Consider the following 72,089-nt stretch of genomic DNA (forward strand, 5'->3'; position numbering starts at 1 on the left):
ATGTATGTACTAGTGCCTAGCCAGCAGTAGACTAATGAGTCATTTTAAAATGTATGTTTAGTTACATATCGTGTGCTGTGCCAGATTCTCAGCTGATGTAAATTGGTATGGTTCATTGACTTCAGTAGTATAGATAAGTGGTTCCCAAACTTGTTCCGCCGTTTGTGCAGGGAAAGCCCCTGGTGGGCCAAGCCAGTTTGTTTACCTGCCACGTCCGCAGGTTCGGCCGGTCGCAGCTCCCAGTGGTCGTGCTTCGCTGCTCCAGGCCAATGGGAGCTGCTGGAAGTGGCAGCCAGTACATCCCTCAGCCCACGCCACTTGCAGAAGTTCCCATTGGCCTGGAGCAGTGAACCGCGGATCGGCCAAACCTGCGGACGCGGTAGATAAACAAACCAGGCTAGCCCACCAGGGACTTTCCCTGCACAAGCAGTGGAACAAGTTTGGGAACCACTGGTATAGGTAATGGCCTATTAAATATTTTAGCTTTATTATCAGTTTGTTCCAATTTCAATATGTGATAAATTGTGTATCATAGTCTTAAATATGAATGCACTATTTTATTTTATTTTATTTTATTTTCCTTCCTTCCTTCCTAACTTGAGATTCCCTTTAAAAAACGCTTCTATATACTGCAGGCGTTATTAAAAATGTAGTATTTTCCAACAATTTCCACACAGTGGCATCTGAATTTATTGCGGCTTGAACAGAAGGTGTCTGGGATAATTATTGTAATGGTTGGAAAATACTAGTCCAGATCCTCAAATGGTGTAAAGTGAGATAATTCTGATTTCTATGGAGCTATACCAAGTCACATCAGCTGAAGGTCTGGCTCATTGACTTTTGGCTCCTGTGATAGGTGTTGTAATTCATTTATGATGTATCCTTTAATGTCTCTTCCCTTATTATGATTCTTTAAGAGAGGGTTATGCAGATTCCATCATTCTTACAATATAGTGACAGGACACTGTAGAAAATTTTGCATCATTTTTTGAACCAAATTGTTTCATGTGCTTTTTGAGATGTCAGATCTTACTTTCATGAAATTAGTAGCTATTATTATTACTGTTATTTATTATTATTTTGTGGGTAGACTTATGAAATTATCTTCTAGTTGAAAGCTTCATGATTTTTTAATTTTGCAAATTCAAAATTCAATGTGGTTATACCATCACAGTCCTATTTGGCAATTTTACTCATGGAGAGAACACTGGAGGGATGCAACATACAGTATTTTCACACAACAAACAGAGATATTTAAGCTTTTGTGAGAAATTGCAGGCATGTATTTTTTAAATCAGATCCTGTTCATTTTTCAGTACAGAAAAAGATATTTTAAGTGACCTATCAATGACCAAAATCCAGAATGTAAAACAGATGTGCTAATACTCCTTAGTTATAATCAAGCAAATAGTACAGCTAACTGTTTCACATAAGGAAAAATTAATCAGACTGTGTAATATAACATTGAAAGTATTTTAGGTAAATTTCCTCTATAAAGATGTTTGTATTTATTTGATCAAATATTTTACAATAAGAGTAATTTTTATTTACATTCTTGAAGGGTAACTTCAGGATGTAATATTTAATTTGCTTACCTTTTTATATAGTAAACCACTTAACTGTAACATAAGGGATTCATACCCTACTCTGCAGCCTCGTGGTTAATATATATATATTTAATTAACATTTCCACTGAAAAACAGAATGCATAAATATTTAACATTATGAGAAATTTTTATCAAAAGTGCAAGTTACATAAAATGCATAAATTAAGCAATTAATTTTATTGCAATATAATGCTAAAGCACTTGTTTAGAGATGGCAGTTTTGTAATTGAGAGGTAAATGTAAATACTAATGGAAATTAATATTTGGTATATTTTGCAAGTGTCCTTTAATCAGTACTAATCCTCTAAAAGTAGACTTATGGGCTTCCATTTTGATTGTTACCCAGTTACTTCCATATTAAGTTTGCCCATATTCCAAGTGAAAGAAAGATGCCTTTTTTTCTAGCTTTGTGCACTCCAGCTGGAATTCAGGCTGCTTTCCTCTGGCTCGTGCGTCTTCACCAGTAACAGAGATTTAGCTGTCAGAACTTATTTAACAATTCTGTGGATGATGCATGATCCAGAAATGACTCCATCTCCCTCTTCCATAGCTGCATTGGTTCTGCGATGATAAGAGTAAAAAAGTAGGATTCTTAGAATGTCTGAAGAATAAGAGAGAATGAAAATATTGTGATCCTTTCCTGAGGATATTCTAGCCAATGAATTTACTGGCAGCACATGAAAACAATAAATTTCAAGTGAACATTGTAGCATATTCATGGAAAGTGAAATTGAAATGCTAAAATGAATTTTGATGCTGGAAACCTGATTCCGAGAATTACATCCACCCAGTCAGGGAATAGAAATATACTATGTGACCTGTGTGTCCAATCAAATCTAATCAGCAGAGCTTGAATATCAAATATTCAAACTCTCAAACAATCTACAAACCAAGAAATATTTGCAAACCATTTTCAAAAATATTTCAAATAAGTAATAAATTAAGGAGAAAATTGCAATCTACTCACAAAAATTTGTGAAAATAAAAAGAGGCAAGTAAATTATTCATGAATAGTTTTTTACCTGATCCTGATCCTACAAACTCTTACACAAATGCCTTTAACATCAAGAATATAGGTGGTCCCATTGATTTCAGTGGGACTCATAGGAGACAAGTTATGCATGTGATGAAGTGTTTATAGAACTGGAGTCTTAAATCTGTGCCTCCTGAGTCTCCATATTATAGCCCAACTTTTATTAAAATAAGATTCCACTTGTCTTATTAAAACATTCTTTTTCATCTCCTCAAAGAAAATATGTGTTGTTTTTTTCTTGGAATTGTATTCCTCCTGGCAGAATATCAAATCAGCTTTTTCCTCTTAATTGGGTAGGAATACAAGGCTGCAGGTGTGATATCTTTTCAAGCAGACCTATGGGTCTGTCAATGAGACAAACTTGAACAGGATCTGTTTTCTTCTGTTCTTCAAACTAACTGAAATAGGACAAAATGGGGGCATAAACACAGCCTTTTATGATTTCTGTAAAAATGTACTAAGAAACTTGTTTCCTTAATTTCTTCCCATAAGAAAGAGTATCAAGTTTTAGGAAGATTTCTGTCCCCCAAAATCGTAATTAGCATGTGTGAAAATTCTTGCAGAGCTATTATCTGATGAACTTATCAAAGTTTAAATGTCTTTATCCTACAAATCATCCTTTGTTTCATTTCAAAGGAAATTGAATTACAAAGAACATCCTCAGCCTACCCTAAGGGGCAAGATTTTTATGGCTTTAACACAGAACCTTTTATCATCTGCTAATTTGCCCCCAAGCAGCGGAACCCCAGATTCCATCAGTGCTCGAGTGCAGGACTTCCAGATGTATAGATGCCACATCAATAATGTTATCATTCCATTGATTGTGGATACAAAATTTAGATTCCATTAAATTTGGTTTTATGTTCAGCCTATTCTATAGCCTATGTTTTGTCGTGGCCAAGCTGACAAGTAGTACTGTACCAAGGATAGATACTACCATGTCTTCATTTATTTATTGCTGCAATATAAATCTTTTAAAACTTGGGGTGGGGGAGATGACTTTTCCAATCTTTCATTTACGAATGACTAACTAGATCTGTGAGTGCTGAGCAATTCTGAAAATGAAGCCCAAGATTTTCATTTATAGGACTAGTTTAACTGGGATTATTGGCTGCAGTGTCCTTGGAAAGGCAACATCATTTTTCAGTTATGTCCTATATTACTGATATTTACCAGCAGCAGTGCTTCCGCTAGAAGTAGCAGCATCAGCATTTAAACAAATTTCATCAGACATTAACACTGCCGTTGTTAAGGGTGTTTAAAAGTCTGTTTTGTCATCAGCCTAAAACAGCGCTTTGCATGAAAACTCAATGTGCTTTTTTTACTAGTGGATAAAAATGTCTATGATGAAAGGTCTATAGCTGTCCAGGAAAACCCTTCATTTTGTTGGGAGGTAAGTTGTGACCAACTCTAGCAAAATTTGCTGTTTCCTCTGAGTTTTATATTGTCCAGTAAATATTTAGGTAATATATTTTGTGTTGCCGGTCACACCATAATAGACCAAATAACCCTGTTTAGCGCAGGCTGTGCTAAGTACTTTGCTTTCTTAAAAATGAATTTGAAAAACTTCCCAGCTTGTACATCTGTTAGGCCACTCTGACTTCAAAGAACGAAGCTTCACTCTTTAACAACACCAACTTCTTCTTTGCTCCTCCGCTACTTTAAAAAAAATCAGGCTGCTGCTTCTACTAATAATCAAAACCAAATACTTAAGTGCTAGTAATGCCTATGTGCTTACACTGAATAGCCTATCTAAATGTATAACCAATCCTTTTGTGATAGAACATGACAGTTAAGATATATGCTAATAAAAGAAAAAGAAAGGGAAATCAGAACTAAGGTTACCTTACTCCCTTTTACACCTACTTACACACCTTGCCTGGGTCCTTTTTACTCTTCTTTCCTACCGCCTTCTGTCCCCTTATTTCTAGTCAAACCATCACTGGGCAACTTGCAGGTGAATCATTATTTACTTCACAAATGTAGGCCATCCCGAATGAAGCTATGGAATCTATCTGGTTATCTTTCTACGAGCTTGTGCTGAAGTCAAGTTTCATAGTGCCTGTGCATTCTCCCCTCCTGAGCTTGGTATTAACAATAGGGATGGCGCTGAAGATCCTAGCCCTTTAGTAATTTTATGTAAGTCCCTTTTTCACACAGCCCATCTCAAATTATCAAGCAAAGCAGTATGCGAAGAAAGATTGGCAGGAATGGGATAAAACAAGCTACTGAAAAATAATGTACCATAAACCAAGTCAGAAAACACTAAAATTCTTGATAGATAGAAAAATGCTTTACTTTGATTTACTACAGACGCCAGAACAGATGTGGTAGCCCTAATGGCCTTCTGTGGAGCATAAAAACTAAAATGTCTTTTGGCCTGACAGTTTTTTCTGAGTTGTGATTAGAGATATCCAGAAATAGATGAAAGGAGAACTCTACCCAGAGCCTATTTAGAGAACAGTTCAAAAAAGGCATATGCATAGGCAACATCATTTAAAGGTCTTACAGATTTGGTTCTTTATTCTTATTTGTATTGCAGTAGTGCTTAGATTCTCCAGTCAAGGAATAGGTGATAGGTGCTATACAAATGTGAAGTAAACAGATGGTCCTCATCGGAGGGACCTAGGTCATAGTATGCACAATAAGTGGATAATAGAGACAAACCATGATGTGGTGGAGTTAAGGAAGGGAAAGGACAAGATAATTGGAATCTTAAAACAAATGTGCAGAGGCTCATTGTAATGTGTAAAGTTTGACTGATGTTCTACAAAGCTCTAGTGGGAGGGTTTGGCACGTGATTAAATTGGTGTAGTAGAAAGGCCCAATGAATAGCACTCTAAAGAATATCTGACGACCTCATTAATGCTTAAAGTATAATAGAATGAGACCCTGATCCTGTTTACTGAAGTATTGGGGCCTTTGACACTCCATTACTACTACTACTTTTAAACTAATGCCTTTGAAGAACTACCTTTTTAAACTAGAACAGTCTTAAAAATAGAGCAGGCATCTCTCATCTAACTCCATGAGCTCCTGGTGTTTCTCCTTGTTCCCTAGCCACTAGCATTTGTAAACTTCGACCTGTGTAAATCTAAAAGACTGTTAAAAAAAAACTAGTTGGAGTGCAGCTCACATTCTTTGAGTTGCCTGCTAGCACTGATCTGCCAGAGCCCTAATTCACCAAAGGATTTAGGCATGTGCTTAACTGTAAACTTGTCCTGAAGGCCCATTGATTTTAGTGGGATTTAAGCATGAGCTTAACGTTAAGTATGTTCTGACTCAGGGTTCTATTCTTTTCTTTTTAAATTAAGATTTGAAATTACAAGGTGACTTAGTGTAGAATAGTAAAGAACAGGTGGGCACATAAGCTTCAAGGTGAAACTCTTAAACCTGTAAAAGGTGTAGTGCAGGCAATAAAGTATATCCTGTAATAGAAGGTGCCCTGTCCCTCATAATTGGAGCTGTAGAAGCTACAGTACCAAATGTCAATCATTTCCTAAAACTAGCTGATTGTTATTTTCCTTTTATTAGGGTTAAGTAGTACACTGAATAACTCTGTCCCTATCCTATGCCAAACAACATAAGCAACCAGGTTTTCTCAGAGGATTTTGATAATGTTCTTACTTTACGTTACTTTAAAGGTAGAAATCCTATTTCCTATGTGTCCTGTTTGTAAGTAAGTATAGAACTGAACAAAAATATATGGATGTTTGATTAATCCTGATCTCAGGTTATAATTTTATCTTCAATTAAATCTTGAAAAGAATATTTGAATTTGCCATGCTGGACTTGTACTTCTGTATCTTTCTAGATTTAAGGAAGAATTTTTCATATGAACTGGCCTACATGCATACCCCTGTCAATATAAATAAAAAATATATCAATAAAAAGTGTTTAACAGATGTTCAGATATGTATACTAAATATGATAAAATTTGCTTCAGTCATAATACAAAATAATGGCAATTTTGTGTAAGTGTTCACTGGGATTTGTTAATGGGTAGAGCTGGTCAGAATTTTGTCAACATGTTTTTTAATGGAAAATTTCAATCTTGCTGAAACAGTTTGATTTTCCATGGGGGAAAATTTAAATATTTCATTTCAGGTCAGGTCAATCCAGATTGAAACATTTCAGTTTGTTGAACTGAATTGAAACATTTCTGGGGGGTCAATTTGACATTAATCTAATTAATCTGAGCTGCCATGATGTTTCATGATTCAGGTCCCTGGCTGGACTATGTCTCCCATGATGCCCTATGAACTCCCCTCTGGTTGAACGGATACAGTGACTAATATAAGTTACATGACCACAGTGCAACATGAGAAATGTGGACTGTCCAGGAAGCCAAGCCCATTGATGAGAATGGGAGTATGAGGTACTCAAACTACAATTCCCATGAGGCACTGTGGCAGTTCAGGGTGACACAAATTAATATCAAACCAAACCAAAACAAAATGTTTTGATTCAGTTCAGAAAATCAATTTGTCACATTTCAATTTGAGAATGTTGAAATGTTTTGATTGGAATATGTCAAGATGAAATGTTTTTATTTTTAGCCCCAAATTTTACTTTCCAGTCCACAAAAAAAAAGTCAATATTTTGACATGTCATCCTAATTTGGGATGAAAACAAATGTTGAAATATTGGAATTTCCTGTGGGATAGAAATTCTGATTTTCAATCGGTCTATTAATGACGTTGCTTTTTCAAGTAAACAAAAGCTGTGGAAACGGGCAATACTTCCTTTACTGGGAATTTCTTAGAGCTAGTGTGATACAGCATCTCAAGCAGAACAAGAGGCTGAGTTACCTGCTGTCCTCTGTATTCTAGCTCATAGTTTTGGCATGAATAGCTCATCTCAGAAGCCCAACAGTCAGCCTGTAGAATGTTCCAGTGAGAAAATGACTAATTGTTAAGACATGCATTTTTGCAGGCAGCATTTGTTAACTTTGATTTGGTAGGTAAAGTTCAATGCTGTTTAGCTCAGACAGAAAATAATAAGAGAGAAAAGTCATAGAAAAGAGAGTGTGACAAGAAAGGCATGGCTGGAGTCCTGACATTCACACCGTGACTGAATCTCAGAGCAGCAGTGCCAATGTCACTTCTGGCAGCTGTCGCTTGGTGCTTTGGTGAATAGAGGATATCTTTGCTGTACCACACAAAGAGCTCCGTTAATTTATTTCTTTATCCTCCAAACCAAAAATTTTCTTTACAAATGGTGTCCCAGGAATGTATCTGTTTGTTCATAAAATACACTCCAGACATCTATAGCTAGTTTGCTGAAGGGCTAAAATAGTCCCCACCATAATAAAAATGTAGACAATGCTCTACAGGAAACTTTTATATGAAGCTAAAAGACTTATTGTTAGAAGACTACACAATCCTACAATTGGTATTCTACCTGTTACAGGTTTAATTCACTATGAATTAAGCTAACCACATTAAAACCATTTTGATGCTGAACAAGAAAGTTCACACAAGGTATTAATGTAGTTTAACTAATTCACTTTAAATTCACACTTTTAGTTCATTTGGATTTACTTTCCTGACTGTTCCCATGTAGAAAACCCATCCTGTAACCTCCTATATTGGGAGAGCTAACATATTATTTTCTGATACTGCATATTGCAAACTGTTATTGCACAGTGATTATAATCAATACATTATCTAATGGTATTTTCTGATTTATTTCAATGGTAAATTGGATATTAATACGTCACTTCCATATTACAGTGAAATGGTGATAGTACAGCTGGTGGGTTAATGCAGTAAGATGGGGTAAAGGAAAGACAGCTAATTTGGAGGAGTCAGAGTGGCTTGACATTTCAAACAAAATAGGAGACATTAAGATATTACGTCTAGGAAAAGTAACTTTGTACAGACAGTGTTTTCATACTGTAAACCTTCCATCACAGATCTTTTATTACTTTCAGTGATAGTTCTGTAGGTTGAGGACTCGGAGGATTGGGCCCTGGATCTCAAAACTCTGTTTAAACTAAACTAATTTTAAACATAGTTCAAGTAAAACCTGATATTAATGTGGCTTAGCTGGCCAATGGAGATGGGTCCAGACTATGTTTAAACAGGCTAAAATGGAATTCGGAAACATAGCTCTAATATAGTTTGGCCTGATCCAGAATCACAAGGCAACTGGTGTTATAAAAATGTTTTTCAGGTATTAGGTAGCTTCCAAATGTGGTTACAAGTCCAGTGTGGGTGGCGTGCGTGCGAGAGGGAAAAAAACACTTTTGTGGAGTACAGATTGTTTTCCTCTGCGTGATCAGTAAGCTCTACTGCTTGCTCCATGTGCCTGTGTCTTCCCTTCCCCTTTCAGGAGCCATGTGATCCCCCCAAGGAAAGTAGATATACCTTCTCCATTGTTTACTCTAATAAGGCTAACACAGAATCTGGCCTGTAGTGAAGAAAGCCAGCTTCATTGCATTCTGACTACACAAAACAAGGTAAATATTTAGAGTGGATATGCAAAACTCAATAGGACCCTATTCCCTCTTCCTTTCAATGGGGTTTATTCGTATCTTGCAGAGAGACAACAGAATCCAGAATCTTGAGTTTATAATCATTTATAGAATTGTTCATACCATTTGTGTGTAACTACACAAAGGCAATTTTATAGAAGACAGCTTATATATTTAACAATTTTAATAGGTCCACAATTTATTTTATTACTGGAGTTTATAAATGTTGTTTTTTCTAATTTTGTGGAGTTACACCACAGGAGAATTTGGTCAAGAGCATTTTTTTTGTTTTATCTCCCTCTGAGTTATACATGCATATACAGTATGTATTATTACATGGAAAGTATTTACATATATGTCTTTGTACACATATATACAATTAATAACAATTTATGTGTGTATTCATTCATACAGAGATAAATCCTTCAAAGGATCTGAAATAAGTAGGCCAAATTCTTACTCAGGCAAAATTTCCATTGACCTCAGATTTGACCCGTATATATTCGTATTTTATTGAATTAGTGGAAAAGTAGATACTTTGAAATTCTTACTTTGATAATCTCAAATTCACCAACTATAGTGATAACAGTAACATTTCCTGAATGTCCCTATAAAGTTTTAGTTATGCAAAAATGCATTCCAGATCCATAATTCAGTACCTAATTGCCAGATTTTGCTGTGAATAGAGTTCTGAGGAAGTGGTACTCTTTATTACAGACTCATAGAGCCCTTTTTGATAGTGCGACTATCAGGGTGAGCTCTAGGTTTTTTGCCACCCCAAGCAAAGAAAAACAAAAAAACCTCTGAGAGCACAACTTCCAAAGCAAACCCTTTTCCCCCCGCCCCCCCGGAATGCTGCCCCTGCAATTGTGCCATCACAAGTACGTGCTTGGTTTGCTGGTGCCTAGAGCCGGTCCTGGTGATTATACGGATTTGAGAGATGTGTATCTCTAGAAAGGGATGATACCCTTTGATGTGGGGGACTGCTCCCGTGCTTTAAATAAAGAGTCAATAGAAGATGCTTTTCACTGTGTAACAGGGGTCGGCAACCTATGGCACGCATGCCGAAGGCGGCACGTGAACTGATTTTCAGTGGCACTCACACTGCCTGGGTTCTGGCCACCGGTCTGGGGGGCTCTATTTTTAATTAAAATTTAAATGAATCTTCTTAAACATTTTAAAACCTTATTTACTTTACATAGAACAGTAGTTTAGTTATATATTATAGATGTATCGAAAGAAACGTTCTAAAAACATTAAAATGTATTACCAGCACGCGAAACCTTAAATCAGAGTGAATAAATGAAGACTCGGCACACCACTTCTGAAAGGTTGCTGACCCCTGGTATATTACTACAGCACAGCCATAGCTGCAGTAACTTATGCTTAGTCAAGATAAAATGTTTTCACAAGTATTTTTACTGTTGTTTTTATATTTCCTATGTGCTTTCTATTGCTATATCATATTGTACTGTACTGTGCTTTAGCTATTTCTGTGATACTTTCAAAAACAAAGCATCCAATCTTGCATTCCCTTTTGATGTAAATAGGATTTTGGGGTGTGAAAGGGAATGTAGTGTTGTTCCCAAGAACATAAGACATTTATTTTCACTTAGGACAAGAGGAAGACCTAAGTCTACGGAGGGAACAAGCTGATGCTTTGAAATCAGAGAGAGACTGGTCTGGATGTTTGGGGCAAAATCAGGAAGCTGAACTTGGTGGAACTTTTGATCTAGTGCCAACCATTGTATTTGAACTCATCTCTGATGACCTTATTAGCTTGGGATGAAGGAAGAATGGCACCATATAAACAGCTGTCAAGCATAGTAATGAGAGCGAATTTTCTATGGGTTTGCTGCTGTTTTATGGCATCATAAACCTTTGCTTTGTCAAAATGTCTAAAATTCAAGATGCAGCACTTAAAGGTTAAATAGAGGTACAGCAAAACAACTGTGTTTTACTTCTTTTTACTCTTGAATTTTACTAAACCAAGTAGTTTTTCACATGCCTTCATGCTTCCTCACAGCTCGTTACCAGCTTCAGGGTGAAAATGCAAGGGCCTCTGGCTAATGCTCAAGGAGACTCGCTACTACAGTGCTGAGCAGTAATACAGTTACTCACAATGATACTTTCTCTGTAGTGGGATGTTGGGTTCTTTTGCCTTTGGAAGGTTTGAACAACCCACATTTCAGCACAAGAATCCTTCAGTGCAGTGTAGAGCATATGATGTGACTATCTCTCTAAATTCACTCTTGACCTCAACAAAATATTCATTATATTCAAGACACGTGGCACTAGCCTCCTAGCTGATCATAATATCAAATAGTCTTCTCTGTCATGGTTCCATTTGTTGTCTTCACCTGTTCTCATCTTAATTTTAGACTGTAAGCTCATCAGGTCAGGGAATCCATAGTAATCTGGACCATAAAAAAACAGTGCAAATCTATGACAATATCAGCCTGGTCCAAACTCTGAAGTCAGTGGGAGCCAGGCTTTTATACCAGTAATTACAGATAACTACATAAAAAGAATGTTAAGGATGCAAAGTAAAACACTCAAAATTTAAGTAATTCCAGATTTGTAGTTGCCTGTGCAACCTTAATGAAGCCTCTTAGTGTGAACACATTATCATACAGTCTTTAATTACAGTGATGGCATACTATTGTCTCCATAGAAACCCACTGATCCTGCATTGTGATCTGCTGTACTTGCAGGGGCCCCATCAGCTTCACTGAGTCTCTGTGCACGGCCAGCAGTACGCCCAACCAAATCACAGTGCATGACTGGGGCTTAAGATGATAACACTGATTCTGACCAGCAGAGGGAGGAACAGGGAAGTATATTGACCTATCAGCATTCACAGGGGTTTTAAATATGGGAAGTTGCTGATACAGCCATGGTTATTAGGTTTTTATAACTTGAAAATTTCTATCCTTGGACAATAATACACTCTTTAGATAAATGGGGAGCCCCCAGCTGATAATTAGGCTCACACTTAAATGACAGTGTTTGAGGGGGGACTTACAACAGCTGTGACCTTCTTCTAGTCAGCTCCAAATGGGTCATTGATTTACATTCATTGTTGTTTTATTTGTTTGTGTGTTAAATAATTTATAGGTTATTTATAATGTGGTGCACTATAATGAAGCTGTAGCTTTTTGATCTCTAAGGTGGCGTTGCTGCCTTTTGTGGAAGCAGAAGGCTTTCAGGGTAATAAATCACTATTATTCCCACCAGTTCTTTACTGTGCAGATGTTCTACAACTAACCAAGGAGACAGGGCATTCAGTAAACTAAATGGCATAGCACTTAGAACATAAAATAATTATAAGGTATAAGTTGGAATAAAAATTATACCTTTACAGGTTAGGTAAAGAATCACTAATAAAACTAAAACAGACATACATTATACAGCATGGGGTTCATAATGAATAATCGCTGGGTTATTAGTGCTTAGCAAATTAAGGGCACTTTCATTTATTACTGTGCTCCACTAAGGATGAGCATTAATTTTTTTTTAAAGCAAATTCACTGGAAACAGACAGTTTAAAATTTATGCTTGTAATGATTGCTACATGGTCCATTAAGACCACCTCTAAGTGAGCTTAATTTGTAGCAGATAAATGTACATGTCTACATATTTTTCAACATAGTTTATGGTTCATCCTGCACAGCTGTGCCCAACTGATTAAATTCTCAAAAATTTAAATAGGAAACCCATTACATAGACAGTATTATATCCATTTATCATACCCACATTTTCAGTTTAACTCTCTAAGCTTTGTGTTGGGATATTTTCAGGAATTCATTAAATATGCATAGTGATGCAATTTGGTCTTGTTGTTTTACTTTGCCCTTTGTTTTTTTGATTATTTTGTTTGTACCTTCCTTCTTTTCTGCTCTGTTATCCACTATCTAAGAAGTGCAACAAAAAGAACCTCCTCTGTAACAAGCATTTTGGTAATAGCCTCTGAGATGGAGCTAGCTTGCAAGTCATTTGTGAAGTTCTTGTTCCTAGGTCAGATCATTAAAATATCCTCTGAAATTAGCTTTCCAGGACACTATTGTCAATAAAGATGCAACTAAGGAGTCAAATTAATATTATTTTTATCTTATCTTTTTTTCTCCCTTTATGTGATATTTTAACATACAGCTGGACTAACTTAGTTAGGAAAGTTTAAGCATTTCTTGGAGAAGGAATACTTTGACAGTATTTTACAATTTGCTGCCAATACAATATGTTGAGTCATTCAGACCGACAGGGTGAGGAAGTGCTTACTTCTGAAGTCAAACATTGTCTCTCCCTCGAGAATAATCTTGTCCAAAAAGTGTTTGATTTAATTTGTTCAATTTAATGTCTTCAGCCCTGTTTTCAGGCCAAAATTATTACTTGTACCGTCATTCTTATGTTTATTATTTAGTGGTAGAAACATGGAAGAAATTTAAATAAGTAGCAGAATCCTCCATTGGGTGGTGGGGAAATTACTTTATGTATATGTCCAGCAAAGACTCAAACCAAGACCCTCATCATCTGTCTATAGGCACTAACTCTACCATAGCCTCCTTGGGTGTGTCTACACTGTAGCTGGGAGTAAGTCTCCCAGTCCAGGAGTGTGCACATTGAAGTTCAGGCAGCAGCTCAGGATCTCAAACCCCCTGGGTCTGAGTTTAGGTGGCTAGCCTGAGCCTCCAGTGCAGCTGCAGCATTCAGCCTGATATTTTTAGCGTGCTACCTTGAGCTCAAATGGCCTGAGTCTGTCTAACTAACTGGGGTGGGAGCCTCACTCCCAGCTGCAGTGTAGACATAGCCCTTTTGGATTAACTACTAGGAACTATGCCAATTATGGGTTAGCATGGACCTCTGCACTGTGCAGAACCTTATAAAACTCAGTGGGGCTCCGGAAAAGCACAGGAGTCTGATTGCAAGATAGAGGCCTGCTCTTGTTTCTGCTAGAGACCACTCTGCACATGTTCGTTTAACAGGGACATAACTTTAAAAGCAAATAATTCAGTAACAATCATGTATACTTATAGTTTCCTACTTTAATGCTGTAGACTGTTCTATGTACTGGTTTACAGGAGGTACAAATTTATACAAAAAATGTGGACCGAAAAATCCTTGAAGTTTGTGCCTCTCACATGGAAAAAGGTGGAGTTTAAACTAATAGTTCTTTGATAGCTGGTTCTGTTTTCTAAATGTGCCAGTATGATTTAATCATATGGGAATTTTTTTAAACCAACATTGGTATTTCATGAAGAAATGAAAGATGCTCAACTTTTCTCATTTGATGTAAATAGTGAGATTCTATTAATGTAAAGTTCCCACTAGTATGCCTTTGGAAGCCAAGGCATTTTACAAACTATCTTTAAGTCAGAGTTTTATTTTTGAAAGTCAGTAATACCACACCATTCTCTGAAGAAACACAGAAGTTGATGGAGGGGCAATTTATTTTTAAAACCCTGCAAATTATTTCTAGAGGCTTGCAAATAGGTATATCTGTAAGCTATGTCTCAGTATATTTAGAACTTTGAGTGGAAATTTATTAACATTAGGGTCTTGTTTAAACAGCACCACTCACATTTTGGCTAATGAATGCTACAGTGTGGCTGTGGCAAAGATATAATTATATTCAATATCAACATTATAATTGCACTATATTCTGACAATTTGAATATGAGCATGTTACATAGATTAGTCTTTCAGTTTTAAATACTGTATATGAGCCATTGAGAAATATTTGGGACCTCGGTACATCGTGTCCGGTGAGATGCCCCTCTCCCATTTAATTTTATTTGCGTATGTTACACTTTAGTTTACAGATTTTTTGGAGGTCCCCTGAGCTCAGAACCCTGGTACAATTGTCTTCCCTTTCCTCCCTGTTATCAGCCCTGACTTTATACAAAAATACTGGATGGGTCACGTAGCAATATTACATACCTAAATTAACCCCAATTATTCCTTATTTTGTATCATTATCTTATTACATAATAGCAACAGGCACTAAATAAAAATACAAAGTCCCTGCTCCACAAGGTCTACAATCTATTACCTTGCAGCTAGTGGTGTGCAACCTTGCAGTCTTCTTATTGATGAATTAGCACAAGCAGGCAGAGTCTCTTGAATGATGACGCTGGCATAAGCTCTGTAAACAACACAACATGTGTTTATTACTGGAAGAGGAGATAGAGGATACTCCCCCATCCCACTGCTGGTGCTGCTAACTCAATACTTTCAGTTTCTTCCCTAGCTAGAAAGCATCCTCCTATCTGGAACTTCCTCTCAGCGTTACTTCCTGAGCCAGGGGTCTGATAGCAGCCACAGGCTTTAGGGCCAGTCTGTAGATGAACCACACATAGAGCCAGCCAGCACAATAACCTAGTGATGCTCTTCCCCATTTTAAAAAAAGACACATCCTTACATCTATACCACAAACAAAATAAGTTCAACAGAACTGACTATGGAAACACAATCTTTGTGCCAAATGAATAGCCCAGTATATTGACTGCTACCCTTGAGAGGAATTGTCACATTTCATCACCGCAGGTGCTCTGGGAATGGGATTATCAACTTCCTGGCAGCATAGTTAGTGCAGGTTGGACTCCATTGCTCCACAGCTGCACTCCATCCTGGCCAATAGAGCCTGGTTGATGCATGGCTGTGAGGTTCTCTATGCTGAGATATCTCCCTTGTGATCATAAGAAGCATTTGCTTTAATACAAGGGCAATGATGGACTTTTCTGTTCTTACCTTGAAATCCTGACTGTTTTACCAGATAGCTAACATTTGCTATGAGACAGGATCTCTGTCTTGCTCAGATTTTTCACCATCTCCTGACACACTAGCCCATCCCTCTTAGGAATCACATTGGTGAAGTGACAGAATGAAGTGGCCTCTACTGCTGCATCTATCTTGATTCTATCTGAAGTTTCCATAAAACTTCATGTCAAAATCTGATATGCAATGTATGGGCACTTGTCTCAGACCCATTTATTAGGTTGGCAATTACTTGGTTTCTCACTGACTATTCCTTCCTCTCCAAAACGAAGGAGAAACTCTCATAATTTAGTGCCATGCTTTAAAATCTGAGGATCTACTGCTAAATTAGCTACACAGACCTGTCTAGCTCCTTTTTTGTGGTTCCAAGAGAGCACACAAGCAGCAGATCATATCTTTTCGATGTCCCACCAGATAGCTCCATAATGATCTCTAGTCATTATTTCCTATATCTGTTAACTGAGTTGGTATTTCCCCTTCCACTCTGGAGGGAATTATTACATCCTCTACCACAGTTACCCAACATACACCAGTGGCATCATTTCAGCAAATTACAGGAATACATTTTCTAGATATAGTGCATGTTTTATCCCCCATATTAACGTTAATTCCATACCTCATGAGCAGAGGTGAAAGTAAGCCGATATGGTCTGCTTTGGTGTTCTGGCAATCACTTCTCCGATGGTGATTTAAAGGTCTCAGGGCTCCAGCTGCTTCGGGGAGCCCCAGGCCCTTTAAATCACTGCTGGAGCTCCAGCAGCCAGGCTTGAGTGGGGATTTAAAGGGTGGAGCTCTGGCCCCTGCAGGGAGTCGTGGTCCCTTTAAAGCGCCGCCCAAGCCCTACTGCTGGAGCTTCAGCAGTGCTTAAAGGCCCTGGGCTCCCCACAGCAGCCGGAGCCCCGGGCCCTTTAAATCGCTGCCAGAGCCTTGCCGCCCCAGGGCTCCCACAGGTATTTAAAGGGCCCAGAGCTCTGTGGTGGCTGGACCCCTGGGCCCTTTCATTCGCCCCTGAGCCCCGGGGCTTCTGCAGCTGGTAGCTCCGGGGTGATTTAAAGTGCCAGGACTCTGGCATACTGGCAAATTCTTTAAGTTACTTTCACCCTTGCTCATGAGAAAATCAGTTCCAACCAATGCCCCTTGATCAGAGTTCCCTGACACAATAAAACTCCATACCAATTTAAGGTTGTCAGTTTCTCAGTTACTGATTACCTTCAGTCATTGGCCATTTGCCACTGTGATCACCTCTGAGCAGGGAGTTAGTTTCTGAGTACTCTCCTAGGAGACCTTCTATCCATAACCTTTTGGGTAACAGAGAAACTTGTGCACCAGAATCCATTAGGCTCTTGGGCACACAGATACCCCTCTCCACAGTTGCACTCAGATACCCCTGTGGCCTAGAATTTGCTGATAGACAGCTTGTGTGCTAGTCCCTGCACTAGTCTGTCCAATATTAGTTTTAGTCAGTGGGAAATCCCCTTTAAAATGTCCAGACTTTCCACATTTTCAGCATGCCCAACCCTCTGCAATATTTGCTAATTAACTCCAGGGCCCCATCGGGCCCAAGCATTACCTTGTTCCTCGGGATCAAAAACCTGCATGTCTCAATCTCAGTACCTTTTGTCACTGTGGAGTTACCAGCTGTCTTTCTGTCTGGAGCTATCTGACTTCCCTACTCAGTGTTTCTATGGCTTCCTGCAAACTTTCAATTGTATTATTGATCCCTTCATCCTCACTACTGTGTCCCTGTGCTCAGTGGCCCCGAATCCTCTGTGCTGTTGCCTCGCACTTTTCCAGCTTGTGGATCAGATTCAGTTCACTAACTAGCATGATGGTTTTATTGAGTGTCTGTAGATTTGCACTCTGGGCTTGTATCTGGACATCCCCTCAACCTGCATTAGCAATGAAATAATCTCACACTAGGCCATCCTGTACTACTGCATCCCATCCCAGTTTGGCTTTTGCTAGTAGTCAGCTGAGCTGATTTCCATAGCCCTGAGTGTTTCTCTAGCCTGGCATTTCCAGTCTGCAAATGCTGCCCGAGCCCTGTCTTTGTATGAGGGAGGCTCTCACTTTGCTCCAGAGCCTCTGTCAGGGCTTTGTAATCCATTCAACACCAAAAAAATCTGCTTGCTTTCCCTCAAACACAGCTAGCACAGTAACTCCATTGAAGACTATGCCAAAACTCTTGTTATGTTCAGTCGTGTGGAATTGGGACCTAAGTAACAGAGGACAAATGTGGCCCTAAGTAGAAAGGTGTACATTTTTAAAGCAATAAAGGAGATTTGGCAACATATCATCCATTAGAACTAAATACCTTCTTACACTGCTTTGAAAATCTCAGCCAAATCCTTCTACTGAAATTGCTTTCTTACATATACCTCACAAAGGTGTGTTGTAAAACACAGGCTCAAGTCCTGCATTGAGCTATCAGTGGCCTATTAATATGAGAGGGAAGCAGAATTTAGCCCTTCAAAGTCCGTAAGGTGTCTCAAGAGCCAGGAATGACAGATAAAGTTAGTGCAAAGTCTTACTAACTATCATTGTTAATTATGTAAGTGAAAGGGACTGTCATGGGACACCATCATAGATGAATTTTTTTGTAAAAGACTCATGAAGAAACAAAATATTTATTATGAAACAAGAAAAATAGATATAGGAGCAAAGCCTTCAAATGCTGCACAGTACATGAGCCAGGTAATGGAACACTTGCAAGTGGTCAAATAGTGTAGAAAGAGCATTCAGAACATTCATTCAAATTTCAAATGCCACAAATAAAAAATAGTTGAACAGAACAGTTCATGAACAACCTAAAAGCTGGGTCAGGATTTAAAGGCCTTTAAAAACTCCGACCCAGTTTATAGGTTGGTCATGAATTTATACTTCAAGTTCTGTGTTCCAGTTCATCTGGAGACATTTGTTTAATTGTTTGTTTTTTCAGTGATTAGTGCCAGTAGGATCAGCTGTGGCTAAATCCTGGCTCCAGTGTTTTGACAGTTAGTAGCTTCTTCAAAGTGTGAAAACAAGTTTCTGGCATCACAAGTATGAAAATAGTACTTGGAGTGCTTTGGATATTATTTTTACAAATTTTGAAAAAATATTTCACTGGTTCGATATGGGCAATGAATTTGTTCCATATAGACATTACTTTATAATAATACACATTGTTTTGCTGAAACAATGGGATAACTGCACAGTTACCTCACTGGGAACAATGACAAATGCATCGTTCCTGATGATATTGTTACTACAGTATCTTGTGTTACTACAGCAAAGGGCCTTAGCTTTCCATCAACAAATCTGTTTCAGTGCAAGTGCTCAAAGACCTGCTTGTGCTATCAGAATGCTGTTGTCCTTACATGAGCCAGCCACTTCATCTGTATTTAAGTAATGCTTGTACTTGTTGTGAAACTGTTTCTTTGTATGTTAAGTGGATAAACATTTTAAAGGAAATGTGTACTTAAAAAGGAAGAACAATATAAATATATGAACATGAAGAGGGATGTGTTAGAATCTGTTATCATTATCAGGTCAAAGTTACTTCAGAGATGTGTTTTATTTTACTATTGGCAGCAAAATTATTAGTTACAGAACAAACTTACAGTGCCATTGATGGACATTTTTAATAAGAAGCCTATTAAAAAATAATGTTGCCGGTATATGTCGTATTTTCAGGAGAGCTTTCATCCCACACATTTATTATTAAGCATGTAATTATATATAAACAAGTTCTATGTTGTTTAGGAATTTGTCAGCTCCTCAGCTTGACATAATTTTTTCACCAAGTGTGAAGAAGAGTTGTTTACCTACCTACCTACTAACACACAGAGGAATGTACAGCGATTTCTGGAACTAGTCCAAACACACTACAGAATTAAGGGGTGTCATAAACAGATAAGTAAGAGTTAATAGAACAGAAGTACTTCATGTCTGTTTTGCCTGTAAAGGGTTAACAAGTTCAGTGAGCCTGGCTGTCACCTGACCAGAGGACCAATCAGGGGACAGGATACTTTGAAATCTTGAGGGAGTGAAGTTTTTGTGTGTGCTATTAGTTTTTGGTTGTGGTTCTCTCTGGGTTCTGAAAGTGACCAGACGTGCAACCAGGTTTCTCTCCAATCTCTCTGATACAGTTTCTTATAGATTCAAAATAGTAAGTACTAGGTGATAAGGTGAGTTAGGCTTATGTTTGTTTTCTTTATTTGCAAATGTGTATTTGGCTGGGAGGAGTTCAAATGTGTATTTGCCTGGAAGGACTGAAATGTGTATTTGGCTGGAAGGAGTTCAAATTTGTATTTTGCTAAAAGGATTTTACTTTGTACTTGTATACTTAGGCTGGGAGGATATTCCCAGTGTCTGTAGCTGAAAGACCCTGTAACATATTCCATCTTAAATTTACAAAGATAATTTTTATTGTTTTTTTCTTTCTTTAATTAAAAGCTTTTCTTGTTTAAGAACCTGATTGTTTTTTTTATTCTGGTGAGACCCCAGGGGACTGGGTCTGGATCCACCAGGGAATTGGTGGGGAGAAAGGAGGGAAGGGGGAGAGAGAGGTTAATTTTCTCTCTGTGTTAGGATTACTTTCTCTCTCAGGGAGAGTCTGGGAGGGGGAGAGAGAAGGAGGGGGAAGGTGAATTTTCCTCTCTGTGTTAAGATTCAAGGAGTTTGAATCACAGTAATCTTCCAGGGTAACCCAGGGAGGGTAAGCCTGGGAGAGGCAACGGTGAGGGTAAGGGTTTACTTTCCTTGTGTTAAGATCCAGAGGGTCTGGGTCTTGGGGTTCCCTGGGCAAGGTTTTGGGGGGACCAGAGTGTACCAGGCACTGGAATTCCTGGTTGGTGGCATCGCTACAAGTACTAAACTGGTAACTGAGCTTAGAGGAATTCATGCTGGTACTCCATCTTTTGGACACTAAGGGTCAGAGTGGGGAATTATACCATGACAAGGGGAAACACTGGAAGGGAACAAGACTCCTAACTTCTCATGGATTTTGGAAGATTAATATATTTGGTCCAAGTCTTGCTTATTTTGGTCCTGATTCAGCAAAGTACTTAAAAACATGCCTAAGTTTAAGCACATGAGTAGGTCAGTGGATTTCCTCATGTACATAAGTACCTTGCGGAATTCTGGCCTTTATTGCTATTGATGTGAGTCTCATTTGCATGAATAAAGTGATCAAGATTTGTCTCAATGTATATACTATCCTTCTAACACCTTAACTCACATTCAACAGCCAACTGCAGGTGAAATCATAGTCCAAGCAGATATTTAGGATTCTTACACACAAAGTAGTAGATATTAATTATTGCTATTATTGCACCATGAGGCCCCAAAAGAGGTTAGGCTCCGGTGTATTAGGTGTTGTACAAATACATAATAGCAGACAAGCTTTCCCTGAAAAGTGTGTTACGAAAAAATGCCACTACAGCGTCCTGCTACTCCACCTCATCTAACAGAAGCTCAGTAAGCCAAACAAACACAGTGAACAAAGCCAAGTATAGAGATAAAGTGAAATAAGTTAATAAAACCACCTTCTCTATGAGAATGAAGATGGGACAGGCACAAAAGCAGAGAACAATAGTTCTAAACAAATTATTTTAAGTGAATTATTTTAATCCAACCTGTTCTTATTTTGTCTTCAAACAATAGAAATGTATAAGTGATCCAGCACCGTATTTCCTTGATACTAACTGCTGAAGGGAGCAGCGTTCTGAATAAGACTCACCAGGATTTTAGTCACCTATCCCACATCTCAGAGCGTTTGAGAATATTTGAGCTTTTATCTTATTGCATTAAGATAGATCGATCAGAGTTATGAACTGGATGTTTTTTCTATGTTACTCCTTCTGTGTTCCAGTTTCTACAGTATTTCCATTCTTTTCTCATAATATTTTGAAATATATGAATTGTAATTATTACTTTACATGCCAAAATATTCTAAGAGCTGTTTGAATATGGAGAAAACCAGAAAATGTGAAATATATGCAAATAGCTCTATGATGACTTATTAAATTGATTTCATGCTAATCCTAAAGAATCATTAAATATTCTACAGTAAAAAGAAGCTCCTCAAAAGTGTAATACTCTCCAGAACACTTATTATTCTCTTTTATACTTGGACAATCACTATTGTTCCAGGCACCAATCACCCGACTTTTGTTTCCTTACAAATTCCTCCTTAAAACCTATGTTTTTCTGATGCTTCTCAGTAGTAATTAACTCTCCATTGACACAGGACACTAGAGCTAGTCAGGAATTTTTCAATTACATGTTTTTTGTCAGAAAATGTTGATTCATTGAAACCAAACTTTTTGCAAGCAAGGGTCAGTTTCAACAACAACAAAACAAAGGAAAGGCTTCTCAGGTACAAGATGATATTTAGAGAGTGAGACCACCCCACTGCTTCCCAATAACACTAGCATAGCAATGTGAGAGACCCAGGTTCAAATCCCTACTCTGCCTGATTTGGAACAGGGACTTGGGGAGGGGACGATGATGGAGTTGTGGCTGCATTCTGTGTTGGCTTCAGAATGATTAGGTCTTCCCTTCTCTCTGACTTTGTCTGAAATGTGTGTTGGAATTCAGGGCCAGCTTTAGGCCAATTCCACCAATTCCCCTTAATCGGGCCCCACGCCTAAGAGGGCCCCTCACCCAGTGAGAATCTCTTCCCTGGCTAGAGGTGCCTTTTTAATTTTTACTCACCTGGCGGCGCTCCGGGTCTTCGGCGGTGGGTCCTTCGCTTGCTCTGGGTCTTCGGCAGCACTTTGGGGGCGGGTCCTTCAATGCCGTCAAAGACCTGGAGTGCCGCCCGGTGAGTACAAGCCCCATGTGGTTTTTTACATTTTTTTTGTATAGTCATCCCTGCAGGGCCCCGTCAAAACTGTTTGAATTGGGCCCCGCACTTTCTAAAGCCGGCCCTGTTGGAATTAGGCTACTGAATGCAAGCAGCCACAAACGGCTGCCAGGCAAATGCCTCTTTGTGTCTGGCAGCTCTGAATAACATGACTGGTCTAATGAGGTAATGCAGACTAGCTGACATGGGCTTCTCCACCTATGCAGACACTTAGTAGTGCACTTTCTGATCCAAAACTTTTTCTCCCTTGATGTCACTTGTGGCCAGTATGCTCCTTTGAAGATTTAATTGCAGGTGCAACATTTTATTGGCCAGATGCTGTATCATGATCTGTGGAACTGGAGTCAGAAGACTCGTGATCCCTGTGGGGGTTGTGACTGAGGGGACACTAGGAAAATAGGGAGCGTGAGGAGCTGGCCTGGAAGCAATGCAGCCACCTGGACAGAGCAGGGTTTAATGAAGTTCCACTGTTCAACTTAACATGCATTCAGCTTCACTCTGTGCTAATGAAACTCACCCTAGCTAAAACATACACATTTTTGCACCTCTATCCCACTAGCTTTCCATTTGCACCATCTTTCATGGGCATAAATACTACTTGCACCATCTTGAAAATCATGTTTTAAATTGAACTTTTATCCATATGATAAATAGTTTAGGAACAACAAAGATTGGCCCCAGAGTGATTAATGTGCCACAATCAACATTTGCAATAGTTAAGCATCTTGCACTTTGTAATAATGCTTTCTTCAAAAATAACAAATGATGTTTATGTTGATCTTGTAAAAACAGAGTTATACAGTCTCTGCAAGGTATCCTTGAAATTTTAAAATTCTTCTAAGGGCACTGCAGAATTCCCTTGACAGACTGACTGGTTTATTATTCTTTCTGAAAATGAAGCCAGACAATCTTCCAATTTTCCCCCAAAATAGTAGTTAACTTAACCCTAGCTATGCCTCAGCTTTAGGTATAATAACATTCAAGTAATAATGTCTAGATGAAGCCTAATTCCAATATTTCTCACTATACAGGGTAAGGCTTTTCAGAAACTTTTGCCTGTAGGTTTGAAAGGAATCTAGACAGACAGATGAAAAATGTCTGCTGAGTTCCCTTCCTATATATAGATTAGATTTCTCAGAATTTCATAGAAGACAATTCTTCCTTGGAATTTTGGCATGGTAGTTCAAATGGGTCAAATGAAATCTACTAGTGTCTTTTAATTCATTTTGCAGTATGAAAAAGGATCATGGCAGGAGGTTGTGCAGGCTGGAGTAATGAGTATGGAGTTAGGTGGTCATATGTTCTAAACCTGGCTTTGCCTCTGGTAAGTCACTTCATGTTTCTCTGTGTTCCCCATCTGTAAAATGTGGATAACTTTACTTACTTATCTAGTGCCCAAACCATTTCCCACTGAAGGAATAGACTACTACTTTACAGGAATGTTGTGAGGAGTAATTGGTTAATATCTGTATATTACTTAGAACATTTAAATTATTATTTATTTGTTAAGTTGTTTTATATGCAGAATACTGAAAAGTAGGAAGATTAATCTAGTAATGGTTTTCAGAATGGTGGATTTGCTTAAGTTAAAATGCTAGAAATATTTCTCTCTTCCAACTAGGCTTTCATTTATTCATCATAGAAATTATTCGGTTTAGACCTGTGCCCTGCTTCTCAATGATAACGAAGTCAATGGCAGAAAATAGACTTTTCCTTCCAAATCAAAGCTGATGTATAATATTTGTGTCTTTGTTGAGAAGTACAGTGTGTGCAAATACAAAAGAGTGCCCTGGTTCTAAAATGAGAGAGAGAGAGGCTGAAACTGAAAGTACTTTGCATCTCCTCCATATTGTGATGTTAATTCCTGATAACAGAGTAGCCTGTTCCAAAACCTCAGATCCAATGGCCATGGGCTCAATTGCCCTTCTGCTGACTGGAAGCATATGTCAGGGCATTGCAGGTCAGCTTCCTATTGGAAGATAAATCAGTAATGCAGAATCTGGGCATATTCTTATTGCAATTTGTTTATTTTACACCCTATATACTAGTTCTCGAAATGGCACTCAGGCAATCCCCTCTCAGAAATCTCAGCCAAACATTCAATGCCCCAAGCTCTCAAACTCAAATTCTGCCTCAAGAATTGGTTCTAGTTAGAGAGATGAAGGCAGAGAGCAAACTGTCCTGTTGTTTACAACAGCTTCCTCGGAAAGAACCTGCATCACAAAACGAACAATACAGTATTTCTTAAAGGACGGAACAGTGCTTGGAAGTTACAAAAAAGAACTAGTAAACTCTATATAATAGTGCTATCTGGTGATTCTTACCATAACAATACTGTCAGTTGCCCTCCCAATACCTTTCCCCACCTCCCTTCCTTTCATTTAGGCTATGTCTACATTACTGCAGTAAGTCAACCTACACTACGCAACTCCAGCTACGTAAATAATGTAGCTGGAGTCGAGGTACCTTAGGTCGAGTTACCGCGGGGTCTATACCATGGGAGGTCGACGGGAGAAACTCTCCCATTGACTTACCTTACTCTTCTCGTTGGGGGTAGAGTACTGGAGTCGACTGGAGAGCAATTTGCAGTCGATTTGGTGGATCTTCACTAGACTCGTTAAATCAACTGCCAGTGGATCAATCTCAGAGCATCGATAGTGGCTGTAGTGTGGACTTGCCCTTAGACTTATGTGTGGGGAAATGACCTATGTGCCCTTAGACTTTTGTGTGGGGAAATGATCAGGAACCTGAACTTCCCCAAACTTCAGACCTTGATACAGTTGTGAGCTTTCTTAAAGGTTGTATTGATGCATGGCTGTAGGAACCCAATGCCAGGACCCCACTAGAGAGTGGGGTTCATCTGGTGCAAGCAAAGTACAAGCTTTTGCAAATAGCATTTTATTTCAGGGGTAAATTCCACAGCTGATTAAATGAGGATGAGCCTAAACCAGAAACACACATTTGACTCCTTGCCACACCCCTGAATTTCAGATTAGAACTGGAACCTAACGTTTTTATTCTGGGTTTGATAGGAAACAAAAGAGGAATTGGAACTGCATCCAGTTCAGGTGAAACCCAAGATGGTAGAAAATGTGTGAGAATAGCTACTGTCATAAGCATGCCACCATTTGTGCCACAGATCTTGTGAATAGTAGTGTGTGCTTCTTTGAAAACTGTTGGCTGGAATTATTGAAGGACATGACCTTGTTCTGAGTATTAGTAAAATTACTGAGCTCTTTCAATGTTGTTTGTTATCTCTGCTCTTGTAAGTCACTCGTTCAAAATGCTGTTGCTTGTTATTAGTTTATATGCCGTAATTATAATTGGTGCAGGAATATTTCCATACCTTTTTAACTTGTCACCATGCATCATTTCAATGTTGCCTATTAGAAGTTATTTAAGATCCTGGCTCATACTGGGTAATCAAACACACTGATGATACACGCTGGCAAGAGCTTGTCTGTGGGATTTGTTGCACTGGTGACAGGGTATGTATTTTTGTTTTGTCATTTTGTTTAGCTAAATATAATAGATATTTGCATAAATGTATAACAGCTGCAGTCCTCTGTTAGAGAGAACCATACTTCCTATTATTTCATGGATGTGCCAGAAAGTATGTACAACCTCTGTGTGATCTGCCTAGACCTCTGTTTGGTGCCACATCCTTTGGGTTTGTGTTTCATAGACTCTAAGGTCAGAAGGGACCATTATGATCATCTAGTCTGACCTCCTGCACACTTCAGGCCACAGAATCTCACCCACCCACTCCTGTAACAAACCCCTAACCTATGTCTGAGTTACTGAAATCCTCAAATTGTGGTTTGAAGACTTCAAGCTGCAGAGAATCCTCCAGCAAGTGACCCGTGCCTCATGCTGCAGAGGAAGGCAAAAAACCTCCAGGGCCTCTGCCAATCTGCCCTGGAGGAAAATTCCTTCCCGACCCCAAATATGGCGATCAGTTAAATCCTGAGCATGTGGGCAAGACTCACCAACCAGCACCCATTGACCCATTTCTTTCCATTGACATAGATCTAGTAGACCATATCACAGCTGTATGTAGATGAATGGCATTAGTTGTTTTAGAAAAACCTATGGATTCTTTAAGAAAGCTGTTGGAAGAAGGAGATAGCTTCCAAGTAAGGTAGAGCAAAATACTTTGTGCGCCTCTGAACCCTGAGCTGAAAGATCATTCTCTGCAGAATATATAAGCTTATAGGAATTGCCATACTAGATTAGAACAATGGTCCACCTAGACCAATATCCCATCAGCACTGACAGTTTCAAGTGTAAATGCATGTGCTTCCATTGTGGGCAGTTCTGGGTCACTTGTCCAGGTGGGAAGCTTCTTCCTAACCTCATTGTCACAGTTCAAGGCAACTGCACCTGTATTCCCTCTTAATGGTCCACTAAGGGCACCCACTCTTACGCTTCTGGTTCCCCAGGCATTGCCTCTTTTGGGCAGAGACGTGTCTCTCTCCCTCCTGAACAAGATATTTCCAGGCTGTACAGTTCCATGCCTATTGTGAACTCCTCAGCAAAGTTAGGCTGCCTCAGCTGGCCTGCTTTAGTTTTCAACTCAGAGACAGTAAACAATGTAATTACTACCAAACAGCTCTTTCTAAGCAAGCACATTTATTCTAAAGGTTAAAGCATTACAGAGAAAACACATTAAAAGAATAAAAAAAAACCCCTACAAGCAGAGTAATAAGCTATCCAGAGATCACTCCCTGACTCCAACAAGATCTCCGGATGGTGAACAATCCTTCAACTCCACTCAAAGATTTTTCTGTGGTTACCAGTTCATCACTCCTTTTGCGCAGAACAAGAGCATTCATGAGAATCTGTGAGTTACTTCTTCATACAGTTTTGAGGTCTTTTGATGTGACTATGAATAGGCAATCAGCCAGACAAAAGGTCCACTCTCCAGGGCAAAGCTTCAAAAAGCAAAATTTTTGCACAACTTGAGGAGTCATATTTGTATATCTCACCTCCTAGAAATTTTCTGGGAAACCCATTTAATTTTAAGTGTTTCATATTGTTTCAAATAGTTCTTTGATGTTCATAACACTTCCCGTGGTTTACATTAGTCATGTCTCCCCCTAGAGCCACTACATACAATTCCTGAATAATACTTAAATATTGTATTAAAAATGAAAATGAACTCCCAAGATCCTTACCTTAATTCAGTAAGGTTTCTCCAGGGTATTGCAGGAAATTGCCATACTTGTCACACTCAGAAAATGGGTGTCTTATGTCCTGCAACATAAGTATTTATTTCCCTTGTATGTTGTGTGTGATCCTTTCCAAAGAACTCATGGATGTCCTCTGTATACAACTCTAATTCTTTTTTGAATCTGGTCTCATTCTTAGCCCCAATAATATCTTGTTGCAATGAGTTACACAGGATAACTGTTTTTAAAAAAAACCTCCTTTTATCAGTTTTAAATGTTTTGCCTTTCAGTTTCATTGATGGTAATTTAGTCTTGTACTATGAGAAAGGATAGATAAAGGTACCTGAATTACCTCTTTTATGCCATTCATTATTTTGTATACATCTGTCCATGGTACTTATATGGCCTCTGTTACCATTGTATCTGACCCCCTCACAATTGTTAGTGTATTTAATTATCCTCACAATGTCCCTTTGCGATAGGGAAGCACTATTAACCCCAAATGTACAGATGAGGAATTGAGGCATAGAGACACTGAGTGACTTGCCTAAGGTCAAACAAAAAGTTTGTAGCACAGTAGGGATTTGAACCCAGGTCTCCTGTGCTATAAAACACACACATATATATACATCTAGCATGTTTGGTTTTTTTCCCTGCTAGGAATATGTAACAGAAAGTGAGAGCTCCGTACTCAGGGCCTCCCCTCTCAAGAGAAAGTTTTCATATCCAGGGCTAACTTATTCCTTTTTTTACACTGGCCACATTCTGGGGATTTTCACTTCTCCTCTCAAGACTAGGATGCTGCCTTCCCTCACTTTTCTGCCCCCCAAGATGGTGCTCATCTCAAGTTCCACCCCTAAAGTGATCTGATAGTTTGAGTGGAAAGTTACCCATCAAATGTCAGCCTCTGGCTGGTCCCAAAGCTTCAAACTTTAAACTCCTGCTGTTGAGACAATAATATCCATTTCAAGGTCCAATAGACAGAATACTATGATTGACACAGAGAGCAGTCTACTTGGAATTGTGTATATGTCAATCCTAAATGACTCCATAACTCCCAAACAGCTCCCCCTTTTATGCCAGAGAACTGTTGCTGATTGGTCTGTAAGGCCCTGAGGGATTAGTATAAAGGCTTTTAGTCCTGTGCTTATCGTGATTAAGATCACAGAGCCTTCATTGTTCCAGTTCTTCCTTTCTTTATCCTTCAGCAAACCTCTGATAAGGATATGGAATGGACTGAATTGTCTGATTGCAGGGACATGACTTATTGTAAAGTGAAAGCCACAGAATGAACTGAGGGTTAGTTCACTGTAAACTCCCAGAGGTGTTATTAAAGAATTGATTAAGTCATTGAGGCTGCACTATGATTTTTGCCTGTGTTGTTGGTAGCTGAGAACCCCAATAGGACAATTAAGATTAATTGAAATAAGCGTGATTGATTAGAGCATATACAAACCTGCTTAGGGGAAGTGCTAATGAGAGAGCTAGTGTACATACAGAGTTCTGTGGCTGCAGAGAGTGAATTATTTCTGTTGCTCTGAGAGAGATGCCTAGGAATTAAAAATGTGTAGCCCACTGTTGAAATATTGAACGTAAAATATGGACCCTCGTGAAACAGTCCTAGAGAACATAATAGAAAATGATGAACTTTATGTAGGTTTTTTTAACTATCCTATCCTATTTAATAAAAAAATTATTTCTATAGCAGAGATATCATTTTCTATTAAATTTCTTAGGACAGGTTAAAAGCACCTAGAAAAGTTATCATGTTCGATTATGTTTTAGGATAATTTCTGTGGAATCCTATAGGTCCCACCACTACTAAATTGTATCTGACTTTCTCATAAATGAGATTCTGGGTCAAATTACACCTTCCCTTTTGCAGTGTCTGTGACGTCAATACAGTAGCTGGATGTAGCTGAGGACAGAATTTTGCCCCTAACTACCCAGACTGTGGTAGTAACAGCCAAGTCCATGAAGAAAGGAGTTCTGATGGTGTGTAGTGGATTTGCCTTTAAACTGGATTTATAGACAGTTGTCATTAGTATTGTATCTTTTTTTTCCACTGGAACTTTGGGAGTGGGTGTTTACAAATGCTCTATTAGTGGTTCCACTCTTGTAATATCTGTTTTGAGTAAAGTAGAACTGCCTGTGCTAATTGCTGTACTGGAGTGTTCTGCGAGATAATATACAGTGGTATTCAAGCCTTGTTCATAAAGATCCAAGTTTTCAAGTATGCAGCACATTACAATGAGTTTTGGTTTGGTCTAAATTGCACTATTGATTTTTTTGTAATTAGGTTTTAATGAATTATATTCACTCAATTGTTGGTTTGTCAAGGGACCTCAAAGATTAGATTGTGATAATTTTTTTTCACTTTCATTTTGTGCATGTGTGTATGTTTTTTAAATTTGCCCAGTTGTAGACACTGAAATCTTCCTGAGATATTTGCCTGAGTGATTCTGGTTTTCATGTTCAGATTGATTGCCTTTTTAAAGGCAAACTCCTGTGGTTTTGTATCACCCTGGCTAATAAAGCAGTTATTAGATACTTAGTTAGAATTATAGGAGGAATTTAACTTGCTTAAGGACTGTTGAAATAATTGAGCTCTTTTATGTTTTTGTTTTGTTGTTGTTGCCTATGTAACCTGCTTGTGTTAAATAGTTTCATTGCAACTGGCTAATAAAGATTTCCATTGAACTAAGGTTGGTTTATGGTTGTTTACCTTCTGTTTTAATCTTTGTCGCTGTGCACAGGCTGCAGGTACTTTGCCTTACTGGTGCTTAAGCAAAGATCATGACAGCACACAATGTCCTGTGCTTAGTTATTAAAAGGCTACTCGTGCTTCTTTCTAGAATCTTTTTCTTAGTGTTTGTCTACATATAAAAGTTGTGCTGATTTAACAATACTGATATAGTTAAAAGGGTACAGAACACAACCCCATCTGGATGCAGTTATACCCATAAAAGGTATTTCCTATAAGGGATGGGGCATAAGCTATACCACTATAGGCACCTTTAAAACAGTGTAACTGTGTCCATACTAGGCGCTGTACCACTTTAAATAGTTTAGTAGAAAAGCACACTGACTTTCCCTTTCTAATCAGCCTTGATAATATACAAGACTTTTCACAGTGCCGGACAGCTGTCATGCATAAGTTTTACTGAGCAGAGCCCTAGGTCAGCATGGCTTTTCCTTTGAGCCATTTTTTGACAATCTGGCTCTTTGTCAGCAATCCCTTCAAGGCATGGCAATAACCAGCCATTTCAAAGAAGCCTTCCTTAGAACCACATATGGTCTCAGGGGTGCTGAAACAATTTTATAGTGGGGCACTGAGAGCCATTGAACCAAACTTGTAGACTTCAAGCCAGTGGTTGCTGCAGCACCTATGCATGGTCTCAGATTTGAAAGGATATGTACTTCCCTGGACATCAGTTGGGCTTTATGTTTTTATATATGATTTACAACCACTTCCAATGGCAAATGTGCCCCAAACAATTTGTTTTTGTGCTATGACAGTCCATCCGATTTCTCGCTCCCCTTTTCCTCAAGTGAGTGCACCTTGCCTGGTTGTAAGCAAATAGTTTGTGTTTGTTTACTTCTGAGAAGCAGCACTGAAGTCCAGCATAGGTGCAGGAAATGGGGGCGGGGGGGGGCGCTGCAGCATCCGCGGGCTCCCGGCTGCCAGCCCGTGCGCCCAGGGTCCCAGTCTTAACTCTGGGGGCATGGGAGGGTGGATGGGGTAACGGGGCTGGCTTTCAGCACCTCGCTATTAAAAATGTTCCAGCGCCACTGGTGGACAGGCCTCTAGACAAGGACTCAGGAGAACTGGGTTCTTTTCCCAGTTCTGCCACTGACCTACTGTATGACTTAAAGCAAATCATTTCAGTGCTCTGTGTCTTTGTTTTCCCTCCGACCTTTTGTCTGTCTTCTCAATTTACATTGTAATAGCTCCAGTTTTCATACTGGAAGGGTGGGTTTTGTACAATGACAATACACAAGTCCAGGATTTGAATTACTGTATATAATAAGGATTCATTTCTTCTTGCTGATCTACCGCTCAGTCACTTTAGATATGAATAAATGAACCATAACTCATGTCTTGTCATGTTTCACTGCTTAATTTTGGTAAACTTGTTCATCCAGTCTATTGGAATTGTGTAAATCTGCCCGTCTCACATGCATACTAAATTTGCCTATAAATCCTTGATGAGTTTAATCAGTATTGTCCTTTAACTATGAATTTATTGGCTTTGCCAGAGTTAGTTGGACATAGATGGCTTATTTCTAAAACCTGAGAACCTTTTTGACCCTGTACAAAAGTGTGCACAGAACTGCATAGTGAATCTGTGTGTAGCATTATTGTGATTGTGCATCCACATTTTATATTTGTGTACACAAATGGCCAGTCATTTTCAAGCACAAATACCCAACCTACAATTACTGTAACTGCTGTCACAAATTAGGTTCACAATTATGTACACATCTTTGCATATGGCCAAAAACTTTTCTGGAGTTAAAAATCCATCCTGTAGGACCAAATTTTCAGTTAGCCTCATTTCTTTTTATTTGCACAAAGTCAGCCCATGCACACATTTGCATACTTTAGACTTGTCCTTGTGCATGCAAATCAGGTCAATGCAAACCTAACTTCCACAGTGATAAGTGACTGCTTATGTGCACAAATGGTTGTCCTGATTGGGCAAACAATTGTATATGTCCAGAGTGAAAATCTGATCATCTGACTCATAATGTTATTTAAAAGAAAATTTGTTTTAAAAATGGAAGAAATATAAGGCCAGATTCGTGGCAGGTATACCTCAATGGATCTGTGTTGATTTACACCAGCTGAGAATCTGACCCATAATTCATAAGTGATGATAAATGTGTGACTTTGGCTAAGCAGGTGAAAAACATTTCTTCCCCAGTCAGTATGATCCATCATTTAAAGCTGTATATAAACTCTATCAAAGAATGGATTTTGACCTCTTTTACAATCCTGTTAATAAAATTTTGAAATAATGTACTGCGCATACATTCTAGTTAATTTTCACATTTCAGTATTTCAGGAGCATGATGCTGGGTTATCTTTTACTGTGTATGATCTATAGAAGGTCGTGATGATGATTCCTAGTCTGTTAATGCTAGGAATTATGATTTTCCTCCCCTAAATGGTTGCTGCAGACCTATGGGTAAATCTCAAAACGTTAGGAGGTTCTGTTCACAGAAAGTTTGGAAGCTTGTCTAATGTTTATCCACACATATTGAGTCTGCAGATTTGGGCTGGAAAACTTGTAGGGAAGATGAGAGGTTTTTTGTGAGATTTTTGGCACATCCTAGTTTGGTCAGGCTGGAACTTGTAAATGAAGAGGAACAGTAACTGCTAACTGATGAAGTACATTAACCAAAACATTTCACATCTGAATAGGTTTAGTTTATATTTTAGATAAATGTTCATATTTATCCAAACTAGTTCATCATCCTTACATACAACATCATGCACACAATAGGAGATGGAAAGTCTGAATTGAAAGTCTATGAATTGGCCTGCAAAACTTCAAGAATCCATTACCTTTCACCACATCGATTCTGACCTTCATTAAAGCCAGCATTACAATTAATTTATATTAGCAATTGTTACTCATCCCTATCTTGATCCTTTAAGCTTCTGGGGTCTTTTACAAAGATGCTGATCACCCTCAATTCCCAGTGAAGTCAGTAGGAGTTGAGGGTATTACAAGAGTGCTTGTCTATATATAGGGCCCTACCAAATTCGTGGCTGTGAAAAATGTGCCATGGACTGTGAAATCTGGTCTTTTGTGTACTTTTACCCTATATGATACAGATTTCATGGGGGAGTCCAGCATTTCTCAAACTGGTGGTCCTGACCAAAAGTGGGTGCTGGGGGGGGTGTCATAAATTTATTGTATGGGGGTCATAACCCCTACAGTGACAACATTGTGAAATTTCAGATTTAAATATCTGAAATCATGAAATTTACAATTTTAACAAATCCTATGACTGTTAAATTGACAAAATGGACTCTGAATTTGGTAGGGCCCTATCTATATATATGTAGCATAGCTCCTGTGTGATGTAGGACCATTAAAACTTGCTGTGGTGTGCACTGCAGGTGGCTTCCTTTCCTAGAATACCAGGGTTGGAAAGGCCCTCAGGAGGTCATCTAGTCCAACCCCCTGCTCAAAGCAGGACCAAGCCCCAGACAGATTTTTGTCCTAGATCCCTAAGAGGCCCTGTTAAGGATTGAACTCACAACCCTGGGTTTAGCAGGCCAGTGCTCAAACCACTGAGCTTCCCTTCCCACTTTGTGCAGCACTCTACGTTAGCTCTTAGCAGAGGGCACACAACACCTCAGAAGATCACTCAGCACCTTTCAGAATCAAGCCCTACATAATTTATTGGAAAAAAAAAAAGCCTGGTCAGCAAAGTTATCATAGATAGATTTTTGGATGCCTGTGGAAGCTCTGAGGTCACTAACTATTGCCTTGAATTTGGCAAAATTCCTATGCTTGTGAAAGTTCTTCCTAAAAACAAACAGAACTTGTTCACCAAACCAGAGTTTCTCCAGGTTTTATTATATGAGCATTATTGTTTTCTTTAGTTTTATTATCAGTATAAATATATGAAATATTAATATTAATTTTCTGTCCCAGAAATGATGTTGTTTACTAATTGTATTGGTTGTAATCACATTATAAGAGAAGTAATTTATCTACAGTCATTTGTGTGAAGTAGCAACAGAGTTCATATTAGTCAGAATATTATTAGCTGTCATATCAGCAGTGTTGTCTTTATTAGAAGCAATAACATTTTCTCCACAACATTTATTTTTTTTGTACAATATTAACGATGATGCATATAGAGCTTCCACTCAGCCATTCACTTTAACATGAAGTATGGCTGCATAGATATCTATATGTATACACGGAGGAAATAGTTATGTGGTAAATGTATTATCCATCCTTGATTGCATTGCTTAATCCATCTCCTTTGGGATGCAATCTAACAGCCCAAACTCCTGAGCAGCTTCAAACTGCAGGGCCTTTATTTAAAAATCAACCTTCCCTCTAAATGGTTCTTCTCTTTCTCTCAAAATTACATTTGCTGTAGGTGCAGGACAGGTGAGATCCAGTCCTGGACCAGTGACAGCTTTTCTATATGTGATAAAATGAAGACTTTAAAGTTAAGTCTGATATCTGCAGCTCAGCAGAGATTCCACCTTTACAAATGGATGTAAGACACACTTCTAGCCCTGAAGTATTACCTTTAAAATCCTGATGTTCCGAGGAATTCAAACATATTTTAGGTCATTTTAGAGGCTTTTCTGGCTCGTACCCACACAGAGATTAGATTCATAGTAGCTAAGGCTCCTGGCTTTTCAGGTGGAGGAATAGGGCGAAATAGATGACCCAATTAAAAAAAAATAAAATTCTTTGACAACAGAAATATTTTTTCAATAGCATACAGGTCATATAGACAGTACATCATGGAGTGGTGTGGTCAGCAATTCATACCACGCCAGACTAGCACATATAATTATTAATATAGGACCAGATTTTAATACACTCTCTCATATTGGGCACTATGAGTAAATGAATACATGTTGATGTGGTGTGGTATAAAAGTTTTGTCAACATGAAACATGTTTTAGGTAGGCTCTAACTGCCACCTAGCATCTGTGTCTGGCCTTCATAATGGTAACTGTCACATTTACAGGGCAAGGTGTGCTTTAGATCCCTTTTAGTCCTTCATGAATGCACACTTTTGGGAACAGGTTTGCTCCTTTCACTGTCTCTGGGTGCAATCAAGCAATTCAACCACTGTTAGACTGGATCTCTGGGTTGCAGCCCCCCTGTTTCCCAATCGCATTAACCCGACAGGCCCAACTGAGTTAGGCACCTGTAAACTTTTTTCCTCCAGGAATCTTTAACTCAAAACCAGCATCTTCAAAACAAGTATTATTTATCCATCCAACATAAATAGCATGTAGAGCAAAGGATTAAAACCAAAAAGACCTATATGGGCCTTACCTATACCATAATCTTTCCGTGCAAACTTCTGTAAATTCCCTTCAGTACAGTTACCCCTCTCAGGATAGGGATTAGCAGCCTGCTTGCTTCAGTTTCTGTGTATCGTTCTCACTGTGTCTCTATCAGCCTCTCACCCCTGGGCAGCTGTTGACAGTGCACTCAACTCCCCTAAGCCAGCATCTTTAAAAACAGTAGTATACCCTCCAATCCTAGGGTCAGCTCTTGGAAGTTGCCAGCCTGGTTGGAGTCAGGTAGGGGACATTTCCCAGTTCGTAGCTTCCCCATTGTTTCCTCAAGGACTGTACCTTATCTTTGCCATAGTTTTGTTTCCTGTTTTGTTTACCCTCTGGCAGTCTCCTTTGATTTAACTCTTTGCAGTCAGACAGGATAATAACTGGAGGTGCATGTAACATTTATTTAAAAAAAATACACAGAACTCCCTCATTCTCCACAGTAATGATGAGTGAACTTACAAAGTGGCCAAGTTTTGGTTTGGATAAACATACATTTTAACTGTTCCCTCCAGAAGTTATTCTATTCCACTATATTTCACTGAAGCGGAAATACTTTTAAACATAGTTAAAGAGAAAACAAAAGAAGTAGGAAGACAAGAAAGACCACAACAAACAGTAATTATACAAGAATCCATTATTCCCCAATGAAAACCTCTCTAGGTCACAGAATCATAGAAAGTACAGCGAAAAAAGATTTATTTATGGCATCATCTAGTCCATTGCCTTGCCACTGCAGAATAGTTCTCTTACTGTAGTTTTCCTAGTGCTTTGTCCATTTTAGTTGAAGTAGCTTAAGTGATAGAGTTTCCGCCAATTCCCTTAGAAGATTATGCCACAATCTAATACATCTCTTTAATAGCCTTTCTTCTCTAATGTTCAGCCTTTGCTTTGTTTCATCCTGTTATTCCAACCCCATGGGCCACCTTAAACAATTCTTCGCCTTTCTTGGTCTTTATGTCTTTCAGACACTTACAGATGCTTATTATTGATCCTTCATCTTACATCTGATTAGAGGGAGAGAAAACCAGATTGAGCTGTAGAGGAGATCACCTCCAAGTTATGATGATTGGGAGAAGCAGGTGTTTTTAATGGTTAGCTATTTCTTTGTTAATAAATTGTATTAAAATTTACTTGTATTACGATTTATTTGCAAAATATTAGGGGGAATTCATGTATTTACACATTTTTCCTTGATTTGGGGATATGTGTGGAATTTTTTATTGATCTGTTCATGTTTGGGTAACAGTGGTTGGAAAAGGATAAGTGGAACTTCCACAGTAATATTTTCAGTCAGCATAACCAAGGATATAAAGTCTATCGTGCTCAGGGGACTATACATTGTTGTTAATTGCTTATTCACTCCTACTTGAGACAATGCTATCAGGAGACTGATCACAATTCTGTTAACAAATGGCAGGCACAGATAGGAGCTTGCTTAAATTGTTCTACATTAGAAGTGCTGCAGTAATTTGCAGCACACATACTTTCCTTTAATGAAGGTATAATTGTCACCTAGCAGCAAAGGTTATTGTTTCCTGTTCTCCCATCCAGTTATCAGTGTTGCTGCTTATACCTTGAAGTTGCAAATTTTTCATAGAACAAAGCCTTCAGTTGGCAAGTTCCAGTAAACATATCACTGCAAATGTTCTTGTGTTAGAAAGGTTACTTTAATCTTTGACACTCTGTCATGCTTTTGTCCACATGAGTATGTATAGCCTATAACAAACAGATACATCTTAGAAATTATTCAGAGAAGCCAACATATAAACAACATTATATCAGGGCAAGTAAAGCTTCTAAAAGGAATTGCATCACAACTAACGATACACATTTCTCCAAGATCTAGCTGACTGAACAGTTACTGTTTAGCTTTTTGAAATAGTACCATCAGGTGTCTCCTAAAATATTACAGCTAGCAGAAAACTGAAAAGTTATCCTACTAGAAAATAGGTAATTTAATATAAAACCCTTTAAAACTCCATTTTCTTTGACATCTCCTTAAGGAGTCATTAAGGATCTTTCATTTTTCTTCTCGTCTGTCCCAGCTTTCTTCAATTCTGCCTCTAAATCTCCAGCTTTTCCACTCCTGTTCAAACACTGTCATTCTGAATGCTCTGGGGCAATGAAATTGAACACTATATTATATGTCCAAATACAGGTTAATAAAAATGTAAAGAAAATAGTTAACAGGATTTATATAAAGCTCAGCAAATACTTGATTAATTTAACCCTCTTTTGCTTTTGAATATCCATGAATAGATTATGATTTCCTCAAATGTATGTCATTCAGATTCACTTGACAATTTTTCTGAGGTTTTTTTTTTCTATTCAGTGGATTGATTATGAACTAGTCTATTATGAACGTTTGATACCAATTGAAACTGAAACAATGTTGGTTAGTTGTGATGGGTCACATCAGGTGATATCCTGGCCCAACTGCAGTCAATGGGAGTTTTGCCACTTCGGTGGAGTCAAAATTTTGCCCATGCTGCTGTTTCTGTTCTCTGATTATATGATTGTAACTCTTGCAATCAGGAAGATTTTTGAAGAAGCCACTGAGGCTTTGCATTTTTTTAGGAAGAGGTTGCAACTTAGAAAATATTTTAACTCTTTTCCTTTCTGAGTCACATAAACCTTACCTGAGGCATCATTCCTAGAATGTTTAGACTGTTGTAAGAATTATTGCCTAGATGCAGCTGACAGTTAATTTTTGTCTCATTGCATTTATATACATTAATTGTGGGTGTGATCCTTGCTGTGAAGAATATAGTCAGATCTTTGTCTGACTTACAGTTGCCTCTGGGATCTAAATAAGAGGTTTTGGGACACCTGTTCCCCTGCTGTGTGATAAATGTCTCATCCCACATGCCAGTTTGCATATGCCTAATATATAATAACTTTAACATTACATATTTTGACATAAGGCACAATAATATAAATGCCTCATAAATGTTATGGCTGGCAACACCTTAACAGAAGTAGCTGATCTTGTGGAGCACTATGGAAGTGTGCTCCAGGCTGTCTGATAGCTTCCATCTTTGGATTATAGCATAGCAACAATGTTAACCGTCAGCCCCCCATAAAAACAGCAACAGGTGAAATCCAGGCAGTCAAGCAAATCAAACAATTGTATGGTACTTAGAGGGAAAATGTATAAGGTATGGAGGAATTTTTCTGTATCAAAAAGCACAGAATCATAGAAAAGAAGGGCTAGAATGGACCTCAAAGGTCATTGTAACACTTCCCATGGATACCCAGGACTGTGAGGTACCTTGCTAGCACCTGCTCTTAGTTTGAGGGAGTCTTGTCTGTGCCTGTTGTGGATCAGCTCCCTGACTTCACCAGCCTTTGACAACACAAGCACTATCTTCCAAGCCTTCACAGACCTCACTCTCTCTGGCTTATTGATTGTGGATATGGTCCACATGTTTATGTGCATGCAAACTGATTTAGCAAAGGTCCATGTACACAAGTCCTCCATAGAGATGATTCCTATTCTTCATAGGAATAAATTGCCTACATGGATAGTGCATGGGGCTGCTTTTGTCCCCAAAGTAGACGGACATCAATGTTGCACTGCTTTCAGAGGTGGGAGGCTGGTAAGTGGTGGCTGCTGGCCGAGAGCCCAGCTCTGAAGGCAGCACCGCTGCCGGTAGCAGCACAGAAGTAAGGGTGGCAATACCATGCCCACTGCAGGGCTCTACCCCCTCTCATTTTTGCCCCATTTCCTCTCCTCCTGCCCCTTCCTGCTTTGCAACCTGGGCAGCTGCCCTGCTCAACCACCCTCGTTACAGCCCTGCTCTAAACTCTCCAAGATAATTTAATGTACTAATGGGGGAAAATGTGTGTGTTGCAAACCTCAAAATGTATGCAAAGTTTCTGGAGTGTGCAAAGTAAGCTAATTTAAAACAAAATTGCAGTGGAAGCCTAATATTGTGGGAGCTTCAATTTCCGCAATATCATGAATGAAGTAGGACCTTATCTATGAACCTATAACAACACACGTCACGCTCTTAGCAACATGAAGTGTCTTTTCTGTAAGCCAGTGTAACAAGGACAAGGCTTCATCGTTCAATCTCTTTAGAAGGCTGCATAATATTCAGATATTATTTCTAACTCTGTCCCTTCTCTTCATATAGTTTCTTTTTATTTGCTTACACTTTCAGCTGGCATGCATGCCTTGACATCATCTCTGCCTCACATTCTCTGATGAAGCAGTGTCGCTACCATTGGAACTATTGTATCTGTTTACTAACTTGGTATGAGAAAAGATCATGGCCATCTACATATTTGATAGCTCAAGGTCTATAGCAGGTTAACATGAAAATGTACCTTGGAGTTGCTTGTAGAGTGCAATTGTGACAAACCATAAAACCTTTAATATCAATCATCCCAGCAAAATAAAGAAAAGAGGGGGTTTGATGACAGCTCTTTGTAAATATATATAAAAACTACAGATGAAAGAAGAGAGCACGTACATTAACCTTGCTGGGAACTGGCATTTGTCTGAATGTGATTGCTTTAACCAATAATTTATTACGGTGTTTTTCAACTGCAATATTAAACATTTTCTCTATATTTCTGCTAGCATTTATCAGCATAGATGGACAACTTCCTTCATCTATTATTCACTCACTTCTGTTCTTGAACTTTTAAACATGCTGTGATCAAGTTATACAGACCCTTCACATCTAGCACATACTCTGTAGCCTAGAAAAGGGCTTACAGAGGCATTAGAATATGCCTGGAAATGAGACCTTCCTGGGTCAGCTCATTTACCTCTTTACAGCTACTCTGGAATCAGCTTAGTTGCTGTTTCATATACAAGAAAATCCAGTTAGGTTCCAAAGGAGACCATGCCAAAGTCACTGACTCCTGCCCTATTGAGAAAACAACATGAAACAGTCAATTCTAAACACTGGAGATTGATGTGTTATGACTAAACAGGAGATTGAGTAGTAGGTGGGTCCTCTGGTAAATTAGTTTTAGGTTATCTAAGGTTTTACCTAAGAAGCAAAACTTCAGTGCATAGCCACTGCACAATCAGCAGCCAGGAATTTCCACAGCCTCTGACTAGTCACTGATTTTACCTCATTGCTGGTGAAGAAACTAGGTGATACTGAAGAAGAAAGAGCCATGCCTCAAAGTCAAAAAAGAAAGAAAATACCCCCTAAAGAGTTCCTCCTTCGTCATATTACTTTGTATTTCTGAAAAGCTCCCAAGAAAAAATGGTGGGAATTTCCTGAATTTCAATATTTTTTGGTCAAAAGTGGAGCTTTCTATCGAACCTCCCACTACACTTCTAATGAAAAGTTTTGTTGAAATCTCAAACAAATTTCAAATGTAATCACCTCTACTCTTATGAGTATCCAGTGATTCAGACTTTCATGAAGATGGAAACACTTCTTTTGTGTTCTGTAGAGCTCTACATGAAATGCTACATCTTCTTGGAATCTATCTTAACCCAGATCATGAGATATTTGTCATTTGTGTTTGTTTCAGAAGAGGCAATTAAATGATATTACCTGACTTTGATTCTGAAGATGACATTGCAGTACTTTTCAACAAACCTTGCAAAATTAAAGACACTAACATTATGGCACAGTGAAAGTAAAACCATAGGGCTCATATACAGATTGATGAAGATGAATGTAACGTTTTTTAGGGGCACATAATGAAGAGGGAGATTTCCCTAGTCAAGAAGTGTAGGGAAGTGGCTTATATTTAATATCACAAGTTTCCTATTTACCTGCTTTTGATTTCATTCTGAGACATTACTTCGAAAAGCACTATTTTAAAGCTTTAGAATTCCCTTTTTTTAAAAAAAAAATCTACATTTTCTAAAGGCTAAATAAAGCCTCACTAAAACTATAGCACATCTCTTTGGGCCTGACCCAAAGCTCATTGTAGTCAGCAGGAGTCTTTCCAGTTACTTCAAAGGGCTTGGATCAGGCCCCTTATCCTCAATTAATGCAGGACTAAAAGGAAGCATTTGATAGTTTGCTGTTTCTGTTTTTTATAAATTAAACAAATGTTCACGATGCATCCACTGATGGTTTATGTTTGTGCTCAATTAGTCATTCGTTAGAATAGGATGATATTAGGGTTTGGGAATCCAGCATGATGATATTAGATTTATTTCTTTCTGTAAGAAAAATAGCCCATTTGCTTAACTGTCAAATGTTGACCGTTTCAATATGTTCAAGCCTAGAAGGCTGAAAACAACGGCACAGATGCAATTCACATAGGGCTTACCAGCATGGTGCATCAGTGTTCTGGCTTGTTGGAAATCTTCCAAGGGATTCAGAAAAAGAACATACTGAAGTAATGCAAACAGTTATTTAACCAATTAGTTAGGAATATGTGGGGAGTTTCAGAATGATCAGATGTAGATTTGTTAATTTTTATTTGTTCTCATCAAAATTTTCCCACACAGAACAAGTATATAATCATGATAACTCTTATCTGTAGTTAAAATGGATATGTATCAATTATAAGACCTTTTAAAATAAATACTGTATTCATTAAAAGGTTTCCACAAATCCTCAGCTGATTGTAGGAACTAAGTGAAAGCATACAATATAACAAACAAGGCAAATAGTTACTGATAGCTAAATGTTGCAAAGAATACCCAGAGCCTGGATCATGATTATAGATGATATGTATTTATTTACATCTTAGAAATCTAAAGTACAAGATTTCCCACATTCTCACTTAGATTCTTAGCTCTCTGGGGCAAGGACTGTTTTTATGTGTTGTTTTTTTATTGTACAATGCCTCATTTAATTGGATTCTGATCCCTGACTGGTGTCTTTAAGTAGTAATGCAATAGATATCATAATAAAATAATAATAATAATAATACATTATAATTTTAAGTAGTAAATCAAATTCTCTGTTTTACACAAAATTCATACATACTAAAGCATTAAATACATAGATTTATTTAGGATGATGATTATTTCACTTTATTTTTTATTTATTTATTTTGTTGTTATCTTTTCCTTAAATAAATCTATTGTGGATGTAAAGACTTGCAGATCAGAAGCAACAGCAGTTTTACAGGGAGGACCTTCCAGGTCTTCAGCGCAGTAATGAAATATGATACCAAGCAGCACAGTGTCAATAAATCTACGGGCTAAAGGTCAGGTTTACATCGATGGACGGACCTGGCAAATACATTTGTTCCTGCAATGTCTGTGTTTTAAATGCCACCCTCTGATGAACCTGCTGCAGAAACACTCTTTTGGTTTTGATGAGATGTCAGTTTTGCTCAGTGCTGATCAAATAAGATGAATGAAAGTGAAACAAGAACAAAAATATTACTTCTGTCATTTATTCTTTATGCGTTACAGGAAGTGGGTCAGTCAGGGAGATTTCTCTTAAACAAATAGCAATCACTGCACAATATCACCCATTGATCTATTTCACAGCAGGCAATAGCCTTTTTGTCAGAAAGGACATACAATTCAAATACCACAGAATACATACAAAAACCAATGACAGATTTAAAAAATATTTTTTCCTCTTGGCCCCAAATCAATCTAGGCTACCAATTCAGAGCATAGCAAACTTATTTTCATACTTGTAGTGGAGATGTAGATCCTTAAAAACTGTGTTTTACATTAAATATTCTAATGTAAAAAACCCAAAACCTGTCACTTAAAGAGTGCTTTACATATGAAAATGCAGAGGCACACTGTTAATTGTATACAAATCAGATTTAATCAGCAAAATAAATAAAGAAAAAACTAAAAATGTATCATACTCTAAAGAGATGGAATGGACCAGTCTTACTAGCTAATGAACCAAATTCTCTAGCTTTATTATCATTTTACGTATAGTTATTTGAAAGTATTATGTTCAGCTTGAATGATATATCTTAATCATAACTCATTCATCTTCTTGAGAAACTGACAGCAAATAACAGTCCATAGATCAGTGGGAATCGAATCTATGTTTTTAATGGTACATTTCGAACAAAAACAGTCTTTTCCTATAAACAGTTATGAAACGGCGATACTCCAGAGCCATTTACAGTGGTGCAATACTTGTCCCTTACAGTTGAATGCATAAAATAACTGCACAGAAAAACTGAGTGTCCTATACTGCTCCCACTGATGTGAACAAGAAAATTCCCAATGATTCAGAGCTACTCTCCGGATAAGCACCAAGGCCAAAATCTTCAAAATTAGAGACTTAAGTGTGGACCTTAATAATTGGGTTGATTTTTCAGAGATGCTGAGCACCTGCAGTTCTCACTATTTTCAGCTGGCTGTCAGAAAGGGAGCTGTTCAGCACATCTGAAAATCAGGCCACTAACTTAAGTACCTAAATATTGGTTTAGGTGTTTAACCTTATGCATAGACCAAAACGAGTGGTGTCATATTTCCAAACAGTTTATTATCTTCACAGTAGCACAATTCTGAAAGCAATAAAGATATTCTTTCACTAGAGTATTTTATAGTCAAGAACACAGAATGCCTGCTTCATCACAATTTCAAATCAACAATTAAATTATTCTACCTTCCATGTCAAGTTGTCTCAGCTGATATAATGTATAGATGATATTTCTTCTGAGGACACAAAATAATCAACCCATATGTATTTTAATACAATGGCTCCTGCTGCATTATCATTTACTCACAAGCAAGGCTGTTGTGTTTTATGTAATTTACAAAGGCACAAAGTGCTCTTGCACTTCATTTGTGAAGGTCTTGCACGAAATTGTAAAATACTGGGAATGCCTTAAATAAAGCTAATCCTTCTGCTATTAATTAGGAGATTGATTCTGCAAGATGTTCTTTCACCTCCCATTGAAATCAGGGTTTGCAGGGGTGAACATTAAACCTTCCATTACTACTTCGCTTTTTTAGGTGTGCACAAGCCAAAAAGGTGATAAAGCCACCCAATGGAGGAAGACCTAGGCTGGAGTGAAAAAATGAATTGAGAATGGAGACGACTTACATTAAAGTGGCTGCTTCTGCTCTAACTACTTATGTTGGATTATACACCAATATTCAAGTATTTACCGTATAGTATAAAAAACTGCAGAATTTACCATGGTAACCATTGTACCACTTGCTACTTACTGTACCTGTGCTATCCTTGAAGTGCAGAGAGCCTTCTTTAAGAAAAGTCTGTATTCAAAGCTTACAAACTGTTGATTATATTTTATGTTTTCAGGAGAAAAAGATGCAGTTTTTTGTATGCAGAGCAATTCTTCAGGTTTTCATTATCTTTTTGAGAAAATGAACAGATTGGAGTGACAGGAAAAAAAGAGATTTTGAGAATTATACTTTTGGTGAGGCACATCTGGAGCCTGTGCATTATGTGCGCTATCTTCTAGACCACCATTTTCGCTCATTGTAATACTGTACCATCCTTAATATTTCTACTTAATCTGTAAAAGCAGCAAAGAATCCTGTGGCACCTTATAGACTAACAGACGTTTTGGAGCATGAGCTTTTGTGGGTGAATACCCACTTCGTCGGATGCATGTAGTGGAAATTTCCAGGGGCAGGAATATATATGCAAGCAAGAAGCAAGCTAGAGATAATGAGGTTAGTTCAATCAGGGAGGATGAGGCCCTGTTCTAGCAGTTGAGGTGTGAAAACCAAGGGAGGAGAAACTGGTTTTGTAGTTGGCAAGCCATTCACAGTCTTTGTTTAATCCTGAGCTGATGGTGTCAAATTTGCAGATGAACTGAAGCTCAGCAGTTTCTCATTGATGTCTGGTCCTGAAGTTTCTGATCGGTTATAAAAAAAAATGGGTAGTACTGAGATAGGGGCTATTTATGCTTTTCTTTGTGAGCAATCTAATCCGATGCTATAGACTGTATTTTCTTCAAGTAATGTGGTCCAGCACTATGGCACTTTGTGTTTCAAAGAAAATAAATACATAATGTCACAGAGGACTATTATAAAATGTGTATAATGTGTATTTAAGAGGGACAGTACAAAAAATAGACAAATGCTCCAATCCTTTTTCAGGTAAAGCTGAGTAAGTCCTGATGGGAGTTTGCCTTAGTCATGATAGAGTGTGAAATTCATCCTCCTATGAAGGATAAATGCAAACTTGTTTGCATCCCTTAAGTCCTGTGATCAGGGCATGCCAATGGACCAGCAGCCAAAGGACCTACATAGACCCTCTGCACTTTGGAGAATGGAGGGCAATCGTGGGGGTTAGGCTAAACAGAGATCATGGAAGTCATGTGTACAAAGATCCTGTGGCCATAACAGCTTATTTATATGATGTAGAAGGACTGTATCCTCAATTCCAGACCTAAGTTTGGGGAAGAAAATTGGTGCATCCGATCAGCAGCCGACCAGCTCCATGGGCTCTGGGAGGGACTAGCCTCTTTGTACTCTGCTCACTTCAGCAATTTAAAGTGTAATTTAAACTGCATTTCTGTACAGGTGATGTCAGTGTCATTTTGTAGAAAGCCAGGCAGCACTTGGTTCATATTCTGTGATGTGAGACCAGGCGAGGCTCTATGTTTTTTGCTGCCCCCCCAAGCACGACAGGCAGGCGGCTTTCAGCAGGCACTCCACTGGTCACGCAGATTCGATGGTGTGCCTGCGGGTGGACCGCTGGTCATGCGGATTCGGCAGCATGCCTGCGAGAGGTCGGCCAGTGCCGTGCCATTGGCGTTCCCACTGCCGAATTGCCACTGAAGCCGTGGGACTGGTGGACCTCCCGCAGGCGCGCCGCCGAAAGCCGCCTGTGTGCCGCCCTCTCAGTGACCAGCAGGCCGCCCCCTGCAGCTTGTCACCCCATGCACGCACTTGCTGCGCTGGTGCCTGGAGCCGCCCCTGTGTGAGACTCCCAGGAGGAATGGGGAGATGCAAAATATTTTGTTCTATAGCAAACACAGAGAGCTCACAAGTTTAGTCTTTACCTTATTTCACATAAACTTTTGTGATGAGATCAGCAACTGCCAACTCTATGAAAATATTCCAAATATCTATCACAGAACATGAAAGACGTGGTTCCTGTATGAGAGGAGAATCAGCTGCATTTCCCGCCTCCTCCCTTTTTATACTGTTCATTCATTCCTTCCATGTTACCTCTCAATCCTGTTTAAATCATAACTATATTTGGAGCTTCTCCCTTCTCATCATTAACTTGCCTCTGTTCTCCTCAGACCTACCGAGGATCTGGCTCTAACACTTTCAGTGACAAAGAATTTAGCAGTTGTCTTCAATGACCATTAATATTTTGGAATATTGTGACAATGATGAGCATTTAATAAACACATACTGTGCTATTCCACAGAATTACTCCAGTAATGACAAATAGCAGGGCCCAATTTTGCTGACTAAGCAGTCTCTTTTATATATGGGTGCCAGTTGTACTTTATAAATGACTTTAATTTACAGTGCATTACATGGCTATGTATTTCTTGCCTCTAAATCCCCATGCAATAATTTGTACTCTTTCCCTTGATAGCTTAACTATCTTTAACCTTTTGTTAAGATAGCTTCTTAATAATCCAGTCTGACAATTTTTCTTTGAATAAATGTATAGTTACTATAGTTGTACATCATCTAGTGTTTATTTTTGTAACCTTTTCTAACCTTGTTAACAACAATAGAATTATTCTTAACAGACATTCTTCTTTGAAGAAAATGCCCTGCACAAACTTATTTCTTTACATAACTACAACTAGAACATTTAATTAGATTTGCCAGTGTCACTGACAAATGGATTACATGTACTGTAAGTAATGTATATCTCATATGCTTACACGGATTAGAATTTTACAGTATCTTATTGACTTCTGTGTAGAAAGGGATTTCAATAACAGAAAATAAAACATAATCTTAATCAAATATTGTATGAGTTTTCACTTTTCAAAAATCCACTTTATGATGTCTCAGATCATGAATGCAGGAGAAGATATTTCTATTGTGAAAATCATTTAGCAGCCGGCAATAATGAACAATCAAATCACAAAGTCCTTCCATGGCTTCATCATGAGGTATCATTTTATCATGTGAAACAGAATATCTAGGCTCTTGTTGCCTTCCAAGGGATAATCATAGAATATCAGGGTTGGAAGGGACCTCAGGATGTCATGTAATCCAACCCCCTGCTCAAAGCAGGACCAATCCCCAGACAGATTTTTGCTCCAGATCCCTAAGTGGCCCCCTCAAGGATTGAATTCACAACACTGGGTTTAGCAGGCCAGTGCTCAAACCACTGAGCTATCCCTCCCCCCAAGGTGGAGTACTTCTTGAAAATAATCTTCAGGGTTAAGGACACAGATAAGTTTATATTTTGATTTTGGCAAACTTTGATATTTATCACTGGGTAGTGTTTGTTTCTGAGCGGACAGTACAGCCAAGATTTCAAGGTCTGTTGAATGATGGTGGTTTGGGGGTTTTTTGGAAGGAAATGTGTTGTCCAGTTTGACAAAGTTAGCATCATCATCATCATCATCATCATCATGTTCCCATTACACCTCTGGAGTTTAGGGCAGGGACAAAACTCCTGTCTGTTTCTGGCAAGTCTTTCAATGGTTCCCCAGCTGTGCCCCAGGTTTTTCAGCTCAGCTTCCACAGCTCTTTGTCATCTTGTTTTCAGGTGGCCTCGTTTTCGCTTGCCTTCAGGTGTCCATCGTATTGCTACTCTGGTGATGGAATCAGTTTCCATCCAAAACACATGTCCAATTCATTTCAAGTGCCTCCTGGCAATGATGGTGCTCATATCTTCTTGGTTGCACTGTGTGAATAGATCTTGATTTCAGATTGTTCTGTGCCAAAAGATAAAGCGGATTTTTCTGAGGCAGGTGGCATGGAATGAAGACAGTTTGGGCATGTCATATTTTCTCATTCCCTAGCATTCTGCACTATAAAATAGTGTTGAAAGTACACAGGGCTGATAAATCTTTAGTTTGGATTTAGTGTCGTATTTCGATGATTTCCAGACTATATTTAAACTCCTGAAGGTGTTCCTGGCTTTATTGATTCTGTTCCATATGTCCTGGCTTGTTGCACCGTCCTGGTTGATGGTGCTGCCCAAGTAGGGCAATGTTTCTGCACTGGTGAGAACATGATCCTCTATCTGTACTGGTGATGGTGAGAAAATATAAAAGGTCATGATATCTATCTTATTACAGTTGATTTTCAGTCCAATTTGCTGGCTGAATGTGTTGAGTCAAGTTGTGTTTTCTTGTATATCGTGTGTATGTGATAGGAGAGCGAGATCATCTGCGAAGTCCAGGTCTTCAAGGGATAAGAAGAGTGTCCATTTAATGCATTTGGGCACATCTTCTGTTGTATGCCACATTGCCCAGTCAATGGCAATGTTGAAGAGGATTTCAGGCATGACACACCTCTGATGTTTTGGCTTCAAAACTGAGCTCACTGTAATCAACATTGCATGTAAAATTGAAATAGAAGCTTTTGATGATATTGATTATATGGAGAGGGATTCCATATGTCCACAGAATGCGCCATAGGCTGGTGCTGGGAATGCTATCAAAACCTTTCTCAAAGTCTATGAAATTTATGTGAGTTGCCATTTCCATTCTAAGCATTGCTCTATTATGTTTTGTAGAGTGAAGATCTGGTCTGTGCATCCACGCCCTTTTTGAAAACTGGCTTGCTCTTTTCTGAGAATGCTATCAACTGCCTCTGATATACGCTGGACTATGATCTTGCACAGTACTTTGCTTGGCACAGATAAAAGGGTGATACTATGCCAGTTATTACAATCCCTGAGAGTTCCTTTCTTTGGCATCTTCACTGTAACCCAGTGGTGGGCAATCTGTGGCAGGCTGTGAGACAGTTTGTTTGCATTGACCATCTGCAGTTTTTTATGGTTCAGAGACCAACATAGAACTGGCCTCACACACAATTATGATTAAATAAACAGAATACAAGCAATGTTTTATATTAACAAATAAGGTAGATGTATCTGTCTGGGCTTATCCTAGACTGACCAAACCACTTTCAAATTGACCACCAAGCTGGTATTTGGACTGTTTATTGGGAAATGATAAATTAGAACTCTAACAGTGGGGAAGCTTAGGGAAGGAGCAGGTGATCAATGAATTGCCATGATTTTGGACATAAACTTCCAAGTCTTCTGTATAAGACAAAGATATAGTGCTGGTGGATACATTTCCCTTTCACTGGGGGAGTGGATTACATGGATGCTTGCCTTCTGGTACTTGAACTAAATTCAATAAAGAGCCTCTTCCATCAAACATAATATACTAACATATGTGGTCCACTAACCATGTCATGATTGTCACTATGCTGGACACCATGGCCACTCAGCGCTTCATAGAAACAATAGAAAAAGAACTCTGATCTCCTGTTCAGTAAGCATAGCAGCCTACTATTTGAGCTGAAAAGAACAGATCCTTTAGTTGTTATATGCGAGTCAGTATGTCTACTGCTAACAGAGCTGATTTCATTCAATAGGGAGCAGTGGTGCACACATTCATGCTAGTCCAGGGTTGTGACCAAAATTGGGTTGCCAGAACATATCCAAGAGTCGCATGGGAGGTCCAGAAGGGGTGATGATGGTGTTGGGCCTGGGGAAGGGGGTTGTTGAGAGCCCACCCTGCATTCACCTTACTGTGGTGGCAGCTCTGCAGCTGTGGGTCCCACACAACTGGCGGGGTTTGACTCTCTCCTCCAGGCATTGTGACTTGGTGCACAGGGTCTCTCAGGTTTCACCCAGCTGCCTCTCCATTATGATGACAGAGGGATGGCTGGAGCAAATTTTAGTAGTGGCACTGTGACCCCATGTGCCAGGTTAACAATGCCACTCTCACAGAATTGGCCCAGCCAGCCCCCATCTGGGCTGGCTGGGCCAAACGTGAGTGGCATTGCAATCCCAGAGGTTGTAACACCTGGTGAAGGAACCTGTGCCCAGGCAACCCTGTGGGACAAGAATTGCAGGACCTACTGCTATGGTACACATGGTGCACTTATTTAGTATTTATTATCTTAATGCTTAATATATCTTATATATTGTTGGTAAGAAATATTTAGTAAGTCAGATATTTTTTGGCACTTAATCTGTTTACTGGGTCGCAACAGGCCATCAAGGTGTACAAATGGCTCCTGAGTTCCAAAAGGTTGAGAACGACCACATTAGCCAGTTCATTACAACACTTTTCATTTATATATGGTACTTTTCAGTTTGAAGTACCCCAAACCACTTTACATAGGGCCAGATTTTCTGGTCCACTAAGTTCAGTTTGTATCATGTACACCACTCCAGCTGCCCCCGAACCCTCACCATAAGGAGAGAGGGCAGGTATGGTGGGATGGGAGTATGGCAAAGAGGAGCTCTGCTATGCCCAGTTCTCCTCAGGTTTAACATCCCGGGAGAACCTTATGCTAGTGGTGTTAGAGCATTGCAGCATTGACTATATGGGGTCGGCAGTTCAGGATCAGATAGCTGCAAATGACTCCCTAATATGTTCCCTCCCTCACTGGGTATGAACGGAACTCCACTGCAGTCAAGAATCTGGCCCATAGTGAATACATATAGCACTTCTGAAAGGCATAACTAGCACATTGGACAACAAGGGTAGAGTGGACATTCTGGGTAAAGATACTCTTGCAAATCTCTCCTCTTATAAGAAGTGACATGGAGTCTTCAGTGTTTATCCAGAGCAAACAAACTCTTTGTTTAGAAAGACCCCATACAATACACTACACAGAACTCAAATTATTTATTGTTTATTGGAAGAATAAATTGACTCTTCCTGGTATTCTAATCTGTGGTTCATGCGTGCGAAGTATTTCACACCTGAGTTTTAAGCGTTTTGCCATCCCCTCAGACAAGATGGTTTATTAATCTACATGTCTCAGATCTCTCTAGCTCCTTAAAAGGAATCTGCTGCAACAGCATAGAACAATACAAAGTAGAGGTTTTCAGTCTATTTCTGGTGCTTAGATACTAAGGTGAAAGGAGCTTTTACAAATACCTAAGAGAGATCTATTGTGTATTAAAAGAAATAGATCCCTTCAAGCATGCCAGCAAATTCTGGATTTCTCGTTGTGCTTATTCTGGAGCTCTGGCCATCTCTCTTCTAGTCCAGGTAAGTCATTGCTTGTTAAAGTTTTATGAACTGAAACAATTTTTGCTTAACATACAATGTATATTATGTTCATGTTACATCTAAAATCCTTTACTGAAGTCCCCACAGAGCTACAGAATGAAATTAATGAAACAGAACTTACTGAGCATAATATCCATTAAGGTCTACCCTTTTAACACAAGTAAATACAAATCAACCTATTTCATTACCTTATGAATGGCTGTCATGCTCCTTTCTTTAGCAGATTTACATTATTTTCCTTTATTGCCTAAATAGGCATTTCCCGTGTTTCAGCCATCTTTCATGTATGAAAAACCTGTCTGAATTACCTTGTTGTCTTCTAAGCTCCTTAAATCCAGTGCAGAACTTTTGTTTCTTTATCAGAGCGCACATTCATCAAGCAGACATCTGTGCTCTTCTTCTTATAAGCAAGGTCATCAGTACAGTAAAATTCAAAGTAGGCAAGCTAACTTCCTATTAACCATGAGAAAATTAGACAAAGAAGCTGTCTTTCCAGACTTCTTCCTGGTCTCTTATTGTGTCAAGCACCCACAGCTTCATTTAAAGCCTACTGCTTCTGCAAATGCACTTCATCTCTGAAAATTAGGCCTTTATTGAGTAGGGAATTCTTCCTGCTTTATCTAGGCTCTCTCTCTATGTGAAATTCATAAGCTCTGCCTAAGACCTACCGAAGCCCTGAATTTAGGGTCGAAGTGATAGAGTGCCATTGTGTGAAACATCTGCATGGGAGTAAATTTCACTGTCAGTGAATATGTTCAGTGTGGACATTCAACATCATAATGAAAAGGACAAAATTAACTAGAGGAAAAAATTAGTTTTACCGTTAGTGGACCCTATACTCAGACCTGTCATAAATAAATGAGGAAGACCAAATTAGGTAGTAAACAAATTAAAAACTCTTCTGCCCCAACTACTTTAAAATATATATAACTTTAAAGATTTTTTTTAAGTTAATATCCAGGCTAAGAATGGAAACTTAGCCAAAGTTTCTGATAGTTCCTTTCCCCCTGGCATTCCCTTCTTCACCTCTTTTGCCCCTCACCTTTCAAATCTCCTCTAAGTGGCTTAGGAGCCAAAGTCCCACTGATTTTCATTGAAACTTAGGCTTCTACATGCCTAGAACACTTTTGAGAATGGAACTTTTATGGTATGTCTACAGTGTGCGTTAAAACACGCAGCAGCTAGGCTCAGAATGTGGGTCTACATACTCGGGCTCGCAGGGCTAGTGCTACGGCACAAAAAATAGCAGGGTAGATATTGCAGCTGGGGCTGGAGCTTGGGCTCTGATACCCACCCTCATTCCATGGTTCAGAGCCAAAGCTCCAGCCAGAGCCACGGCAGCTACCCTGCTGTTTTTAATGCCATAGTGGAAGCTTGAGTTTGTCGAGGGGCGGCAAGCCATGGAGGGCGCTCTGCCGGTCGCCGCAAGGGCGGCAGGCAGGCTGGATTCAGCGGCATGCCTGCGGAGGGTCCGCTGGTCCCGTGGCTTTGGACCTCCCGCAGGCACGCCTGCTGGAGGTCCACCGAAGCTGTGGGACCAGTGAACCCTCCGCAGGCAAGCTGCCAAAGGTAGCCTGCCTGCCGTGCTTTAGGCCGCAAAATCCCTAGAGCCGCCCCTGCTCCCCACCAAGCAGTTGTCTTTCTCCCCAGTCTCTTCTCATTGTCTCCTGCTCAGCATATTCCATATCGATGTGTTTTCAAAAGTGGGTCAGATCTTACACACCCACTTTGTGCTACCAATTTGCTTTGGCCTGTGTAAGCTGAAAAGTAGGCAGGGAAGGGTAAAAAGGATGTGTGTCAGGCCTTCATGGTAGTGCAGCTTCATCCCTAGAAGTAATACAGGTAATTGCTTCTGAGGAGCTGTTAGAGAGCTAAGAAATCTAGTGACAAGTGACAAGAAAGTCAGCTATGCATCACTTTTCCTTCCGTGGTACTCAGTTCTGGACAATTATGTTCCAATAGTGAACTGCTGCCACAATTAGATTATTATCATCAGGTACAGCTGTAGAATTATAATACTATGCATGTGGATTCTGTAACCTCAAGACTGATGTCTTTGTCTGCCACATTTCTGTTCATAATATCGAGTTAACATCTTGCATAGTGTTTGGCCAACATTGCCAGTTTTTCCAGGTGCATTTTTCCAGGTCTGTGTTTTCAGTATGTCCAAGCACACATGACACAGGTGCACTGGCAGCACTGCTGTGTTCTGTGGGCTGGGCTAGAGAGTTTCCAAACAGCCAGCACTCCTGCCAGAATTGATGATTGATTAAAGAAGCATCCCATTCAGGGAAAGTTTGCATTGTCTGCACTCAGCAGGACATGGGCCTACAGTGTGGTATGTGGCTACACAATGGCTATCTGTGGAGCTATGCTCACTTTTATTTTCTTGTACAGGGTCACAGCTGCACACAATAGCAACATGTATGTTTTCTGCAAATGTACAAAATGGAACCTACTGTCTTATCAGATGCAGAGGGTCTTTTCTCAGATATATATATTTAAATGTGTATAACAGTGCAGGAGAGGGTCCAGTCCTCCAAACAGTGCCAATGTGATAAACCTACCTGTCATCACTGTGGCATCTATGTGCTAGCTACATTTAGGGAACACAAAGAAATTATCCATTAAAAACCACTGTTCTATTCACCTTGTTATTGTCACTTTTAGTTAATGGAGTTTTTAAATTAACCTCCCTCCCCTTCTCATCCTGTTATAATCTAATCTCTCCAGGCACTTACGCCACACAGATCCTTGTTGTATTAGAGCAAATACATGTACCTATATGTTACCATAAATTACAATTCCTTTCTATTTTAAATATTCTTCCCTCCTTTCCTTTTTTCTCCCTTCTCATTTCATGAGAGGTGTTGGCTGTTTATTCTTTTTGTCCTATCATTGTGGGAGGTGTTGTGTCCTGAACACAGTTAAGTTTCTGTTTATTTCAATCACTTATGGTAATCCTGCCTTACAACCAGTTGTCCCAAGAGAACTCTCCAAGGAAATGGCAGACAGCAGAAAAATGTTACTTTTAAACTAGAAATGTTAAGCTGGCTTGAATAAAATAGGGAACACCACACACACACACACACACAAGCACCATGTGAAGCTTCAACCTTCTTTAGAACTGTACTTGAAAAGAAGATTTTTTTTCAAGTTCAGAATTGCTTGTGTAAATGAGGATGTTGTTTTTGTGGTTTCAGAACAGAACTAGAAGTGCCACAAAACAACAAGAAGGCCTTCTCTGGAGAGATTTCCATCTCACATCCGAATAGTTCATCTAGGCTTTTGGTGGCTTGTCCTAAGTGAACTTTGAACCTTTGGTGATTCAACCACCCTAATCACCTTTCCCCTTCATCTCTACCAGAAATTGAAATTACATCAAACTCTTGTTTTTACTGGGGTGAGGGAAAGACAAATACATATGGGTCTGAACCAAAACTGTGGAGCCCCAATGTCCCCAGATATTGAGGAAATTCCCATCCAGATCTCAATTGGAACTTTCCAGCTTGACCGTTCTTTCACGTCTCCCAGGTTATAATTGCTTTGCCTGTTAAAAGATTGTTCCAATAAGTTTGTATTGTGTCACACAACTTTTTTTTTAAAAATGCTGTATTTCAAAACATGAATGTATAATGTCTCCCCGGAACTCTGCACCATCACAGTGAAGGATACAAGTGCAGTCCAAGACAGACATGTTTAATTAGTGAGCAAACTTGACATTTTCAGTGTTTGGACTTGACCAGGAAGGAGCCAAGAGCAAACCAGGGATTTTTTTTTTCATATTGCAGACAGAAAATAATTTCTTGAACTCAAAAAAATGAAATGTCTTTGTAAATTCAGAACAGATAAAAGGCCATTAGAGTTAGGGCTCAATACTTGATGACATGATTATATACTCCAAAGACAGCTCTAAACAGGAGCAAATGTTAGATTACTGTTCAAGAAGTGAAAAGTGTTCAGAAATAAGTGAGGGGCTACAGAGATGGCAGACCCATGGCCTCCCCATTATTAATAAAATGTTTAACCCCAGAAAACTGTGCTCATATTTAAAATTGGTTTCTTTTTAATTATCATTTTTATCTTATTATAATTCTTAGTAATTATTTGTAATGCAGCAGCATATCAGAGCCCCAGGCATGGACAGACCCAAATCTTTTAATTTGTTTTTATTATTAAAAATCTGGTAACGCGTTCTATGAAATGTCTCTAATTCTGCCCTCAGTGACACTCCAGCCAGCCCAATGAAACAATGGGACAGCCAGCGTGACACTGAGGGCAGACCTGAGCTGCTCATCCCTTGGTCATGCAGTAGAAATTGCACCCATTTAACTGAGGGTAGAAGTGAGCCTCATATGCCAAGGTACAGAATTGTCTCAGCAAGTGAGAACACTAAGTAGTGAACATGTTGTGAATTGGTCTAAAAATAGAGACAAGGCTCGGTTACAGTGCATGGATTCCTGAACAGAATGCGGGGTTTTACCCAAAGCATGTCTGAAATCCATGGAAATACCACCACTGAATTCAGTGGGAGCTGGATTGTGCCCATTCTCAGTCATAATCTGGTGCAAATGTATCCTCTTCCTGAGACTGGAATTTATTTGCAGTTGAAACCACAGCATGACAGAAACCTTGCCCTATTCGTTCTTTCCAGACTTGGCTGTCCCTGTGGTTTCTCTACAAAAACCTCTTTGTCTCCAATTGTAATTCTCTCTGCCCCGTCGTTCTCACCTCCCTTTTGTAACCTGGTAGAGTTAGCAAGCTGCACCTGCCACAAGGAGTCAGCCTGGACTGTTCACAGGGCCAGCTCCAGGCACCAGCCGCTTGGGGCCGCACCTTCTAAGGGGCGGCCAATCTTGGGGTGGTGGGGCAGTGCTCCAGTTTTTTTGTTTTGTTTTGTTTTGTTTCGGCGGGCGGCGCTCGGTGTTTTGGAGTTTGAGTTTTTGGGGGTTTTTTTGGTTCGGCGGGGCAGCACTCAGGAGTTTTTGTTTTGGCGGAGCGGCGCTCGGGGGTGGTTGTTTCGGCGGGGCAGAACTCGGAAGTTTTTGGTTTTGTTTTGGCGGGGCGGCGCTTGAGGGGTGTTGTTTCGGCGGGGTGGCGCTCAGGTTTTTGTTTGTTTGTTTTTTGCTTGGGGCAGCAAAAAAGTTAGAGCCGTCCCTGAGTGTTCAAACAACTGTTTACAGGGTGGGTCAGCAGAAGAACCCTGCTGCACCTCCACATATATTTTTCTACCAGGAACCCCTCCCTACTTGAGATTTGTACATAGACTTTCATTTCAACTCTAATTGTACATCATGCCTCCTGATCTCTGCCCTCTGTTGGGAGGCAAAGGCTGAGGAAATTGTTCAACCACATACCAGAGTCATTAGAGCAACATTAGGGGATGGAGTCAGATCTTACAGGCTGTTAATAAATTGGGGGAGGGAGGTTTTGAGTATGGGCAGAGACGAGGAAGGAAATAGGAGGAGAGGGAACAAGACCCAGTCCCAGCTGCAGATTGCTTTTACAGAGCTCTACTGGGGAGACGGGGAGGAATTTAAACTGAAATCAGATTCCTACCAGCTATATATTCAGTGGTACATAGGAGTGACTTACAGTCCACGATGTGAATGAGGGCCAGGAACTCTTATCTTTGGGATATCTTGGAAACAACTTTTGGTGAGGTCTAAAGGCAGCACAAAACATTTACTTGACATTTAACAACCCACTGAAATAGCAAATGTAACATAGGAAATCATCAAATTTACACCAGCATCATGTTACTTAGTCAAATAACATGGCATTTTGATTTATGACAAAACATAATAAATACAATGTCATGCTAGTTGAATAGTTTGAATCAAACTTATTTTCAGAATAGCACACCTGTAGAGAGAAAGTTTACTCCAGTTCAAAATGTGTCATTCTTGCTTTGTAAACAAGAAACTGTGGAGCTAAGAGACTAAGGAGGATATTGGAATATAGGTCCACTTCTATGGGCTTTCCCAGTTGTTGCAAGGTTTAGAAAGTCTGAAATCGAGGAACTCATGAAATAGGATCTGGAGCTGTTCATCTCCAGGTCACTGGTTACAATCTGGCCTATGTTAGTTATAACTGGACAGTTATTGCTATCTGGAAGTTATTTGGTGGCCTTATTTCATATTTTTTTTGACCAAATGTTCACATCTCAAATACTCCCAATACAATTGGCTCTAACTGAGACATTGTTGGTAGACTCTTAGGACAGAGGTCAAGAGTCAAATGGACATGGATACTGAATTACTTTTTCATCCCTTGAAATAGTGTCTGCCGAACAGAGGTATATTGTGCATACTTTCCCTTTCCTGTTGATAATATGAGAATCCTAGAGATGGTTTCCTTTGTCACCATTCATCAGCATTTGTATTCTTAAAAAAAAATTATAGCCAACTTCTTAGATGGTATAAATTGGTGTCACTATATTGATTTACACCAGCTATGGATTAGGCCTTTAAATGAATTTTTTAATGCCTTAACTGCATAGGTGAATGCGCTACATAAACAACAAAACCCCAAAATTTGGCATTAGCTGGATGCCATGAGCGTTTCATCAAGATTTCCAGATCTCCACACTCAAATTAGTTCCAAAGACCTCCAGAATTCTGGTTCAGAATATGTGACCTCCAGAAAATGTAATGAAAGGGATCTATTATTTTGTTTAAAGAAACGTGTTCACAGATTTTTATGTTTACAGTATCTCTTTAACACTAGCTTATACTCTCATTTAGAACCTTAAAGCAAAATTGGGCTACATTCACCAGTGATGTAAGCTGTTAGGTACTAAATTGCACGTTAGGATATGTTACCATTTTCACACTGGTGTAAATTATGAGTAAAGTTCATCTGTGTAAAACTAGTGTAAGTGTAATTAGAATCAGACTCTGGATGTCTAGTGATTTAGTCATAAAGCAGGAACTATTCCCATTGTTACCCAATCTGGAATGTATTATTTGTGAGCAAGACTGGTTTCATATAGGGTACTGCCATTGGGATCATGCTTCCCAGCTCAGGTATTCAGACACACACTAGTTCTGCTTAAGCTAGTGCACTAAAAATAGCAGTGTAGCCAGCAATAGCATGGGCGACAGCATGGCCTAGTCACCTAAGTATAAACCCACCTAGACTCTTTGGGAATGTACTTGGGTGGCTAGCCCGCGCCGTCACTACGCTGCTATTCTGTGCACACTAGCTCAAGCAGAACTAGTGCGTATCTGTCTACTCGAGCTGGGAAGCACCTCACAGCTGCAGTGTAGACCTTTTCTTAGTCACCCAGGAGATTGTAGGTATGTGACAGGAAGTAGTAAGTAAAATTGTAATGGAAAGTTGTCAGACTGAAATATTCCAAGGGTATATCAGCATTGCAGGCCCACTACAGCAATGATGGTGCAGTAAGCTGAAAAGGGATTTACAGAAGTAAATAAAGTAACTCAGATACCTGCTACTAATCTGACCATTTTGAACATCCTGGGTGTCCCCAAGCAGCACACACAAAGCCCCATGCTTGTAGCACAATGTTTTGGGATGGGCTGTTGACAGATCAAACAACATTTAAACCATAAACATGGTTTAAATATTAAGAAATAGCACTTTTTTGAATAACAGTGGGATGTATTGAAAGTAGAGGAGCCCAATATGCATAGCCCTGCTTTACCAAGTTCATGGGACATTGGGTGTTGATGCTAACTTGTTTAAGTATCAGAGGGGTAGCCGTGTTAGTCTGGATCTGTAAAAGCAGCAAAGAGTCCTGTGGCACCTTATAGACTAACAGACGTTTAGGAGCATGAGCTTTCGTAGATGCATGTAGTGGAAATTTCCAGGGGCAGGTATATATATATGCAAGCAAGAAGCAGGCTAGAGATAATGAGGTTAGTTCAATCAGGGAGGATGAGGCCCTCTTCTAGCAGCTGAGGTGTGAAAACCAAGGGAGGAGAAACTGGTTTTGTAGTTGGCAAGCCATTCACAGTCTTTCACAGTCATTTAGCTGTTTAAGCTAAAACTATTGGAGCAGTTGCAGTTGACATTGTGACAAAGAACACACCTACATTTAGGCTTCACAGCAACAAGGTCAGGAGACAAGAGTTGCTTGAGTCCTTGTTTAACTATCTCTAAAATTGCTATTAAACGTACCTAAATTTACTATTTAAAGCTAAGGAAAACCAAGCCTTTTCTCTGTTTTTTGGAATTTCTCTCCCCTCCCTCTTCCTCCTCCTCCTTCTCCCCTCCCTCCATCTTCTACTTCCTTCTCAAACCACAATGAGCCTAAAATATGGCATTTGCTGCAGAGACATGCCATAGGAAGCAGCACAAATACAGCTAACTAACCAGTTGTTAGCTAGATTTTTTTAGGGATTAAACACTATTTTTGCAGAGAGAGGGAGGTAGTTGACTGTGATCAATAGTGATAATTATAATAATAACCCCCCTCAAAAAAAGAGGTTCCATTTTCCCAGTTGGAGCCTGAGCCACCAGTTCATCTCATCTTTCTTTACTATGTCTAGAGCCAGATTCTACCTTGCCCTGTATCTTGTATTGTCATGTATAACAGGTTAAAATGTTACCATATCAAACCACTAGTACTTTACACCGTCTTTACACTGTTTTAAATGACTGCATACGGCATAAGGCAATGGTGAAATGGGCACCTATATGACAAACCATTTGGCCTGGCACAGAGTGAAGTGAATTGGGTGGGATCCAGTGTTACAAGTTCTCTGATTTTTGCTGGCTGCCCAACATCTGTTTATCTTGATATTTTAATAGTTCATCTGGTATTAAAAGGCAGACATATGCAATTCCTGCTTTGCAATGCTGGGGACAGTGTTTACTCACCTTGGCAACTGACAATGGCATTTTTGCATTCTTTGGGAGTTCATTGTCCTTTGATGAGTAATGAGTGATATGGGACAAAGAAGCAGTGGTGGTCCAATTTAACACATCCTTCTAATTCAGGTTTAGTGGATGAAACAGAAGAAACTTCAAACCTGCAAGTAGGGCCCATAGGATTTAGCTAAGGCCAACTTTCTCATCTGTGATCTTGCTTTTTTCATTATAACTGACATTTTTGAGGGTGAGCTTTGTTACAGACTATTAGCCTATGGCAGTGGGCTGGAGAGATGAGACTTCACTGAGATACAGAACACATAAAAAAGAGCGAACAATTGAAATTACAGGGTTATTGGTATCTTGTTGTCGAGGTAGCTTGAGGTTGGTTATACACTGAGAGGAGTTCAGCTCGCTTTTATGTGTGATGTTGTGAAATGAAATCAGTGCCCAGTGTGCCCCAACACTAATTGTAAAACTTTCTGAAAACAAAGAGCAAAAACAAAGTAGTTTCATTGTTCCCCCTTTCCCCCTTTTAACTGTTGTAGTGATCTTTCAGAGCTATCACGGCAAGTGAAGCTTGATGTGCTTTGTGTGCCTTTTTTATTTAGTTTTTTCGTGAATAATATATTTATATGTTAATACATTTTATCTTGGACATTGTATAGTCATCCTAGAAACAGAAAAGAGAATTCTTGTATCAGAACAACGTTATAACTCTGATAAAAGATTACAATAGAAACAAAAATAAAGTTACGTGTATATATAGTATAAAAAGAGGATTTTTCTAAAAAGAATAGTATGTTTTTCCCTATAAGACCAATCCCTGGTTTGTATGAGGGGATATTTCTTGTTGAGTTACTAGGAGAACTGAGTATCAGAGGGGTAGCCGTGTTAGTCTGGATCTGTAAAAGCAGCAAAGAATCCTGTGGCACCTTATAGACTAACAGACGTTTTGGAGCATGAGCTTTCGTAGGTGAATACATGCATCTGAAAAAGTGGGTATTCACCCACGAAAGCTCATGCTCCAAAACGTCTGTTAGTCTATAAGGTGCCACAGGATTCTTTGCTGCCTTTAGGAGAACTGAGCAGGCCTTCATTTCCTCCTGAGCCTGCAGAATCAGAAAGATATCAAATAAGGTTTGGATCCTGCATCAGGAAGTTCGTGGGCCAGCCCCTGTACCAGCATAGCAAACTGAATAATCCATCTCTAACACAGAAGGCCTGGAAACAATTTTTAAACTCTCAGAGCAGATCCTTTGACCAAACATAGATCATTTGTCCCAAATCACCTTTGATATTTTATTGGCGAAAATATGGTGGAGGCTTCAGAGCACTGACAGCTTTAATGAAGTAAAATATTCTCAGTTCTCCAATCTATGATTCGTTTGTGGTTTCTTAGGCCTAATCCTGCAAAGATTTACACTCATGCTTAACATTACACAACTGTAAGTAGTCCCATCCAAGTTAAGCCTATATGTCTTAATTTAGGGTGAAAACAGCTTCACACAGCCTCCCCTCTTCCCACAAAAAAAAAAAAAAATAGGAATAGAACGTGTAAGATGTATATACAAAGGCCTGTCTCAGACAGAATAACAGTGCATATACAAAGTGATAGTGGACTCCTTTGGGAAGGAATGGGGTGTCACCACGTCTGTTTCCCACAAATACAGCCTGAATTTGACTCCAAAAACCTTAATTTGCATTTAAATGTGTGTCCACATAAGGATCCCGTTTCTTTCCAAATTTCTCTGGGGAAGTGCTGTACATGCTGAATAAATAGTGCATAGCCAGCCAGTCTACTGAGAATACAGACAAAGCTTTCTGACCACAAATCTGCTGCTACTTGCTTATTTACCTAGCAGAGACAAGAAAGTTTACCATGCTCAGAATTCTTAAATAAATTAAAGGAAAGGAAGAAAAAGTGAGGGATATTATTACTCTTCACCATCTATACTCTTTTCTCCTTCTTATAAGGAGACAGAGTATTTCCTTAAGAACAATAATACAATCCCCCTGAGGATCTCAGTGCACTTTAGAAACATTAATGAGCTAAGTCTATAACCATCCTGTCTGGCAGGAAAGTTCTATTCTGTGGAAAGGGTGTGGGAATGCCAGCCAGACCTGCATTCCACTGACTTATTGTGTGATTGGTGAAGTCACTTAACCTCCCTGCACCTGCATTTCCCCATCTGTGAAACTGGGATAATAATGTTTTCTGGCTTTTGAGTACTTTGAGATCATTTGTGAAAACCATATCCATGCTAAGTAAGATTAATCTTTTATAGATAAGGAAACTGAAGCACAAAATGATTAAGGGTCTACTCTGAATATCTAAAAGCTGCATTCCATTTTGCAAATGAGATTTCATGGGCATGAATCATGATATAATTTAGATGTCTACATCATTTGCAGAAATCAGATAGCTAGGTGTCCAAATTACTTTCATAATTATTTGTGTCTGGAAACTAGGAAACTAGGTTGGTGACCCTTTTGAAATAAAGCCCCAAGTGACTTTCTGAGTCATAGATTAAGTCTGTGGCAGAGCCAAGAATAGAATCCACATTTTGACTCCCAATTTTCTGCTTCAGTCACAAAATCAATATTACAGATTAGCACAATGCCCCTCCTCACTGCCTTCTCATCCCCACAGTCTATGTATTTAAAAGAACAGCACATTTTACTTCAGGCATGTTTACACTGCAGTTGGGAGGTGAGATTGCAATACATGTAGGCATACCTGCTAGCTTTGATTGAACTAGGTTGTTAAAAATAGCAGTGATACTGTGGCAACCTGGGCTAGCCACCTGACTATGTACCCAGGGTCTGGTGGGCTTGCACTTGGATGGCTAGCATATGCTGCAACCTGTGCTGTTGCAGCTTCACTGCTATTTCTAGCAAGCTAGCTTGATCAAAACTAGCTTGGGTATGTCTACTCGTGCTGCAGTCACAGCTCCCGAATGCAATGTAGACTACCCTCAATTACTCTGGATTTATAACAATGTAGCAGAGAGCAAAATTTGGCCCTGTATTTTTGTTTTTAAATCTGTAGTATAATTCATCAAACGCAGAGGTGTGATTGCGAAGGTAAAATCAACAATGTACAGACTTTGTTCCAGCATGAACAAAAAGTTTTCTTATCCTTTTTATATTTGAAATATTCAGTTGTCAAAGTCTTAACTCACTGACTAGTTTAATATGAAAATGCAACTGCTATTAGCTTCTGCTGAATCAAAGAGCATTAAAATTACCAAAAAGATTCATCTACTGTACTGAAGAAGACCTCATAGATTTAACCCATTGGAAGAAGTTGAGCTATTCAATTTCACTGCTTTCAAATAAGTTAGTTCTGGAAGTCCAATTAAGCATAACAATGCAGAAAAGAGAAAAAGATGCTTATTTTGTGGCATAATGGAAAAACAACAAAGAATTGGGTACACTCACTACACTATGTGAAAAGCCTTTTTTAAGCAACTAAATTAATTTATCTCTACAAGGAAACAGCAGAGATAAATAACTCCTTGATCTTCAAAGAAGAAAACTTTACAATGACTAATTTTCTGGAAAGACAATTGATTTTTTTTTTCAGCGATCATACTATAAGTTTGGAGAATATTCCTTTTCTGAGTAGTCTACATGAAATACTACTTTCAAGCAAATTAGTAAGAGAATATTTCTTAAATTCCTATTTAAAGTCTCACCAAGAACGTGGATGAAGATGCTGCGAGCTGTGCATTTATTCAAATAAACGTGAGTAAATCATACACATGCTGTAGAACGGCAGAAATTTTAGTTTTAGAGTGGTGTGGCAAGCATTTTATTGCATTAAACAGTACGAGTGTGAAATTATGTGCTGTACTCATGCTCAGTGTAGTACACTCAAACTGCATGGTGTCACAATCAAAATATGAAATACAAAACGTGAATGGATTCAGGCCTGCAACCTTTTATGTGCATATCTGCCATTGAAATCAGTGGGAGCTTAGCATACATAGAGTACTTATGGCTGAAGCCTTAAAACATGCAGAAAGGAAGCTAATTTCTACCCATCAGAACTCAGATAGTAAGTATGACATAGTATTCTGAGAAGCATCTTATCCTGCCAGGAATATGACCCTGATCAAAAAACTCACTGAAGTCAATGAGAGTTTGCATACGCTTTTATGAATGCATAACCTGAAGCTTTTTGAGTTCCTCCCTCAAACATGTTACATTATTTTAAAAATATTTCAGTTCCAAAAGACTATCTTTGCTTCCTTGTGGATAGAGCACTGAACTTGACTCTTCCTCTGTAAAATAGTTGAGGGAAAGTTATTATTTGCTATTTAGCCAGCACTGACAGCATGCTCAATGCTGTACAAGATACTTGACCTTCTTTATCCTTCAGCAACCATGGAATCACAACACAACCCGTTATGGCCAAGAGGTTTGATACTATGATTCCCTCCTAGTCAGGCATTCAGCAAGGCTTTCCTATCACATGAAGCTTGTTCTGAATGCAGTAGAATGTTTGGTCACTGATTTATGTGATCGTATTACATCTGCACTGGGTTTTTAATGTGTAGGCTCCCGTTAAAGTGGTGGATTTAAATCAAGCTGGCATAGCTGGTTTTTAAAGCCCTTGATAGTGTAGTGTAAGCTCCTTTTTTGCCTTGCATGCTCCCTGACACTATTCAACTGTTAGAGATCGCACCACTGAGTTTTAATGCAAGGAACTTGTGCCTTCGTTGTGCTGCCCGTATGGTGTGGAACTTGCTACTCTTGATATACAACTCACCTAACACTTTAAAAAATATCTGGACGTATGACTTCTTATTTATTTAGCCCCTCATCCCCACCTTGGATGCGATTATCTGATTTCCTAGTGTGTGAGCTTTTATTTGACAGTTTTTAGGTGTATTTAAATTCTTTATATGGTACGGTATGTCACCCAGAGTGAAATGATGAAACTATAGGGCAGGGCTGGATGAATAAAAACATTGCTATATTTTATTATATTAATACTAGTCTCTCAAGAGGTAGGTGAATATGTACTGTTGTTATGCCCATTTCAGCATTGAGGGAGCTGAGGCAGAGTAGTTAAATAACATGCTCAAGGAGTTAGTGTCAGAGCCAGAATTCGGCACTGTACCTGCAAACACTTCCACATGTGTGTAACTTTAGTATGGTGAGTAGATCCATTGATTTCCATGGAAATACTCATCACGGTAAAGTTAAAATGTGCACCTAGGTGTTTGCAGGACCAGGGGCTTAAATCACCTATCTATGTATTTAAATTTATCCCTATTCAGCAAAGTACATAAGCGTATGTCTAATTCCCATTGGTTTCAATGAGACTTAAGTACATGCTTAAGTAATTTGCGGAATTGGGGCCTAACTACTGAAGAATGGTTTGCTCCTACTCCTGTGTTCAGACCACTTGATTCTCCTTCTTTCCCTCTTCTTTGACCAAACTATTAGAATGAAACTGAATCCTCTGAACAGCGATGGGATGTAAGCAGCAACCTCAGGGTCTATTTACACTGCAGTAAAAGACCTGAGGCATGGCTGCGGCTGTCCCAGTCAGCTGAGTCCAGCTGTGGGGCTATACAATTGTAGTGTTGGTGTTTGGGCTTGGGCTGGAGCCCAGGCTCTGAGACCCTGTTAGGGGGGAGGGTCCTAGAGCCCAGGCTCCAGCCTGAGCCTAAACATCTACACTTGCATTTTTAGCCCCACAAGCCCAAGTCAGCTGACCCCTCTCTGAGACTCAGTGCTGCAGGTTTTTATCGCAGTGTAGATGTACCTTTGCAGTGTTTTGGACATAACTGACATAGCTGCATGGTTCCTGTTAGATAACCGTTGCTAGAATGCTTGGTAAATCGTCTGTACCCTCCAGTGAATAAGCTGAGTCTCTACCCCATCCTCGACAGATGATGCAGACACTGAGTTAGTGTCTGAACTCAACCCTTTCCTAGAGTTTGGCTTTATTAGTAACTCTAAAACACTAGCACAAAATAAACCACAGCCTAACCTTCCTCCCTCTTCTTGGATGTCTCTAGCATTTCCTTTGAGGACATGCCTGATCTAGCATCTTAGTTCCTTTTCCCTTATTTTCATCCATCTCCCTTATGCCCGGAGTAGAATTAACAAACCACTCCTACCAAAATGAATCAGCAGAACAGCTCTACGCAGGGTTCTAGTACCTGCTAAGAAGGCTAGTCAACAGAAGAGTTCTTTTACCTATCTCAAGATTCACACTTTTTTTTACACTTACATTTTTTAATTTCTTTCAGTGCATAAACTTCAAGAGAAGTGAAAAACTACTTGGTTTTCAATTTTTCTGAGTGTTAGATTTGGAACCAAGTAGTTTAATTATATATAAAGTAAACTGATATAAACTAATATCAACCAGCATCAGAGGATAGCAGTTGAGCCATGCTACTGCTCAGTGTAGTAATGTCACTAGCTGATTCCATACTTAGCAGCGGCCTACAAAGTCCTTTATTTCTTCTGTTTGCCCTGAAATGAATTGGTGCAGCAATCCAGCATGATGGATAGAGAATGCCAAAATGACCCTCATTCAGAACCCCTGTTCATCTGACAGGAAGGCTGACATATGTTGGTTTAGGCTCTTCTCCACTGTGACATTTCTAGGAGTCTGAGATATAACAGATAAGCTCCAACGGTCTGAGACAGCTTGTGCAATCAAACTTTGTAGCCTTGATGGAGGTATGGCATTTTGGTCTATTGATCAACGACACAAGAAGTAAAACACAAGGATAAAAATGCATTGTGATGTTTTGTTGTCAAAGCAAAATAGAATTTTCTCTTTTCCTTGTGATTCCAACATTTAAGAGGAAAAAAAATCTACAAAGTAATGGGAAAATAGCATGTAAAGGTTTAAGTTGTTTTTAAAAAAAGATTTGTGCTCTTTGGTTGCTCTGAGAAGAGGAATTTCAGAAACTTCTAATATGCTAGCAACTTGAAATGTTGTCTGTGCAGATGCAGGTTAAAAAAGTCTGTTGTCTGACAGCCTAAGACACATTACATTTTTCTCCAGAAAATAACAGTCTTTGTGAACATTCATATTCTACATTGTGAAAGTGAAGTTTTGCATATGTGCAAGACAAGCCACGCTTCTTTGTAATTCCCAGACAACACAGTTTCAGGTTTATATTACTAGTAAAACTACAAGATACAACCAAAAGAGAGATTTATTTTCAAGGTAGATTCCTAGTGTATAACAAGAAATAATGGCCCACCAAGCTTTACTACTGAGTACAACGCTTGCTACCAGGAGAAGTCCCATTGAGTACAGTGGGCGTTGAAGGCACTCAACACCTTACAGAATCAGCCTTTCTGTTTTTCAGGCAGACATGCAGAAATTTATACAGCAGAATCAGGAAGAAAAATTCAAAAATACCCTGAAATATTAACCTTTTCTTTTAATTCACAAGATTTCTTCATTCTATTTTGGAGGGAATTTTGAGCAGGAAACTCGTGGTAGAAAAAAGTTCTCTCATGCATATTATAGGTTTCATTTTTTCTACTTCCTTGCAATTCGTGTTTTCATTTTCACTTGTGCAAAGTGTCTGTGAAATGCTGCCATTCTGATCTGGTAGTTTTGCATCCACTTTTCATAGGTGTACCCAACTACACATGGTGCAAAGCAGTGGGTAATCAGACCCCATTCTAATAGCTGATTGGTGAGGAAGTGGTTGGGAACCAAGAAAAGGAAGAGGAAAAGGAAATCAGGCAATTAAAAATAGCCAAAAATCATTTTAAACAATTTTGGATGGAAAATGTACACCTTCAAGATTTTCTCTGAGCTTAACATACAGTCAGCAGAGAAGCACTGATTGCAAAACATAATGCAGCAGGCAAATAGGATATGTCACTTTATACATTAATTAGAATTTTGCTGCAGTGATTCCATAAAATTAACACCTCTACAGATATCCTTATCACACAGCTTATAAGTAAGGCTAGTTTATGTCATGATGGTCATGGATGTAACGGAATCCATGATTTCCAGAGATCTCCTTGACATTCTCTGCTTCAGCCCCAGGGGCTGCAGGACTCTGGAGCTGGCAGACAGTGGCCCTGGCAGGGTTCCAGCAACAGAGAGCCCCCTTCAAGGTTCCGGTGACAGACTTCTGCGGGGGCCCTCCTCAGGGTTCCAGCGATGGGCGACGCATGGGAGCGACACATGAGGGACACCTCAGGTGAGTGGCTAGGGGTGTCGCATTTTCTTTTTGGAAAATAAGATCACCCTGCAGCTCTCTGCCGCCGTGGGTAGAGGGGGACCTCCCCTGAAGCTTCCAGCTGCCAGGCCCAGAGAGGGAATCTCACAGCTCCCAGCCACCATGGTGATGGGGGAAACCATGGACCTACAGCAGCAAAAGTCGCAATCAGGTCACGGCTTCTGTGAATTTTTATTTATTGGCTGTGACATGTCCGTGACTTTTATTAAAAATAACCATGAGAAAATCTTAGCCTTAATTATGAGAAATAGAAAATGCTTTCAGTTCATCTTGAAAGGCTTTACAGTGCTGCTGCATTAAAGAAAATATGAGAAAGAAGACAGTGATTGTCTTCTCTTAAAACCATTTATTTGTATTTCAGAAGATAATTTACAGGGACTGCACAATCTACAAATAGGGACACAGGTGTATAAAGCAAGTTGGTATACATTAAGTGATGCCGGTGTTTGAAATTTCTGTATTTAGTCATGCGCTCAGAAAGTGTCTCCTAAATATTCCAGTATACAACACAGCTTTACATTTGGAACAGTGGCTTGAAACTATATAGCTGTTGAGTCTCAATTGGCACACAAATGATGGGAGTTATGGGTGTAAAAATGTTATGTGTTAAGCACATAGAATATAATTTACGGGTATAGCCAGATCCTTGGAAGAGAGATCACCCAAGATTGAAGCTGCATTACTATTGTTCTCACATGTAGTAAATAATTGGTCTGCTATGGCCCATCTACCCTCAAAGTGCATCTGGCATTGAGTAATTCTAGCTTTGATTGTCCAAATCTTGAATATCTGGTAATTTTTCAATCAACAGGATCTTAAGTGTGGTAGTTCACTTCCCATAATATTGGGGTGGGTTTCCCAGCAGTTGCTGTTAATATTTTGAAAAACTGGCTTGCTCAGCTGTTCTGAAAGGTTGGGAAAGAGAGAGCGATGATTTTATTTAGTGTATCCATACATGTTCAAGGCTCTTCACAGACAATCTCTCTAGAACTTAGATCCCTGCACTAAGGATCTTACAGTCTAAGGCCCAGTTCAGCAAAACACTTGACAACTGACAAACAACAGATGACAGAAACATCAGGAAATGGGGGAGAGAAGTGAGATGAAGGACACATGACAGAAAACTGATTCTGCCGTTTTTTAATTGGATTTATATACATTTAGGTGGTGGAATGACAAGGGATTGGATATAGAAGGAAGAACTGAGGAAAGAGATGAGGAAGATGATAATGATAAACTTTCACCATGTTCCTTACTCACCCCATTTCCTCCTCATCTTCCACACTCTCTTTCCCCATCTCTCCTTTATCCTGTTTCATACTTTTGCCAATAAAAGATTTGAGAGGAATCAAAATGGTTGAGACTGGGCCCCAGTAAACGAGCTTCTCTTCAGCCTATCCAAAGCCTGAAAATATTTCCTGTCCCAACCAAGTATGCACAGTCCACAACTGTGAAGAGGTTCTTAATCCACAAGTTACTCAGTAACACACAGTTATGACAGCAGGTTGTGCCTGCTGTGGTCCAGGTTGCATAACAGGTTCCATTATAAACTCTGTCTTTATATGCTTATAACTTCTGGAAATGTTCACAGTTTGGAATGCTTGTGTTTTGTCTGCAGATGATATTTTTGCTAGAAGCATAAGTAAAATCCTTCATATAATCCAAGTTCAGGAGGGTAAAAAAAAAAATCACATTTTATAATAATCTACACTTAGGCCTGCAGCAAAAACGGCGAAGTAATGAAACTTGATGTGGAAATAGTCCTCTGAGCGGATGAGTGCATTGGTTTAGTTTGTAAAAAAACAAACAGTTTTGTTCTAAGAAAGTTTGGAGTCTTGAAAACTGGTCATGTGCAGGCGAACGTTTGTTAAGCTGATTAGTGGGCATAATGTAAGACATGCCACTGGGATCTTGGGATATGTGCACTCTCTATTGCAGTGGTTTTCAAACTATGGGTCGTGACCCAGAACTGGGTCACAGAATGGAAGGGACTGGATTGCAGCGGCTCTAGTTAGCACTGCCAACCGGGCCATCAAAAGTCCCATTGACGGTGCTGCCTGGCTAAGGCAAGCTAGGCCCTACCTGTTCCAATACCATGCTGCACCCCGGAAGTGGCCAGCAGCAGGTCTGGCTCCTAAGCGGGGGGGGGGGGGGCGGGGGGCCCACAGGACTCTACGTGCTGTCCCTGCCCTGAGCACCAGCTCCACACTCTCATTGGCTGGGAACTGGCGGGGGGTGCTTGCGGGCAAGAGCCATGCGGAGCTGCTTGTGCGCCTCTGCCTAGGTGTCAGACCTGCTGCTGGCCACCTCCAGGGTGCAGCGTGGTCCATGCAGGCAGGAAGCCTGCCTCTGTACCCTAGCTGCGCCACTGACCGGGAACCGCACAAGGTAAATCCGTGCCCCAAGCCCACCCCAGCCATGAGCCCCCCCAACCCAGAGCTCCTTCCTGCACCCCAAACCCCCATCCCCAGCCCTGAGCCTCCCCAAAACCCAGAGCCCTTTCCTGTACCCCAAACCCTGCATCCCTGGCCCCAACCCAGAGCCTGTACCCCCAGCCAAGAACCCTGATCCCCGCCTGCACCCTAACTCCCTGCCCCAGCCCAGAGACCCCTCCCACACCCTGAACCCCTCATTCCCGGCCACACCCCACAGCCTTCATCCCACACCCCAACCCTCTGGCCCAGCTCTGAGCCCCTCCAAAACACTAAACCCCTCATCCCCAACCCCACTGGGTCATGGGCATCAACAATTTTCTTCAACTGGGTTGCCAGAAAGAAGTTTGAAAACCACTGATCTAGTATATCTAGAATCACTTCTCTGCTTTTTCTATCTTTAGAAAAAACATGAAACAAGAAAAAGTGAACTTCCATACAACACAGGGTGTCTCTAAGTGAAAGGGAGTTTTGGCAAATGGGTGGCAGAAGAACCTAAGGGTAGGAGACAT

Source organism: Gopherus flavomarginatus, chromosome 14 (assembly GCF_025201925.1).
Source record: "Gopherus flavomarginatus isolate rGopFla2 chromosome 14, rGopFla2.mat.asm, whole genome shotgun sequence".
NCBI classification, from domain to species: Eukaryota; Metazoa; Chordata; order Testudines; family Testudinidae; genus Gopherus; species Gopherus flavomarginatus.